The following is a 71,730-nucleotide window of genomic DNA, read 5'->3' on the forward strand; positions in this document are numbered from 1 at the left end:
AAGGGTGAATATCCTGCGGTGTCATGTCTGGACGAGTTACACGCGAATGTCACGTAGGCCAGCATGGCGACACAGTCGCGGTGATCATTGGAGACGTACATCGACATCATCTCGATGAGTGTTCGGTTGAGACGTTCCGTGAGGCTGTTCGTTTGTGGGTGGTAGGCGGTGGACAGCTTATGCTCTATGGCACAAGAGCGGAGGAGGTCGTCAACAACTCGAGACAAGAACGAGCGGCCGCGGTCGGTAAGTAACTGTCGAGGTGCACCGTGGTGCAGGATGACGTCATGGAGGAGAAAATCTGCGACGTCAATTGCGCAACTAGTCGGCAACGCCTTGGCTATCACGTAGCGTGTCGCGTAATCGATAGCGACGGCGATTCACTTATTCCCTCTAGTGGTCGTCGGAAAAGTGCCAAGCAGGTCAAGGCCTACGCGATAGAAAGGTTCAGAGGGAACTTCAATTGGAGGGAGTCGTCCGACAGGTGGCAGGGGAGGTTTTTTTCCGGCGCTGACACATTTCGCAAGTTGCGACATAACAACGCACAGAGCGGTAGAGTCCCGGCGAGAAGAACCGGCGTCGTACGCGGTCGTATGTGCGCAAATCTCCAAGGTGCCCCGCCGTTGGTGCATCGTGAAGTTGTTCGAGAACGACGGATCGTAGATGACGAGGAAGGACAAGGAGAAACTCAGGGCCCTCAGAGTTGATATTGCGGCGTAGAGGATGCCGTCGTGCAGCACGAGCATGCGCCACGGGCCGTCGGTGCTGCCAGATTGACTGCGGCGATGATGGCCTGCAAGGACTCGTCGCGATGTTGTTCAGCGCCCATGTCGCACATGTCAGTGAAAGCCAACACGCAGGTCTCCGGATCATGTGCAACAGGATCAGGAGAATCCACGGGATGACGAGAGAGGCAGTTGGCGTTCTTGTGCAGACGTCCAGACTTGTAGATGACAATAAAAGAAAATTCCTGGAGCCGCAAAGCCCAGCGACAAAGCCATCCTGTCGGGTCCCGGAGGGAAGGCAGCCAGCAGAGGGCATGGTGGTCTGTAATGGCCGAAAACGTGCGGCCGTACAAATATGGCCGGAACTTGGCGACAGCCCACACTAGAGCCAAGCACTCACGCTCGGTGATGGAGTAATTCCTCTCAGAAGGTGACAGCAGGCGGCTGCCGTAAGCTATCACGCACTCGGTACCATTCTACTGCTGGGCGAGAATAGCACCGATGACGTGGCCGCTGGCGTCAGTGTGGACTTCCGTCGGTGCAGATGGATCAAAGTGGGCAACTATGGGAGGGGTGATCAGAAAGCCGATGAGAGCGGCAAACGCGTGAGCCTGCTCCGGGCCCCATGAGAAAGGCGTGTTCTTCTTTAGAAGATCTGTCAAAGGGCGAGCAACGTCGGCGAAGTTCTTGACGAAACGTCGAAAGTAGGAACACAGGCCGACGAAGAAGCGCACGTCAGAAGCAGAACGAGGCACAGGGAAACTGCGAACGGCGCGAACTTTATCCGGATCTGGTTGCACACCGGTTGCGTTAACGAGATGTCCCAACACGGTAATCTGACGACGCCCGAATTGACATTTCATTGAATTCAGCTGAAGGCCGGCTTTTCGGAAGACCGCAAGAATTGCAGCGAGTCGCGTAAGGTGGCTGCTGAACGTGGGAGAAAAAACAATAACGTCGTCAAGATAACAAAGACAGGTGGCCCATTTGTAGCCTCGCAGAAGAGAGTCCATTATTCGTTCAAATGTCGCAGGAGCATTGCATAGGCCAAAGGGCATTACTTTGAACTGATATAAACCAACAGGTGTTATGAAGGCAGTCTTCTCGCGGTCCATTTCGTCAACAGAAATCTGCCGGTAGCCGGATCGAAGATCAATGGACGAGAAGTATGTAGCTCCGTGCAAGCAGTCCAAGGCGTCATCGATGCGTTGTAATGGGTAGACGGCCTTTCGCGTGATCTTGTTTAAATGGCGATAGTCGACGGAAAAACGCCAGGTATCATCCTTTTTCTTCACAAGGACGATTGGCGAAGCGCAAGGAATGGCTGATGGTTCGATGACCCCTTGCGGAGCATTTTGTCCACTTATGATTGGATTACTCTACGTTCAGCACGTGATACACCATAGGGACTCCGACGAATAGGATTCATGTCTCCAGTGTTTATACGGTAGCGAACAACAGATGTTTGGCCGATAGGGCGGTCGCCGAAATCAAAGATGTCACTGCACGATTCGAGCAGGAGACGGAGGTCCTTGGCCTGAGCAGAGGAGAGGTCAGGTGCAATCATTTTGGCCAAGTCATCCATGAAAGAACCAGAGCTGTGAGCTGCAATTGGTGCTAATAATACACTCTCGGCATCCATTCTCTCAATGTCAAATTCGGACGTACTAGAAACGCTGGCCAAGAACACACCGGCCGGAAGCACTTGAGGGCACAGGCTGAAGTTCAGAAGTGGGAGAACGACGTCATTATTCGTAAACGGGATCAGCGTATGCGGAACAGCAACGTTTCGGTTTAAAAGCACGTCGACGATGGGGCGAAGCACATATTCACCGTCAGGATCCTGTGGCTGTGCGGTCAAAGCGACGTAAGTGACTGCCTCGGGTGACAGACGCAAATCTTGAAGCGAGCACAGGCGCGGTGCTTGGAGCATCGGCGAGTTGAGGCAGTTCCAACTAAAGGACGCCGGTTGCGCAGTCGATGAGAGCATAATGGTTGGATAAAAAGTCCAACCCAAGGATAACGTCGTGCGGGCAGTTGTCGATCACAGCTAAGAGAACAGAAGTAGGGTGGCCGGCTGTACTTAAAACGCACACTACACATTCCGAGAACAACCAGCACGCCACCATCGGCCACACGAAGCACTTGTGCAGCTGCTGGGGTGAGGACCTTCTTTAAACGTCTACGTAGTCTAGCACTCATCACAGATATGTGGGTTCCAGTGTCGACGAGTGCTTGGACAGGTACGCCGTCTACTTTGACGTCAATTATACTTCTTTTTGCGGGCACAGACAGAGCATTTGCTGTAGTAGTTGTCAATGCAGCACCACCTCGGAGGGCTGTATTTCTTAGTTTTCCGAAAGAACGCGGTCGAAAGCCACAAGGGACGAAAGGCGACGTGGCTGCGGCGGACGGGAAGATGGGCGACGTGTTTGTGGTGAACGAGACTGGTTTCCGCGAGGCGATGGTGAGTGACTCTACCACGTGTTCCTGGCAGAGTTGTCGCCACTGTTAGACTCGGTGGAGGGCGAAACACGGCGGAAATTTCCATCAAAACGGTTCAGGTTGGTCAGCGTGCGAGGTGTTGAGGGCCACGAGTTGCGACTGTATCGGGTGACATTACCAATACGGCGACAGGTGAAACATATCGGTTGGTCATCCGCAGTTCTCCACTCAGTCGGGTTGCAATAGCGCGGAGAGAAGCGTCGTGGTGGATCAAACAGAGTAGAAGGGCGTTCGTTGGCTCTGGTGTTGGCGACAGCACAGGCAGAATGTAACCCAATGATTTCAAGTTCCTGGCAAACGATGGCTTGAACGAGGGGAACTGAAAGAGGAGTAGCGTCAGGGCGACGCGAACAGAAAGCTGCGGGCGCCATCGCTTCCAGTTCACGTCGAACGATTCCCACCACGTCGTCTGATGGCGACGCATGCTGCTGTGTGGGCTGATCTTCACACGTTGACGTTGCTGCAGTATTGGGGAGTCTGGCGAATGGTTGCAGGACGCGGCGGCTTTTGGCCTGCTCGAATTGTCAGCACTCATTGATGATAGCATCAACTGAAGAACAGCCTTTGCACATGAGCAAATTAAAGGAGTCGTCAGCGATTCCCTTCAGCACGTGCCCGACCTTCTCAGCTTCAGTCATGTCGTGGTCGGCTTTACGACAAAGCGCCAGCACGTCCTGGACATGCGAAACTTAGGACTCTGTGGGGGATTGGGCACGGGAGGCGAGTTCCTGCTTTGCGGCAATTTTACGGCCGGCTGGTTGGCCAAACAACTTTTTTAGCTTCTCTTTGCATTGGTGCCAGCTGGTCAGCTCCTCTTCGTGGTTTTCGTACCACACCTTTGCCGTGCCTCTTAGGTACAACAACACGGTAGCTAGCATAAGCGTAGGGTCCCATCTGTTGACTCCACTCACGCGTTCGTACATGGCCAGCCACTCGTCAACGTCGGCGCCATCGGTCCCACAGAAAGTTCCGGGATCCTCGGCTTGTACAACCACAACCGATAGGGACGACGACGTAGCTGGCGACGCTGACGTTGACGTTGGAGGCGGCAACGACGTTGATCCCGTGTGCTCACCGTCAGTCATGGTGGGGACGGTGATGTGACGTTGTAATGTAGTGGTTCTTTCGTTTAATGGCTTCAGACGGTTCTCTGAGGCGGAGCCTCCCAGAACCCAATTGAGGACAATGCCGTTTGCTGGAAAACGCACACAAACATTTATTAAAACTGAAACGAAAAGTAACCCATAAAACAAACACACAAAAGACTATCACGACACGAAATGCACTTATGGCTAGGATGACATTAATAACAGTCAAGTCCGGGCATGCCGGGGGTGTGAGTGTGCACTATAGTCTCCACGCGGCGAAACGGAGATGAGACGACGAGAAAAGCGGTGTTGTTCTCACCAAAGGTCGCTGTGTTGGACCGGCTACCAGAGCGTGGCAAGTCTAGCTTGGAGGGAGAAGACAGGCGGATCGGCAGCACGGGCAGACGGCGGCGGCGTTCTGGCCGGGCTCAGAGCTGGTCGTGGAACTCAGGCCCGTAGTCCGACAGCTCATGTTCTGCCCACGGGTGCAGACGCTCGCCGGCCTCGGGCAGCTGCTCCCGAACGGATGGAATGGCGACGCCCAGGAATGGGTTGGCAGGAGGCCCCGGGCGGGTGAAGTCCTGGTGGCTCGGGTCCGGAACCCGACGGCTGTCTTCAACCCCCGATCCGGTGGCCGACCTTCTCCTGGTGCCGCTTCTGGAACTTCTCCTCCTTCTGCCAGCGCGGCTCGCTTTTCTGCCGCTCTGGCCGATTCGTCGTTTCTCATTGGCTGCTCGAGGCTCCGTGTTCGTTTGTGACTGGATTGGCTTTTTCTTTTGATTTCTTTTCTTGTGCCGCGTGTCCACATGCACTTCGACGTTGCCGTCTTTCATCAGCATGGAATTCACCTCGGCGCGCGCACTACATGCCGTCTGCTTCTTGTCGTCTCCAACCACACCACTGCGTCGCGTACCACACATATCACAGCCTCCTACCACCGCACCGTGTCGCGCACTACACATCACAGACGTCCACTGCGGAGCTCCGTTTCCAGCCTTAGTACTCCGCACCTCTCACCAATATGTTACGGAGATGTTGGGAGTATACATTGGGTGTATTTACAATATATACACAAGTCGGGTTAGTGTGGTCAACATCGCTGACCAGCAATAACACGCAGCAGCCAGTGTCTCTCAATCTTCTTCTTCTTTTCTTTCCTCCTAGCCTTCCGTAACAATATTATTATTATTGACTATATTTAGCCTCTTCGGCAGGTTCGTCAAATGCCAAGGACACAGGCATCTTGTTTTCGCCCGGCGCGATGGCCAAGCACTGCATTTGCTGCGCCAAGCCCGCCCTATCATCATAGACTAGCGTATGAGCGACAGCGCTCATAGCCGCGGCACATTGATGGATCCTCTGAGATCTCTCCCCCTTCTGCTCTAGGCAGCTCATACGTACATATCCGACCCCGCGTTGGTTATGTGAGCATACTTTTTATTGCGATAGCAATTATATGGACACTCAAAGGCGGATTTCTGCCGTCGGCGTCGTCGTCACCGTCGCTGTCAGGTTCCGTATGATGTCAACGGCGATGAAATTGTCCCCATGCTCCGGACGCTGTATGTGCGAGTGAAAGGGCGCGAGGTACGCGCGCTTTCACGGGGAGCGAACGCACGTCGGAGAGCAAAGGCGCGTCCTGCGATGTGATGATAAGATATGATGATGATAAGTGGTTCTTGAGGGAAAGGGAAAGGTTGGCGCTATCTTCTGCAGCCCTTGAGGGAGCACGGCTCAGCGCCAATGCGCTGTGCACCCTGAAGGGCTGCAAAATTAAGCGTCTCTTTCCCCCCTTTCCATATATAGAGAGCAAACGCGACATTTCCGTCGCGCGAGAGGTGTTGGGGGGGGGGGGCGGGAGGGAGGAAGGGGAGGCGACGTTTAGCTGCGGCACCAAATGCGTATTTATGTAAAAACGCCGCGCACGTTCGGTGCGAACGCGGGCAAAACGCCGATGGCGTCAACAACAGTTTATACAGCTGATAAAACTACTATCCTTACTCCGTGTAGCTCTGTACTAATTTGGAATCACAATTGATGCTTCGCCTTTCGGGTGAAACTGCGACAATTTTTTTATGAGCCACACATAATTTCTTTCTTACCTTCCTTCTTTCTTCCTTCCTCTCTTTCTTTCTCTCCTTCTTTGTTTCTTTCCTTCCTTCCTTCTTTCTTTCCTTCTCTCTCTGTTTCTTTCTTTCTGGTCGCTGGCTGATACCCGCATATCCAACGCGAGTATGCGTCACACGGGATTTTATTATCATTAATCGTGACGTAACTGACAAGCATGTGATGTTATTGATGTGTGATGACCCATCAGTCATGTTAGTCATACAGTCGTACCCTTCCTTGCCAATTTTGGTATATACGAAGTGAAGGAGACGCCACACAATAAGACGCCATAAAATTGTCGCCTACTTCCGGTGTACGGGGACGCGATCTCCTGGAACCTAGCCCTTAGCAGCGTCGCTGTAAAAATGTGTTCCTATATCAGATGAATACCGTACTGAAGGTCATGACCATCGTCGTCATCATCATCATCAGACAGTTTTAGCAAAGCGTTGCTTACGCTCCGCTCCGCTAACGTTTCACGCACACCGCTGGCTGCGTGAACTGCGTTGATTTGGCTTGTTTGACAAGCGCGTCTGCCAGAGACGCCGGCCACGTGCGCTCAGCGCGACTGTAAAACGGCAAAGCAACCAGTAGACGCACCCAAACGCTCCGCTCAAATGGCTTCGTAGCGGACCGTGGGCCGCGTTCTTCGTTCCACTGCCGATATGAGCGTTGTGCGCACGCGCATTAGCGTTCCCGCTAGCGTTCCGCTGAGCGGCTCTGCGCGAATCATTCGGACGCGATGGTCTGAGCGGAGCGGACCGTGAACGCTCTGCTAAAACTGTCTATCATCATCACACTTTGATTTCCACTGTAGGACGAAGGCCTCTCCCAGCAATCCCAATTCGCCGATTCTTCCGCAGACCCACGCTAGGATGTGCCTGCACTTGCCACCACGCTGTCTAAATTTGCTAACTAGTTGTCGTCGACTGTACTGATCTTTACATGGCAATTTATTGTTCTGCTGGCTTTCTTCTCTTTCCATTCCGAAACATACCCAACTTGGTTCTTGCACAAAAATATATTTCAACAAAAATAGTCACCAATAAACAGGGTCCCCTAACGCAAAGGATAGCAACTCTCAGAAGTAGCGTCTTCACCAGTTCACATACCGGGGGCTCAAACGGTGTTAGGGGTTGCATCGGGAACGCTGTTTACCGAGTATAGCTTAAGCTCATCCAGCAGTGCATGTGTCGTCTCTTTCTTTGCCCCTCTGTTCACGTTTTCTTTTCGCGCTGCTGGTAACTTTCCAACCACCAATTGTGCAAGCTTACGTCGGAGCTGTTCTTCGCGTTCTCCATCTACCTTCCTCAGCTGTGAAAGAACCCACCACCACGTCCGCTGTCCAAGACACCGACGGCAAACGCGGAGAAAGAGCCAAAGAAGCTCGGTCCACATGATACACCTAAAGCTCTGTAATAAATTTTTCAGGAATGCCTCACCCACGCTTTTGGTTACCCTGCCTGAAAGATCGGCCCGCGTTTCCGCCCACGTTAAATCGTTAGCGAGGGTACCCATCGAACATTGGTGCCAGTATATGTTCACGAAGTTGCAGCGTTTGATTACAAAGTCTTTGGGATCAGCCCAATTTCGATTACACCGTCTGCGGGATCCACCTATAGTGTTTGCTGGGACACATGAAGACACCACAAGTTCCAAGGCGGTGGCTGAATAATGCTTCGTTATAGAACATTCGTGAGCACACATGCTGCCCACATGTATCAGAACCGGCACAACAAGTGACCACCTTTGATTACAAACTCTTAGGGAAGAGCCCAGTTCACTCGGCGAACAACCACGCAATGAAACACCAGACCCAGGGGAGGTAGACAAAAAAACGCGCTTTGCTTTCAAAGACAGCCTATTTCCCAAACTTGCATCACAACACTTATGATGTCCGAGGATTTAAATGTCTAGAACAGCACAAGTGTCGTAGTCTGTGTAGTACAGCCTTCGTTCTCTTGGTGTGGGATCTGAAATAGTGTTAGGAACTCTATATCATAAACGAGGAAAATGCATGATCACAGTCTGGCACGACTATTTATTTTTTGTGTCAACGTCACCATATCGTAGATGTTTTAGCAACATATACAATATCATATAAGTTATGTCTACTGTGTAAGACTTGTCATCGATAATCTTTATCGTATTTTATCTCCACTACAAGACAACGAACGACCATTCACTCCGATCTCCGGTTACCCCGAGCTTATGTTACGAGGCTCCATCTAATACCTGCAACATTGCTCTCAATTCTATGCTGCGGCCTTCCTGTGCCTTAAGATCAGACCTGTAATTTTACGTACTACTGAGCGTGTCGTCGGCGCTCTCAGCGTCTTCTCAAGCTTATTTTTTAATATCCTCCGCGTTTCCGTCCATAGGATGACATACCGCAGTGACTGTATGCTTTTTTTTCAGTTATATAGTTATGCCGGCGGTCACAATTTGGGTATGCCTGCTGCATGCGTTCCAACCCATTTTTTCGTATGTAAATTTGCTTTACATGATGCAGCTGCTTAGTAATTATTTGGCCTATACAACAGTATTCTCGCCCAGCTTCTGAATCCGGAATACAATCATTAACTCTGCGGTTCCTGCAAAGCTTTTGATCATCACTTCATTATTGGGTATTATCTATCAAATCTGTTTTCAGATTTTGTCGGTTAAAATTTTAATTATTCAGCTTTAGATCGTCTATATATACACCATGACCATACAGGGCAACGACATCTCCAAGCTGGGGGTTGCAGAAATGTGTGCGCTGACAACTCAACTTATAATTCTGCCGAACCTAAGGTATAACTATTCGGACAGCGACAAGCCCATACGTAAACCATTTAAAATAGGCAGATCAAAATATTGCAGAGAAGGCATTGCGCGACGTACAACTATTCGCATAGATGGCTTCTTTTTGCCCGAAACAATTTAAAACTAAGTAATGGCGTATCCTCCAACGAACGAGTAGCACAGAAACAACTGCAGCATACCTCGTGTCTGGCTACCACCATTTGGGAACTTGGTAATCTGCCGTATTTCTATTCTTTCAGTTCTAAACACCGTAGACTCATTTATTACGTGACGTATAAGAGTGTCTCTAGCCTGTGCCATCATTACAACGAACATTTCCATTGGCTCCCCTGGCTATTGAAATAGCACATTGATTGTTTTGCATCATATAGTCCTCAGGACCTAAATAAAGTTATCTGTCTGTCTGTCTGTCTGTCTGTCTGTCTGTCTGTCTGTCTGTCTGTCTGTCTGTCTGTCTGTCTGTCTGTCTGTCTGTCTGTCTGTCTGTCTGTCTGTCTGTCTGTCTGTCTGTCTGTCTGTCTGTCTGTCTGTCTGTCTGTCTGTCTGTCTGTCTGTTGTCTGTCTGTCTGTCTGTCTGTCTGTCTGTCTGTCTGTCTGTCTGTCTGTCTGTCTGTCTGTCTGTCTGTCTGTCTGTCTGTCTGTCTGTCTGTCTGTCTGTCTGTCTGTCTGTCTGTCTGTCTGTCTGTCTGTCTGTCTGTCGTCTGTCTGTCTGTCTGTCTGTCTGTCTGTCTGTCTGTCTGTTCTGTCTGGCTTCTGTCTGTCTGTCTGTTCGTCTGTCTGTCTGTTGTCTGTCGTCTGTCGTCGTCTGTATGATCTGTCTTCTGTCTGTCGTCTGTCTGCTTCTGTCGTTCTGTCTGTCTGTCTGTCTGTAGTCTGTCTGTCGTCTGTCTGTCTGTCTTTGTCTGTCTAGTCTGTCTGTCTGTCTGTCTCGTCTGTCTGTCTGTCTGGTCTGTCTGTCTGTCTGTGCTGTCTGTCTGTCTGTCTGTCTGTCTGTCTGTCTGTCTGTCTGACTGTCGTCTGTCTGTCCTGTCTGTCTGTCTGTCTGTCTGTCTGTCTGTCTGTCTGTCTGTCTGTCTGTCTGTCTGTCTGTCTGTCTGTCTGGCAGGCAGGCAGGCAGGCAGGTAGGCAGCGGACCCTTCGTACTACCGCTTCTCGTTTATGGCGCCTAGCACCTATGCTTGATCAACCCGCCCAGGCAAAACAGCCCGCGCGCAGCATCGCCCCCAATGAGGGACTATTAAAGCAAGATTTGGCACTCAACTGGTTACCCACTTTTCCCCTCTCGCCATTCCGACTAGAACAGTCAACGAATCAACTGTTAAGGCACAGCAGAATACCGATGCAACGCATATGCTTGATCATCCTGTTGGTTGCTAGCGCGGGCGAGGAGCAATGAGACCGTGAGCGATGAGTTCCAAACAAAGACTGAACTTTTTATTGCGATAGCAATTATATGGACACTCAAAAGCAGATTTCTGCCGTCGCCGTGAGGTTCCGTATGACGTAAATGGAGATGAAATCGTCGCCGCGCGCCGAACGCTGTATGTGCGAGTGAAAGGGCGCGAGGGGCGCGCGCTTTCACGGGGAGTGAACGCACGGCGGAGAACAAACGCGCGTTCTGCGCCGTGCTCGCTTAAGGGCTGCAGAAGTAGGCGTCTCTTTCCTCCTTTACAATCACCATATATGTAGAGCAAACGCGCCTTCTTCCGACACGCGAGAGGCCGTGGGGGAGGGGGGGAGTCCGGGGAGGCAAGGGAGGCGACGTTTAGCTGCGGCACCAAGTGCCTATTTATATCAGAGGCTCCGGCAACAGTCACTACGCCGCACGCATTTTGAGCGAACGCGGGCAAAACGCCGACGGCGTCGACAACAGTTCTGCGTGTTGCCGGTGCTGCTGCATGTCCAAGTTTATACAGCTGATAAAACTAATATCATTACTCCGTATAGCTCTCTACAAATTTGCTATCGCAATTGATGCTTCGCCTTTCAGGTGAAACTGCGACAACTTATTTATTCTCTCACGAGACACAGGGAGGCGCGTGCACCAACAGACTTGCCTTTCAGGTGCTTAACGTGGTGTTCAAGAGTGGCGCTATAAACTAGCCATTTAGACGCGGTCCATTTATAGCGGCGCGCGGATGGCGTTCACTACATCACTCCCTCCCCAGTGGGCTGCCGAACATTACAGGTCCAGTACAACGGGAGCATTGGTTGGAGTACAACTACGTGTGCGCTGCACTGTTGTTCGGGAGGAAGTCGCAGTTGGTGCTTTCGTTGCTCTAACAAGAGTCGCGACAGCCGCGGGACCTTCAGAGTTCTCCATGTGAGCCGGTTTCACGCGGTCAGTAGAGTCTACTTCACGTCGACCGCGAATGTCCACCGTAAATTGCTTGTTTGTACGATGGAGGACTTTGAAAGGGCCGTCATACGGTGGTTGAAGAGGTCGCTGTACTGCGTCATGCCGCACAAACACATGGGAGCAGGACCACAACTCTGAGTGCATGTGGACGGGACGCGGTGCTGGCTGACGCGGTGGTGTGGCGCGAAGCTTGCCCGTGATGTCGCGCAGCCGGCTCGCGTAGTCGCCAGTGCCTGCAGGGCTTTCATCTCCACAGCGTGTAAAAAATTCGCCAGGCAATCGCAGTGTTGTTCCATGCACCAGCTTGGTGGCGCTGCAGCCAATGTCGGCTTTCAGCGTTGTGCGGATGCCAAGAAAGACGAGTGGTAGTGCTTCGGCCCCACTGTGGCCTTCCGTCGCCGTGAGAGCCACTTTAACCTAGCGGTGGAACCACTCCACCATACCGTTGCTTTGAGGATGGTAGGCAGTTCTGATGCGAGAGGTGCCTATCAGCCGTGTTATGCTGGCAAAAAGAGCCGACTCGAACTGCCTGCCGCGATCAGTCGTAACTGTGGACGGCGCGCCGAAGTGAGCCCCCCAGTAGTACAGAAAAGCATGGGCGATTGTGCCAGCGGTGATGTCTGCGATAGGCACAGCTTCAACCCAGCGTGTATATCTGTCCATGCAAGTAAGTAAATACGACTGATCATTACAAAGTGGTAGCGGTCCGACAATGTCCAAGTGCACGTGCTCAAATCGTGCGTCTGGCGCTGGGAACCTCGCCAATGGCGTCACGGTGTGGCGCTGGACTTTGGAGCGCTGGCAGGCGATGCACTCTCGCGTCCACTGACAGACGTCTCGATTTATACATGGCCAGACGTACCTTGCCCGTCACTAGATTTTGCGTCGCACGAACTCCCGGATGTGCCAGCTTGTGCAGCGACTGAAGACGGTACGACTAAGGCCAGAAGGAACGAAATAATGATGGTTGTCCGTTGATACGTCGCAGCACACTCGGTCTTTTGAGCCGGACACAGATAGCCATTGCAACTTCAGCGCGGTTACTGTTTTCAGCAACTGACCGAGTTCTTGATCTGCTTGATGAGCTGCCAACAGCTGCGTCAAATCAGTTACCTCGGAAAGGCTAAGGGCGTTGAGAGGACTTCGTGACAGAGCGTCTGCGACCACATTATTTACGCCTGCTCACATGCCGGATGTCTTTAGTGAACTCGGATATTTAAGACATCTGACGTAGCTCGCGGGCTGTGTGCGTTCCTCTGTCCGATGTCGGGAGACTCAGGGCGTACGTCAGAGGTTTGTGGTCTCTAAGCACAAAGAAATCCACGCCTTCCAGGTAGTGACAAAAAAGTCGGATGGCGGCATAGATAGCAAGCAGCTCTCGGCCGAAAGTGCTGTGGCGCTCTTCTGAAGCGGTCAGCTTTCTCGAGAAGAAAGATGTCGGGCGCCAGATTCCGTTGCTCAGCTGCTCTAATACTGCGCCGATGGTTGTGTGAGGCATCGACCATTATGCACTGCGGTATGCCTGGTTGCGGATACACGAGCAAAGCAGCGTTTGCCAAAACGTCCTTGACTCGATGAAAAGCGTTGCATGCTTCGTCTGTCCAAGTGAGGTTCCCCGCTGTGCTCTCCGCAGTGGTTACTAGTCTGTGTACATGGTGCAAGATAGCCGCGCACTGAGGTACAAAACGGCGATAGAAGTTCACCAGTCCAAGGAACTCGCGGAGCTGCCGCTTGTTAGGTTTTGGGAATTCTCGCACAGTTTTTACCTTATCCGGGTAGTGGCGAATTCCGGCACTCGATATGGTATGGGCCAGGAAGGTCAGCTCGGGCACACCAAGCTGGCATTTTGCTGCATTGACGATGACGCCATGTGCAGAGGGACGTCGAAAAACGGTTCGCAGATGTTCCTCGGTTCGGATGGAGTGGCGCTAGCGATAAGCAGATCGTCTAGGTAAACGTGGCAAAAATCTAGGACCGCGTAAGACACCGTCCATGAACCGCTGAAATGTCTGTCCAGAGTTGCGAAGTTCGAATGGCATTCGAAGAAATTCAAATAGGTCGAAAGGTGTTGCTATCGCGGTCTTCGGGACGTCCTCTGGTGCCACTGGTATCTGATGGTATGCCTTCACGAGGTTCACCTTGGGAAATATTATCGCACCGTGCAAGTTCGTTGTATTATCATGAATGTGTGGCACAGGGTACAGTTACCCTGGTACAGTTGCTCGATTGAGTGTCCTGGTCTGGTACAGTTGCTCGACTGAGTGCCCGGTAATCGGCACATGGTCGCCAGTCATCTGATGCCGGTTTTGGTACCATATGAAGCGGAGACGCCCAAGGGCTTGACAAGGGCCGAATGATACCAAGCTCGAAAATATGATCGAACGTTTGGCGTGCCAAACGGCGCTTCTCAGGGGACATGCGACGTGGTCTGGCATGGACGGGAGTAGCAGTCGTAGTTATATGATGGAGCACGTCATGCTGAGCCGCAGTGTCCGCCTTTGCTTGGCGCATAAGTTCGGGAAACTCATTCAGTATTGCCACAAAGCGGGATGTCGCGGCTGGTCCGACCAAGGTAGGGCTTAACGGAGGGTGTCTTGAGGGCTTGCCTTGCACTGTTGCTTGCGACACAGGATCATATAGGCGTCGGTTGCGCACGTCTACCAAAAGACCAAAGTGACGGAGGAAATCGGCGCCGATGATTGCAAATAACACATCAGCAAGTATAAAAATCCAACGAAATGTTCTTTTTATGTCTAGGTTGAGAGACAGCGACGAATGTCCGTAAGTAGCGATCGTTGTGTTGTTGACTGCTTGTAATGGAGATAAGCTCGCGCGCTTACGGTCAGCTGGAGAGGCAGGGATAACGCTTGCCTCTGTGCTTGTGTCCACGAGGAAACAGACACCACCGCTGCGTTCGGTTATGAAGAACACTGAGGGGTGACTTTCGTCGATATTGCAGCATTGGTTGCCCTCAATGCTGGCCTCTGGCGTTTCCCGGATAGTCACAGGGCGCAACACATTTGCGCGCAGCATCGGTATGTTTCCTGCGGTACGAGCACCGCGGAGTCGCGGTCGTTGTGGCTGTCGACTGCGCTGCTCCAAAGGGCGCGAGGTGCGTGCCTGCAAAGCTTCCACTGTTTCGGTGAGGCGCGCGATCTCTTCGCGAAGCTCGAGGAATTCATTGGGAGAGGGAGCAGAAGCACTCTCCACTTGCACGTTAGCGACGGAGGTGGAGGGGTTTGCCACTGATATGATGGTGTCAGCGATGGCGGCCATCTTGCCGAGAACCTTTTCAGCCACCGTAGCAAGCGCCTCGCGCACGTTGCAGGGGTGACACTGAAGAAATATCTCGCGCAGCAGCGTGCTGTCGAGACCTGTAACGACATGTGGCGCAGTAGTTGAGATGGCGGGAGGTCGCCAACGTCCGTGTCATTCAGGAGCAGGAGAATGGTGTGAGGCGTCGAATGAGTGCCTCCTTCAAAGTTTGGTAGGTGTTTTCCGCAGGTGGGGCGAGAAGCAAATCGCGGACCTCGCTGGCTGTCGCTGGCGGCAAGCTACTCACGATGTGATGGGAGCGCGTGAGGTCGGCTGTGATGCACCGGGCGGCGAATTGTGCCTCGACTTGAATGAACCAGAGCCCGGGGTCGGCGGGCCAAAAGGGGGGCAACTTCAATTCGACTGCGGACACGGTAGGCGCGTCGACGTCGCTGTGCGTGCTCATGTTGGGTCACCACTGTTGGCTGCTAGCGCGGGCGAAGAGCTATGAGACCGTGAGCGATGAGTTCCAAACAAAGACTGAACTTTTTTATTCTCTCACGAGACACGGGGAGGCGCGTGCGCTAACAGACTTGCCTTTCACATGCTTAACGTGGTGTTTAAGAGTGGCGCTATAAACTAGCCACTTAAACGCGAGCCATTCATAGCGGCGCGCGGATGGCGTTCACTACAATGCCTTCACTATTGCCGAGATGCGGTACGCACTCATGAAAGTGTATTGCAGAAGTGCACCTGGACCTGACGGTTTGACATATACGACACTCCGCAATCTTCCAGATGAAGGAATGTCAGACCTCCTCGACCTTATTAATGAAGTATGGGAAAGCGAAATTGTACCAGAAGGGTATAAGGATTCCCTGGTGACTCCATATCCCCAAACCAGACAAGCCAGCTATGATAGCAATGAAACTTCGCTCTATTTCCTTAACATCACATTTGGGCTAAGTCATGGAAAAAATGGTGGCTTAAAGACTTTACCGGTTCCTCGAAGTTGAACAAAAGCACAATCACACACGAACAGGACACCGTGCTTGCTGGTCGGCGCAGGACAGTTTCCTTAAGATACACGACGATCTAACCTCTGAGCGCTTGCAAGGCCCTCGAATACTAGCCGTCGTTGATATACATAACACATTTGACAACGTAGGAGTAGATGCTACGTTGCAAGAAATGCACGCAGTAGGACTAGGAGGTCGCATAGCGATATATATCACGTTAATATTGACAAACCTACCTCTTCGATTCAAAATAGGAGACCGATTCTCGCCGCTTCATTACATCACACATGGCCTTCCGCAAGGCTCAGTGTTGTCCCCTGTTCTCTTTAACATGGCCATGCACCGTCTCCCGTATCATCTTGCAAAAGATAGACAGATTCCAACACTCAATATACGCAGACGACGTCACAGTATGGACCACGGGATGGTCACTTGGTGAGCAGCAAGATGCCATACAGTGTCATCTTTCAGCACTCAGACTCTCTCCTTCCCCGTCAAGATCACAGTAAATTGCGCTTGGTCCAAAGAAGATGAGCGAGGAAGCAGCAGCCTTAATGAATATGCCGGAAATACAAGGAAGCCCGATCAAAAAGTACAGGACTTCAGAATTCTTGGACTCACTAACCACACGGCATGGTTTCAACAGACACTAAGCCGCTGCCAAGCAACACAAGGGCTCCACCGAAGACTCACCAGTCGTAACCGGAGCCTCAGAGAAGACACTCTCCTTATAATTACGAAAAATTTCATCACATCGATAATTCTGTACGGCTTCCCTTACACAAGAACCACGGTAACGATGCGTCGTTGCCTCGAAGGAGTTCATCGTCAAAGTGTAAATATAGCGTATGGTTTGCCGAATCATACTCCAACCCATGTGCTTTACTCAGAGGCACAACTTAACATGCTTCGAACACTACGGGAGTACGCAGGACGTGCTCAGGTGTTGAGGCTAGCTGCTACGTCCTCAGGATGAAAATAATCCCCCAGGTCGGTCAGAAGCCACAAGCTACTCTTCTCGCGACACCTTCGGCATCGTGGCTGCCCGTGACGTTGGCCATTGTTCACCCTCTTCCAACCAACGTGGGAGGAAATGAACAAAGACGGAGGCGTTACCATCGCCGCAGACCCATCCTTAACGATAATACAGCTCAATGCATTTACACGGATGCTGGTCTTCCACAGAATTACGCCAGTATTGCCTGGACGAACAGCGACGGCAGCAACACAGCAACAACTATATACTCATAGCACACGATTAAGTACGACCGATGCAGAACTACAAGCTATTCTAGAGGTTGCTCAAGCAGCCAGAAATGGCCGCCTCGAGCATCGCCGCCCTCTACACATATACACGGATTCGCAAGATGCCGTACGCGAACTACGCAAGATTGACGCACGCTCGCTTGCAACCACCATCCACGAAGAAGCAACACTTCTGCGGCACAAGGGAACTGATCTGCGCATTCATTGGGCATGGAGTCACAAGGGCGCAGGAGGGAACGAGCGAGTGGACGCGCTCGCGTGGGGAGCAAAATTACCCACTCCCCATTCTCTTTGCCCTGCTTCCGTTGCAGCCCAATCGGCAGAAGATGTAAACGCTGTCGATGCTCACTTGCAGCTCAGACAGCTTAGAAAGCTTGCACTACAAGCGCTTCTGTCCGAATGCCATGACCCCCTCCCTCCTGGACTTCCACGCCGGGAACGCGTGGCACTCCGCCGTCTACGCACCGGCACGGCAGTCACGCCTGCGTTCAAATCCCAATACATTGACAAGTCGCGTGACCCCACCTGTGAAACTTGTACCACAGGTGTGCCAGCCACCGCACACCACTTGCTATGGACATGTCCTGGCCTATCCTCACTGCGAAGAATCTGCCTTGCTGGGCTACAGAGCTCAGTCGTCGCACTAGACGACTGGATCCTTCCAAGAGGCACCCCTTAACAGCTTCCTCATATACCTTATAAGGAGCGAAACAATTAACCTTATCTAGGCACCTCACCGGAAAAACCACTGGGCTTGCCTTTTAATTCATGTACTTACTTAATGTAATAAACGTCTCTCTGTCTCATACCTTTATCGACAATGGATCATAATTCGTGTCTGAAGGGGATAATAAGTGCCCTTATTTTGAATAAACCGTTGATGGAAGGGTGGTGTAAATCTAAAGAATAACAAACGCGGGCAGATCCCACACCCTGTGGGAATCGATGTAACGCGAAGCAGTGTGCGGGGAGCCTACCAAGTTAACGAAACGACCATGAGAGCACCAATATTTAGGCGGCTGTTTCATGACCTACATGACACGCATGTCATAACATTCATGTCATGAGTCCTGAGGAGTCCCTTTAGTTAGGCCTAAGAGACCTTAAGGTGAAAGCCTTAGTTATGCTCATGACTATGACTTCAACCATCAATCTTTAGCCTTTTCCTTCACTTAGTGCCACATCTGAACCCAGTACATAGGTTTTTGGGTGTTAATCTTCTTTCGCTGAGTCACTCATTTTAGCTAAGTCATGGTCATGACTATGGCTTCTACCATCATCATTTAGTGTTTCCCTCACTTAGTCCCCAAGTGAGAATCCATTTCCGTGGTTTTAGAGCGTTAATCAATTTTTGCTGAGTCATTGTCATTTTTTCTGAGTCATGCTCATGACTATGGCTTCTACCACCATCCTTTAGTGTTTCCTTCACTCAGTACACACGTCAGAACTATTTCAGTGGTGCTTGAGCGTTAATCTTTTTTTTGTTGAGTCATTGTCACTTTTTTCTGAGTCATGCTCATGATTATGACTTTATCCTTTTGCTTCACTTCGTACCACATCCGAACCCATTACATTGGTTTTTGAGTGTTAATGTTCTTTCGCTGTTTCAGTCATTTTTGCTGAGTCATGGTGATGACTATGGCTTCTACCACCATCCTTTAGTGTTTTCTATACTTAGTAAGCACGTCAGAACGCATCTCGGTGGTTTTTAAGCATTCATTTTTTCGCTGAGTCATTGTCATTTTTGTCGAGTCATGATCATGAATATGGCTTCTACCTTCATCCTTTAGTATTTCCTTCACTTACTACCCACGTCACAACCCATTGCGGTGGTTTTGGAGTGTGAATCTTTTTTTTGCTGATTCATTCTCATTTTTTCAGAGTCAAGTTCATGAGTATGACTTCTACGATCCTCATTTAGTGTTTCCTTCCCTTAGTATTCAAGTCTGAACACATTTCAGAGGTTTTTGAATGCTAATATCTTTTTCGATGGGCCATTGTCATTTTAGGCGGCTGCTTCATGACCTACATCACACTCAAATCCTGATATTCATGTCATGACCTATCATTTCTCTTCGTGATACACTCTTCTCATACAATGCCAATTTGGTAAATACCAAGTTAATGGTACGACCATGAGAGCACCAAGACGTAGGCAGCTAGATAGATAGATAGGCAGACACTGTCAAAGTGGCAAATCTTCGCCAAGAAATGCTTCGCATTTAAAAAAACGAATGAACGGGGTTTTAATCTTCGCGATGAGATTCGCATCTGTATTTCATCGTAATTCATATAAAGACGGATCAAATGAAAACGTAACGCACGGAGTTGTAGGCATCAAATAGTAAAATATCTTGTATCAAGTTGAGCATGAAGGGGTGCTGATAGCGTCCATTCTTTGTGCGTCCGCAGTGTCCATGGGAATTATGTTGAAATAAAATTGAATTATACCATTTTCAGAGCACTGTTCCGTTTTCATTTGATCCACCCTTGTAAGCAGACGTTATATTGTACACAGTAGCATTTAATTGAAGGCTTCAATATTGAAGTCTACTTGAGAGTTCAATCATTAAGGCATGAAATCCTGATGCAGTGTATGATGCAACAATTTAAGCCGAATTAGCAAAAAAAAGTCTATCTAACGTAAGGCCCTGTCTTATAGAAATACCTATACACCGGCAGTGAATGAATATGGAAGGCCTCTTTACAAATGGAGCTGTTTTCTGTAATGAGTCTGCATTACTGTGCTTCAAACAGTGAGTTCTAAGCACAAGCGCGAAATTTCCTATGGCATAGGCTTGAGAGAAACTTATATTGAAAACCTTTACCATTCCTCTACATTATATCCTTTATCTATCTATGACCACCACTAAAAGCACATTTCGCGCCGCTTCGCTGGGAACTTGTGCTTCAGCGTTTTTCACTCGCGTGTCTAAGCATCTGCACAACCTACCTCAGCTACCTTTTGCCCGTTGTCGAGAAATAATCGAAAGTACTTGCCATAACTTCTCCGATATAAGCGTCGACTGACACTACATGCAAGAAAGAAAACTGAAAATTTGGCGTAATAAATTATCATCAATAATTCCAAGCAAAACTTTATTTGGTAAAGAACTTGGCCGCGTCCATTGTGCAACCGTGACCATCGTGTGGATATCAGCAGCGGTTTTCCAAGTGTGTTTTCGGTGGCTATTCGTCATCGTCCTCCCCGTCAAACTGGTCATCCTCGCATAGATCGCTGTCGTGAAGGGGCACCATGACACCACATGCGTCGTGGAACTGCTCCAGACAGTACTCAGGTACAAGGTCCTCCACTTCTTTCGACACCCACAAGGTGCACTCTGCAGAGCATGAGAAAAAATGTTCTGAAAGCTTCGACATCCTTGAAAAACTAGGAAAATACGCTGCTAATACTTTGAATAGAAAAGTTGACCAGAATTTCATGCGCAGCTGTTGTCAGTAATACAAACGATGCCGACTATACACCTCACCCACTCGTCATCGCGACCAGGTATAAAGTTGATTGACAGGCACAATAACGGGTGTCAGCACGGAGAGTGACAAATACAGGCGCAGTAGACTTGTACGATGGTTCTCACATGAGCTTTCATACTCATTGTCATGCCTTTCAAGGAGTTCAGTCTTCCTGGCAAGAGGGAAGACGCATTCAACTTTTGCCTTCCTTCCGTCATCTCAAAAAATAATTCGCAACAAATTTATCGGAAAGGGCCGGTAGAATTGTTATGCCAAGATTTCGTGCTGCCATGGTTTCAGCTTGTGTATTTAGCATCCTCCGTAGAATGGTCCACCGGCTTTAGTACACCGTGCGTAAGAACACCTTAGCCGAGGCCCAGTAATTGTAACATAAAAATGAATCATTGGGGGCTACTTATTATCTTATATTGTCAATGAGACGGCCATCATGAAGTTATGTCTTTAGCTGTTCATTAAGGAAGCGTAGCACTTGGAAAAATGCCGTTTTTACCTTATCACCTCACCTCTTCCTTAGGTTATATGCAGGGGCGTAAAGACACTCATGTGTGGAAGAGTCTTAACACCGGATCTATGGATCACTGCCTAAGCGGTACTCCCTCGCTGTGGTTTGTTAGTAGCACTCGACATGCGTGGCTTGTGGGTCGTCATTCTTGCAAACGCCCATTCTAAGCTAAATTACAGAAAGTAATCCGGCTTCGGTATTCCAATCCAAGTGTCCATGCTACACGCTCTATGTATGTCGCCGTCTACACTAAGAAAACTGTGCACAGAAGCAGGCAGCCTTCGGGATATCTTCTTCAATTATACTTTAAACGTCGTTTTTTTACCATGAGATATTGATAGCAGCTAATGCTTTGGCGAAGTGCGCTTTGCAGCAGCAAGTTTGATGCTATATTCATAACCGAAAATACTGCGCATTTTCAAAGAAATTAAGGCACTGGGGTTCTACTTGCTTGAACTGCTATCTGATTATCAGGCATGCGGCCGTGAGGGACCCCGAATAAATTTTAACCATCTGGGGTTCCTTAACATGCGCCGAAATCTAACCACACAACCGTTTCGTATTTCGTCCTCATTGAAATGGGGCTGCCACGACCAAAGCCGCAATTTAGAGCTCAGCCGCGCAACACGATGGCCAGAAAATCACCCCGGGATATAAGCAAAAATAGACAAGCTGAGACCTCTAAAAGCTTCCCGCCATTCGAGTTTTTGGAACAGCGGTTGTTAGTATCTGTAAATGACTGAGACTCGATACATTATCGTCATCATCAGCAGCCTATATTTATGTCCACTGCAGGACGAAGGCCTCTCCCTGTGATCTCCAATTACCCCTGTCTTGCGCTAGCTGATTCCAGCTTGCGCCTGCAAATTTCTTAATTCATCACCCCACCTAGTTTTGTGCCGTCCTCGACTGCGCTTCCCTTCTCTTGGTACCCATTCTGTAGCTCTAATGGTTCACCGGTCATCCATCCTATGCATTAGATGGCCTGCCCAGCTCCATTTTTTCCTCTTAATGTCAACTAGAATATCGTCTATCCCCGTTTCCTCTCTGATCCACACCGCTCTCTTCCTGTCTCTTAGTGTTAGGCCTAACATTTTTCGTTCCATCGCTCTTTGTGTGACCCTTAACTTGTTCTCGAGCTTCTTTGTTAACCTCCAAGTTTCTGCCCCATATGTTAGTACCGGTAGTATGCAATGACTGTACACTTTTCTTTTCAACGACAGTGGTAAGCTCACAGTCAGGATTTGGCAATGCCTGCCGTATGCACTCCAACCTAATTTGATACTTCTGTAAATTTATTTCTATGATCAGGGTCCCCTGTGAGTAATTCACCTAGATAAACGTACTCCTTTACAGACTCTAGAGGCTGACTGGCAATCCTGAATTCTTCTGCTCTTACCAGGCTATTTACCATTATCTTTGTCTTCTGCATGTTAATCTTCAACCACACTTTTAAACTTTTTCGGTTAAGGCACTCAATCATTAGCTGCAATTCGTCCCCATTGTTGCTGAATAGGACAATGTCAGCTGAAAACCGAAGGTTGTTGAGATATTCGCCATTAATCCTCACTCCTAAGCCTTCCCAGTCTAAGGGCTTGAATACTTCTAAGCATGCAGTGAATACTGAAGACTCGATACAGCCGACACCAAATCTGATAACCTACAGCTCATGTTTTCAAGAGCTTCAAATGAAAAAAAGCAACCATTTATATGGTCAATTTATGTTCTTACCTATGTATCAGTCTCGTGCTTTGTTGCCAATATCTGAGTCATTTCTGTAGAGCAGCCTACGTGCCCTATCAGGACAGCGTTCCAGATGAATTGCGCACTAATGTTTCCTTCCCTGTCTAAGCGTGAACAAGTTTAGCCGGTCGTTGCAAGGGCAGAGGCCAGGTCTCGCTTGCCACCAAAAGAACAAGCAGAGCTCTCAATAAATTGTGAAAAGTAAAGCGTCCTCTTTCACGCTACCGCCGATGTCCACGCACATCATCAATGGTATATAAATCGTTGCAAACGAAAGCACATTCTGTCCCTCTGTGTTTCCTCTCTGTCTATGATTACTACCTTATGATCATACCGGGATGTGCCACGCCATAATGAAGGATATCGAAGCATTTCTTATGGGGTGCTGAGCGCCCTTGCGTCCGAGCTTATGTGTTCTTTTTTGTTTGTATTGCTTGTTAAATCTTCGCTTTTCTTTATGCTACAATGTTTCATGGCATGGGACTAAATAACAGCGAATCGTTCATTTAGGAATAGGGCTGCACTAACCGAGGGTTATGATATATGGATACAGTATCTTCCTTTTATTTCCAGCGCATCCCGACTATTTGGCTTAGTAGATTAAGTAACAGTGTCAGAACTCAGGATTTCCGGCCTGTTATTTTGGAATGTACAATTTTTGTTAAATTGCCTACACCCTACGTCCGCGAGGCCAACACATGCGGCCACCTTCAGATAAGAAATATTTCTTGAAATGCTTAATCCCGATGAAAATACGAAAGCCAGTCCTTACGAAATCCCCGATGGTGACAATTTCATAAAGAAATATGGCGTTGTTTTCAAGTTTGTTCTTTCAATATATTGTAGAAAACGTCCACATGCAGAGATTACGTGCTCATTTCGCATTATTTTTTCTCTTTAAAAGGTAAATTGATTCGTTTTATTTTTGTTATCCCGCAACAACCCCGGATTTACTGATAAATTTACAATTTCTTTTCTCTTGAATATACAAAGATGGCCGCTTTGTCAAGTCCAAAACGTACCTGCTTCGCCCAATATTTATGGTTTGGTGTAGTGGAGTAGAGTTCATTGCTTGCTTTACCGGAAAGCAGTAACATTCGGCACTCAACTTTCGCGGCGTGAACGCCATTTGAGGAACTGTTGCGGATCTTTTTTTTAATGTTTTGCTCAATCTTAATGGTGATTCTGTCACAAAAGCCTAGCGTAACCCACAAAAAATAATTTGAGCGATGGATTAAGTGTCCTTTGACTGAATTCTTACGGTCTGCGAAGTGCGGAACTTCCGTGATGGCGCAGTCTTTGTAGTCACTCCAAATTACATACGCCACTTCCACTTCATTGGAATCTGCAAAAAAAAGGTAGCAGTTCGAAGTAAGTCAATGGGAAAATCGAAACACAAAGAAACTTCTAAACGCTAAAACGTTTAGAGCGAACGTATTATTACAGAACTACCAAGTGATCAGCAGTGATCGAAAATGGGAATGTCCTAGACTTGCTTTCGCATGAGCAACAACTGATATAATTGGCAGTGTTTATATAATTATCACTATCCTACTTCTCATGGGTAGGAGAAAAAACTTGTGCTTTGAGTAGAGTCAGATAAGTGGAAATATTAAAATAGGGTATGTGGATTTGTAACAGCGAAATAATTATCGGAGAGACATGGGGAGGAAAGTGTTGCCAGTTTCTACAAGAAGTAGGTATAAGATGAGCGGAAAAGAACCTTCTCGTGTAGGCAGGCGTGGCCCTTGCAGATTCGTTAAGTTTGCGCCGAAATTTTCGAATAAGGAAAGTAGAGGCTTTGGACAACTGGGGCAATAAATAACATAAACACATACCATGCTCGTTAAAGGCGTAGCTGCGTTTGCAATGTAGTGGTAGATATTTTAATGAAGCGGAAGAACATGAATTATAGATTGGCAGAATAGTACACTGCAATAGCTTCAGCTGTCCCGCATTACCTCAAGTAGGCTACGTGTTCTCTCCCCATTTTAAAGACACAGCAATTAGATGTATTGTCACCAAACTTTAGCACACTGTAGTTGCTGTGGATACGTTTCATGGTGCAAACGCCATAAACAGATACAATTATGTTCAGCTGAAGTAGAACAACCACGAGGGTCTAGCTACACTTCAAAAGACTCATACCATAAGACTTTAGACATTTACCCTTTTACCGTCTAGAGCGTATTGACAGCGTTGCACATATACATTGGCGGACACAGCAGGTACGGGAGCTATCAAGTAGAAGGAAACGTTCAATAGAACGTGCCGTCTGGGGATGTTCAGCTGTGTTCAAGCGTTTGATGCTTATACTTGCATCTTTACATTTTACTGTGAAATACGGATATTTTTTTTTGGGGGGGGGGGGCGATATCAATTAACGCCATTACCTAATGTAACGAGAGGACTCATATCCAGAAGTGTTTATTGAATACGTCCACGGCGTTGTTTCTTTGAGCTTTTGATGACAAACGCTAGCACTCTGGCCTCATTACAACACAGTCGAGTAAAAGTTGAGTTCGACAAGTGCGATCATGAAGTGAGAATCTTAATCTACCTTTGCCAACTGTGAAGTTTGTGGCGTCCGGAGTTGCACCAGCAGTGTGATGAAGACTAACATGCTTCCTGGAAGGCAATATTCGGTAATGAGCACCCATCTTGAGCAACGTTCAATGCAGTGATCTTTTGTATAAAGTTCATACGCATGAGCATCACCATGAACTCCACATGTCATCGCTTCAAATACTGAAAACTAACACTCAATTGTGCCAAGCGCGCTATGAGAAACCATGCTTTGCCTTCTGCTTGTGCCTAGATTCATCTTTTGAACAATGCCACACAAGACAAGGGATCTAAAGATGAGGCAAGCGTGGGCACTACAGCCCCATCTTTGTCACATTTCCTTTCAGTGCGCTTCGGCTGAAGGTAAGAAAACTACTACAAGGAGGATGGTCTCGAAGATAGCCGTCACGATTTTACAGAGCAACATTATTTTTACGGCTTCCTTCCTGAGCATTGACGTTGCTAATACTGCTTCAGGGTCGGTCACTCCCTCGATGTACCTCATGACGTGAAGTATGCACCTATATTGTGAACTCATCTGTATCTTAAAGCACACAGACCTCTTAACGATATTTAATTGATCTTTGGTTTTCTTAGTTATATTTGGGATGCCAAGGCCTTGGACCGCTTTTCTTCGGACCGCTATTCTTCGGCTTGGACTATTCTTCAGCCACCGTTATCTGTCGTTGCCGCATACCCATTCAGCAGTATGGGTATGCACCGCTCTTACTCCAGATGCACTAATTTTGTTTAGATCTGCTGTCTTCGTTTTTTGAGCATCACCATCATTCGCCATCATTCATCACCATCATTCACCATCATTATTCTCTCGACAATTATTATAGACCACCTTCGTCCTCGTGAGATCGCTGTGCTGGCGTCTCACAGTGCCTGTCGACCTGATTTGGTGTTTGCATTCGAGCAAAGCTTGTCAACCTCTAGTGCACAAATTAAAGCGGTGCATAAAGTGAGAGTTGTTACTTGTCTGGTAAGAAAAAAAAATCTAACATCACGTAAGACTGCATTTGCATAGGATGAAAATAAAAGAATTACACACTTCGCAATCAGTTGCTTACTGCTTACTTACTGACTGAACTAAGCCGTCCGTTCACATGTGTTCTAAAATGTGCATTAGTTCTCCAATATTGTTTTCATCTTCTAGCGTAAATTGCTGTTCTAAAACAGCATTTCTGTCAATGCTTTTTATCTGCCAGGCAGCGCCCTATAATCGCACTCTGCCTGGAGCCTGCGTTTCTACTTGATCTTCCCCCTGACATCAACTGATCAGTATTTACATATTTCTTATTATTTGAAAATTACCCTAAGCTTCACCTCCGGGTCAATTCTACTTTGCCCAATAAAATGCACAAGAAACTGTCTCATTGGGCAACTACTGATTTGATTTTATTAAGGTTTTTTTCTAATGCACAGCTCTAGACAAACTTTTGGGATGGTAGACTTTATAATCGGCCACAAGATTTTCTACAGGAATTGGCTGAATATATTTAGATTAAAATTTTAAGCACAAACTACAAATCATGAACTCAGTGCCAAGAACAGATATAAAAATAATAGAAGGCCTGTAATTGTGACATCATATGGAATGTTGTGTTGTTACCCGTCGGGGTGGCTCAGTCAGCTAAGGCGTTGCGCTGCTGAGCACGAGATCGCAGGATCGATTCCCGGCCGCGGCGGCCGCATTTCGATGGAGGCGAAATGCAAAAACGCCCGTGTGCTTGCGTTGTAGTGCACGTTAAAGAACCCCAGGTGGTCAAAATTAATCCGGAGCCCTCCACTACGGCGTGCCTCGTAATCAGAACTGGTTTTGACACGTAAAACCCCAGAAAGAAGAAAAAGAAGGAATGTTGTGTTGCAGTGTTGTAAATATTACGCTAGAAATTTCGTTCGCAATATTGAAGAATTCTTGTGAAATATTGATTGCTTTAATCTCAAATGTGCTCCTTTTCACGGGTGTATTTGATAATTTTCTTGAACATTCAGCAAATTTCATAAAAAGCTGGTCATTGATGGCTAAGGAAACGATTTCTAGACTCCATGAGTTTAGACGGAAATTTCTCTGGGAATGTTTTCTGATAACATCGCGTTTTCAAGCAACCTCATGCGAATTTTAGGCGTTCTTTCCTCATTTATACTTTTTTTACTTGATTTAGTTAGGATTTAAAAATGAATGTGCAAGGAGGCCGCTCAATTTCGTGCGCGATTTAATTTAACTGCGCAGCACACCACTTCATTTCTCTCTATGAGCGTAAAATTCTTGCTTGATTTAATCTCATGCCGGAATGAAATGCTAAGAAAAAGAAATAAACAAGAAGATTTGTTTGGCCCAATAACTTAAAATCACAATTTTCTCATCATGGTGTTAGAGGGCCCTAAGTGTGCTCTGTCGCTGAAAATAGGCGTGTGCGAAATAACAGTTTGCACACATAGAAAACGTGGCGGAATATTTTCGCTTTCTAGAAAGTTTTCCCGCGTTTGTGTTTCATTCCAGCGTGACTGTATTGTGTAAGGCAAACAGTATTGTTTGCCTTATACATGCGTGGGTGTGAGAAAATAACTAGTGCTGCTAGAGACGATGCAGGTAAATGATACATATACATTTATAACTTACGATAGATGAGACGTAAAGTATTGAGAAGCGAATGTTTATTTTAATCCCACTTATATTACCGTGAGCCATTCCTTAATTCGATATTTCGTGCTAGTAATGCTTCTATCCTGCGTCATAAGCTAGAATCTTTTCAATGAAAATAAAACGTGGCAGATGTTGGGATTTTAACAGGAGCCGCCATCGGCCATGGCCAGATGCTCCACCCATATAGCGACAGACGCACGCATAGAAAAGCGTGAGTGAACCCTGCGACACTCGATACTTGATCCAGTTAGCGCCTGGAAAATATTGGTGCGCGCGCCTCGTCCGAAGGCGTAGGTCGTCGTCGCCCCCTTCCGCCAGCTGGCTCCGTTGCCGCTCATCATTCCAGTTTAGAATTTCACTTATCTTCTGTCGTCGTAGTGGGGGAGGCCGCGTTTGCGGAGGTAAGTGCCATTCATTGTATTACGTGACGGACAGATTGAATAACATGGGTGATACGCGAATGTGTTTGCGTACCTATCGTCACGATGGCCACCCATCTGGACAATAAATATGTTCGTACCTTCGTTCAAAATTCTGTGTCACCTCTTTGTCGTGTGCAAAACAGCTTCACTGGTCAGCCACCTCCACAGAGTGGAAGGGCTCATACATTTTTTTCTTTTTTTTTACTTGATAGCTACTACTGATGGAGAATATATAGAAGCAGAGAATTTTGTCGGGACACTGTGCAACCCTAAAATGATCAGGGCATTTTAATTAAGCTAGAATATTGTTGAAATGTAACATGGAATCTTAAGCATCTCTATAGCAGGGGGGATTCTTAAGAATATTTCAGAGGCATTATTGTGCTAGCTATATTGCCTTTGTGGAGTTGAAGAGTTCAAGCGCACTTTTACTTTATTTTTTTGAAGCCGAGTGTTGCGAAAGACTTACCTCTTGCCAGGGCCATCGCTTATTGACCACACGTAGGTCACTGTCTTCGACTCGGGGTCAAAGTCCTTGCGCATCGTCGTCAGGCATTCAAAGATGGTATCATTGTCAGCGTCGGAAATGGCAACAGCGTAAGGGAACGCTGCGAAAACCTAGGTGGCAACAAAAGAGAGTTAACTTATCGTGCCTGTAGACAAATGTTGGTGATAGGCTGTGTGTTTACAACGGACGCGTTCTTCGGAATATCTAAGGATGTGACGGAGTAGGCTCTACGTTCACGTTTGGCAATTCAGAATCAATATATTGAGTTTTGAGGTTTTACGCGCTAAAACCATGATTTGAATTCGAGGCACGCCGTAGTGGGGGACTCCGGATTCACTCTGACACCAGGGGATCTTTACCATGCCCCCAATACACAGGACCCAGGCGTTTCTTGCATTTCGCCCCTTCGAAATACGGACGCCGCGGCTGGTTTCTAGCGAAGTACCTGGTCGAATTTAGATAAGAAAAGCAACAATCAAATTTATTCAGGTTGTCGCGAGAATACTTATCTGGGGATCAGCATGCAAGCGCATGGCATTGAGTGAGGCTGCGTCTGACTGGCTCACATGTTATAACAATTTAAAACATTCCTCTGCATTCGAAGAGAATTTAAAACATAATCCGCATCTGAACACCCGTTTTCCTACTTCTCCATTCACAGGATGTGCACGAATGTACTTTTTTGCGAGATATAAAGCAACTCAACTCAGTTAAACAACAGCGTTAATAATGTTTTAGCGCAATAGCGTTTATAGGCCCCGTGTCGCAGAAAATCCGGCGCCGGCAACCGGCGTGTGATGCGGGTGGCGGAGAAAATCATCCAACCACATCGACCGCGCAGGCCTTCCACGTGGTGCAAAGTTTTGGCGAACAAAAATTTAATTTCTCACAGTGAAATCTGTCAAAAAATTGGTAAAGTACGACTTTACCACTCGGCGTCGGATTGTAATTTGAATGTACGAGAAAACTTAATTCTGCTACGAGGAAACTCAAACACAAATCCCTTTTCCAGCATTTCCACCAGAACTGCGCGCGTCGCGGGCATTGAAAACAATTACTAATATAAAAAAAGGTGCTAGGGCCTTCACATTTTAATACAAGACCGCTTATATTGCCCCTGGAACAACGTCTTTGCAGCAATACATTTAAGTTTAATAGTGAAGCCGAGTTTAAGGGAATCGGTGTAAGCTTGGTCTTTGTAAGCTGGCTTTCCCACGTTCAGTGTTGCAGTGAAAGAAGCCTACTTGCCGTATGGGAACGATGCGTTGCGAACGGGTCCAGATAACGCTATGGCGTTCTACTCGTAAAGGCGAAGCTTAAGCGTCCTCCAATTTTTTGCATAACTCTCACATATAAGCAACTCCAGCAGCAAACTGTGATAACAAAATTTTCGGTTAGCTTATAGTGCGCCAGTGCTGTCAAAAAAACTTGGAGAGCGCTTAAGCGTCGTGTTTAATATAGTGGAACGCGGCAGCATTCAAGGATCCCTGACTTCTTCTCACGCTTCCCGGCAAATGCAGCTTTTGTAACCGTAATTTTTACCAAGAGACGGTTGTGGCAAACGCTATTCGCGAAGGCGAGCTTTCTGGTAGAAACGCGGCCTCGTCCGTGGGCTGGTCCCGCAGGTAGTGCACAGCCGCGACAAAAATTACATCATTTTCGGGTTTCTTTTATTGTTTCGCACTTTTAAGAGAAGATTTCCCATAAAAGGCATGCGCTGTCGGTGTATTGTTTCATGACATTTGATTGCGGGCTGTCATTCTCAAAACATTGTCAAGAATGTAAGACAAGTATGAGCAACTTTAGTGATAGAATGGTGTGCCAATATAAACCGCATATAACACATGTCAGATAGCAAGGCGCGGCATATACATATTACTAACTATATACGGAAATGTTCTCTCACGGACAAGATGCCAACGCCGACACCGGAGTTTCTGCGACACGGGGTCCTTAACGCTATCGTGTAAAAAGGAAAGCATCCCTATAAATTCATTCAGAAGTGCAAATTGTACTTTTTGTGAACCATTTCTCCTTACCTTGAAAGCGTCCGGTACGTCGCGCTGCAAGACATTTGGTCCTTTGCCAGCGTCGGATCTGGAAAGCAGCAGGATGGCCACAGCAGCCAGAAACACAATCAGAGAATTCTTCATTCTGTTAGATGGTTATGCCCACAGCGCTTTGCTGCGAGTCATTTATACACTTTCCGGTTAATTTGATGCTCGCTAATAACTTACTTGTGGTTCTGCACGAGAATTGGTGAGCGGTTACATTTCTCATTGATGAAACAAACATTTGAAATTAATTCGCCTGTCACTCTCACTTCACGTTGAATGCGCCATTTTTTTCTTGATTTTGCTAACCTGTCGTTCTTGTGCACGCTGCGAATGCTTGGCTCGTCTGCGTCCTGAAGTGACGCAGCTTGTCATTTATTTGGCAGCCTTGGAGCAAACAAATTGTATGAGATGAAATTGGATTTCCGGCAACTGGTGCCTCGTTTGCGAAAGCACTCTTTTCTAGGTGTTGTTGCCATGCATGTCAAATCACCTCGACATTTCTGTAAAAAGAGCAGCATCACTACTATCTCAGGTCAGGCTTCTCTTTGATACTTTATTGTCTACGCTTGGGCTTCCCTCAAGCTCTTCATATTAATAATACCGTCAGGTTGCTGATAAAAAAAAGCCTGACGCCTTCACAAACCCACGCTGGGAATTGGGGAAACGCAACCGAAGATGGCCAGTGGGGGCCGAATTAAAATTTCAGTCACAGGCCCTTGCGACTACCAACACGCAAGATTCCTGGAATGAATTTATTTCACCCTAACAGTGGTTTGTGTAATGAAAAGAACTGATGGATCGCCTTCAGCCAGAAAGTGGCACGACGTTCGCATATTCAGTTTGAAAACCCGTGGCTGAAGTGTTTGTGAAATGTTTTGACGGGAACTGCAAGTCATGAACTCAGGATGACCACACGTGTTCAGGGAAGCTGCTCGCTAATTATCGATGGTGACCCTCAGGGATCATATATGATGTTAGTTCCTTCAACCGCTATTTCAGTACAATAACATCTGGGGATGGCATATAAAATGTCACTGTTGAATGTTTCAATCGTCATATCAATGATGGATACCAGTATTTGCGTGATAACTTGTCTATTTATTTAGCTATACTTTTCTAAATAGGTTGGCTTCATAGCTTTAGGGGGCATGCTGCAATTCTAGATTTGAGGTCAGCCGATGCTGAAAGTATAAACTATTTTTTAGAAACTATGAACCCTACATAATTGCTACAATAACTAGCCAACATTTTCAGCGAAATGCATTGCTGTTGCAGTTAATATAATTACACACTTTAATATAGCAATACAGGGAACGCTTAACCTGCACAGCCATGCGTTCTTCTGCAAACATTCGCTCCGTCATCCTCAACACTGGTGCTGGGTACGAAGTTTTTAGCTAGATATATTGTTTAAAAAATTGACTGACTACACTTCAGAAAAGACGATACGCCTTCTAAAACATCAATCAAATGGTAAACAGTCAAATTTTCATAATGTGTACTCTCTTGTCAATCGGCGCGCAAATTCTTATGTGGGCCATTGCAATGTGGCTTTGTGGCGGAAAGATGCCACACATCTTTCCGTTGAGTGCTGAGTTCAGTACAGTGCGAGGCACTCTATTGAAACTATCTGAAATCTTTAGGCATGCGCACTCAAACAAGCAGGAATTTCTCATTACTTTTCATTAAGTGCCAAATTTGCATGAAATTCTGCTCATTAGATTTTTATTGATGGCGATAAATTTATCACTCTCTTTGCGATCGGGGCACGTGTGCAATCCCTTTCAGTATTGCAGGCGACAACTTCCATGTATCTCGAACCTTGTGGGCATGACAAAGGCTTCTTCAACGAATGACAGAAGTTGAGATATCTGCTCTATTGCCCAAGGATTCATGGCAGAGTGTGCGTTGCTCTCTACGTGGTAGGGTCAGTGCAAATAGAACAGATTAAGTCATGACTAACTATGATTCAGCTTGTCGTTGTCGAGTCACGCACCTTCTCGGCCCTGACGTCGTTCTGCGTGCTCGTTATTTTCAAGAGCCTCGAACAAAGTATTCTGTGATTTGTGAACTTCGAGAGCACATCGACCGGGCATGAGGATAATAATGCGTAGTTTTATTTGCCCACCCCTTGTTGTTTGGCATGGCTGCTGCTGCTGGGCCGTTCGGTACTTTAACTGATGTGATTATACAGGGTGTTTTTTATGCGAAGGCTTTCAAAACATTTTAAAGGTTCCTGTTTGCAAATAGCACAATTCTAGGTCATTCTAGTTCCACATTCTAGTTCCAGACTCCGGTGAAGTACCAACTAAATGGAAAACAGCCAAACTCCTGCCTTTGTAAAAATCAGGTGATAAACAACTTCTAACTACAGGCCGATTTCTCTCAGCCCCGTCTTGCAAGGTGTTAGAGCATATTATTTACAAACACATAATCGAATTCCTTGACTGTAATGACGTTCTAACATCTGCTCAGCATGGTTTCCGTCGTGGCTATAGCACTGTAACGCAATTAGTCGATTTTGTTCACGACGTCGCTTCTAACCTAGACGTAGGTAAACAAGTGGATGCCATCTTTATTGACTTTTCTAAAGCTTTTGACACTGTGATTCATTCTAAACTACTGGTAAAACTAAACGCCATATTAAACAATCCCCATCTTGTTTCTTGGATAGCCAGTTTTCTTCATTGTCGCTCTCAATTTTTTTCTTTTAATTCAGTGGAATCAACTCCTGTTGACGTAACATCAGGCGTTCCTCAGGGATCCGTATTAGGCCCTTTATTATTTCTCATATATAATAATGATTTGCCTTGTAACACCTCAACTAAAATCAGACTTTATGCAGATGACTGTGTTTTATACGAATCTATTAACTCCATTGATGACCATCACCGTCTTGCACAATTCCTTATGTCTTTCTGCACTTGGTGCAAAACGTGGCAAATGAACAGCAACTGTAATAAAACAGTCGTGATGTCATTTGCCAATAGACAGAGCTCCCTCTCATTCGATTATTCTTTGGATGGCATCCCGCTTAAAAGAGTTTCTCAACATAAATACTTAGGAGCCATTCTTACAGAGCATCTTTCATGGTCTAAACACATCGAATATATAAACGGGAAAGCCCTTAAAAAATTAGGTTATTTGCGCCGCACTTTATCTAAGACCCCTCGCGATACTAAACTGTTATTATATAAAACGTTAATTCGCCCTGTCCTAAAATATGCATCTGTTGTCTGGTTTCCCTACAAACACTGTGAAATAATTTCGCTCAATAATGTTCAACGTAAATCTATCCGTTTCATTTGCCAAAATTACAGCCGCAATTTCTCGCCAACACAGGCTCAACAATCTTTGAACATCGAGCCATTACTTTCACGGTATCTCATCGAAGCCTTAAAACTTTTATATGCAATTATTAACTCCACTTGTGGTCTTTCTGATTGTAACTACATCACATTTACAAACGCTAGTTGTACCCGTAGCTCCCACGCCTTGAACATATCACCTATCTTTGCCCGTAGTAACACATTCAGATACAGTTTTTTTCCCACGTACAATTGAGCTATGGAATTCTCTCCCCGGCGACATTCGTTCACTATCACTAAAGAATTTTATACCTGCCACCACTAAGCACCTCGCTAACATGTAAAGCGCTTTCTTTGTTCATTTTTTTGTGTATGTGTATGTTCGTTATTGTGTAGCAATGTATAATGTTCCCACTCCTGCTATAGCCCTATATAGGGCTGCAGTATATGTAAATAAATAAATAAATAAATAAATAAATAAATAAATAAATAAATAAATAAATAAATAAATAAATAAATAAATGAGCTGGTCTACTTGAAGAGGCGGACATTATTACTTTAAAAATTGAAATGCATAATCGACTAATTAAAGATGCACTAGTTAAGTTTTTATTAATTACCGCATGGCCCATATTCCAATTTACAAATTCTAGCCGTAGAGATCGCAAGGCGGATCCACTTGGAGCGAATTGTCAGGATGACACCAGTTTGGAGATATTAATTCCCGAACTTTGCGGAGAAAGGCATTTTGTAGATGAATGCATGCAAGCTTGAGCGTGTGCTTTTTGACATGCATGGTTTGACATGCCAGTGGGCACGCGCTGTCCTAGACACACGTCAGGCCTTTAATTAGTAGATGGTCTCACGGACTTTGAGGATATCGCAGGGTGCTTTCTGCATGAACAGCGACGTGGCACGACCGCGATTTCTTTCGTCCGTGTGGGAATTCCTCTTAACGTTCCCAGTAATGAGCTAGCGTATACAGTGTTTATGGGCCACGAAAAACGAAAGCTCGACGTAAACTGCGCTTTTCGAACAGGTTCTATGCGCTCAGGCTCCGATTGCACTATGCAAGCTTTATGGTTGTGTCGGTGACGTGGCCTCTGAGTCTGCGATATTTCGGAGGCCACGCTAATTAATTCGCTGTTTAAGAGGCCATCTTCGAGTAGCTAGGAGCAGACAACGGCAGCCAGGAGAGTGACTTCCGGTCACGGTGCTTTCGAACAAAACCTCGGACTCTTATGCTCGGACAGTCCCCGAAAGCTGTATCACGTGAATGTGACGCGCTCTTTTGTCAGAGCTAGTCAGACAGGAAGCCGCAGATGGTTTGCGGACAGCCCGGGACTGCATAATCGAAGAGGCCCAGTGCCAAGAGTGCTGTAGGCCGTATACTTCCGGGAGGTTCAGTGCCGAAACGAGCGAAGTCTCGCGAAAGCGAAACTATTTCCGAAAGTGATCGCCCGAGAATCAAGTCATCCGTGCCGTCAAGCTCGTTTGAGATTTGTTACTTCCTAAAAGGCCGCACAACCATTCCAAATTCGAGCACAGGACCAGGTCCTTACGAGGCTCTTCCGACCGGCCCCTTATTTACAAAAGGCCTCCTCCCATTGGTGTCACCATCTGAGAATCGTCAACTCATTGCTGTTGACCCGCCGATCAGCGGCGGAGTTTCCCAGCTCCTCGTCCATCAAAATTACCTGTCTCTCGAAGCGGCCATCATACCGAATGCTATGCGTCGCCATAACTTTTCTTATGAACGTAGTCGAAGCGCGAAAGAACACAGGGTAATGGAGCACCGTGACCGTAACACCACTCGAAAATGGCGTCGGTTGCACCAAAAAAAAAAAAGCATTGAGCGCGGTCGCCTTTTTTATGGATTGAATCAAGACGTAAAGGTATAGGTTGCCAACGTAACGTTATAAACCGTGGTATTAAGATATGTGTTTTAAGATCGCTAATTTTATTCGAATGTAACGCGAGGGTCAAGTTCAAGCAAAGAAAATCATGAAATAATATCACGTTACAATTCAGCAAATACGGTAACCAAACTAATTAACTACCAAAGCCAACCAACTGATTACCTAAGTTAGCATATTGAAATAAAATGATTCACTAATAACATACTTAACTATAATAACTAAGCAAATATCTTAAACTTATTAACTAATCAACTAATAACTGGCACACTGAACTAGCTAACCATATGTAACTGACTTATCCAACTAACTAACTAGACAAAGTGCAAATAGAGAAAGCTGAACGAAACAGTTTCTGCAAGGAAGGCGACTATAGAGGAGGGAGGCGATGTCAGTCATAGAACCGTGCCGTGTATAATTTAAACAGAAACGGATCGCACAATAAATTAGTTTGCCAAAAGTTCCCGTTGCATGTACACTCTACACTTATGATGAAATAAATGTGGGAGCGGCGCCTTTCCTCGTGAAAAAATTTGCATGATCGCGCAGCCCGGCCATCTGGCGCGGCAGATTGTTCGCCTTCAACTTACGCCAGTGCCTCTGGTGCCATCTTCTGTCCCTACATGAAACTTTTCGAACAAGTTTGATGGCCAGGCGAAAAGTATTGCAGAACTCTGGTAATATTTTCTGGAAGCCACAGGCGCACCAGCGATCACGCTGGAATTTCCACGAGTCTTGTATAAAGCCGACACTCTCGATTCGCGGATCAGATTTTGACGATCGTGGACTGTGTACGCCGCTGCGTTGTACATTCAAAGTCAGCTGCTTTTAAGAGCACATGTTCCCCTAATAAAGAGTTACTTTCGACATTCATAGTTTGCTACTTTGTTCTGGACCGTCGCTACAACGTGACAGTATGACGCTTGTTTACGTTTGGCAGGGAAGAGTTGCGTCCCTTAAGTAGCATACGGTTATCGTATACAAAGGACACAAGTTTGGCAAATTATAAAATTTTACACAATGCGTAAGCACCTGATATTTCTGTGTCGATGAAGATTTGCCATTTTATGAAAATTCTTCACATTACTATTTTTTGTACTACTCAACCTAACCTAGCCTCGCACGAGCTTAGTCTTCGAAGAACTAGGTGTCTAAACAGAGTAAAAAATCTGAAGAATCTTGCTTCCCACTAATTCTGAACAAATAAAATTATGCGGATCCCACGCACTGTAATAACGGACGTAAGCAAAGTTTTCTGTCCAGTTTGCGTTCATTGACAATAATTGGACGTGATGTTTACGGCGGCTGTTCCCCAGCCTTATGTGCAGCACTACACTGCTGGGTTGATGCTAAACTTATTTTGCGTGCACCACCTGTCTCTAACCCTGAACACAGAGAGTCGTGTTTCCTTGAGGCGTTATTGCAAGTTATATGTACGCATGGTAGCGAAGGTGCACTAGAAGCCCACCAGTCGTGCAATGGCTGCTGGTGCATGCATGGCAGTGCAATCTAGATTTCGCGGGGTCAACTTCTCGGCTGGAAAGCAATCAACCTTTGCCGTTCGGGGCACGTTGCGCGAAGCTACTGTGGCAGCTCACATCACACCTTTATGACATCGCATATACAGCGCACACATCAAATGAAGCATAAGTGAGAATATTCGCCACAACATCACGTCACAATCCAACCTCGAAACACCCACCTGTATTTATCGGTCACATTCTATGACGGCTAGCATTACACTGGTGGGCGTTTAGGGTTCTGGATGAATTCAGAGCCATGCGTTCACCCAGATTTTGAATGAAGTAGCACATCCATGTGTCCTCAGTACCAGCACACATCTGTTATTTCGGTGTCAAGATAAAATCAAGATTACATTGAAATGATTCACAAAACTACACTTTAATCTTCACTAACACAGCATGAGTGCCACTGTAGCGCTTCTCTGATACTGATGACAGAGATAAAACATAATATTTAGTGAAATATATGTTCAAAAATAAAGTTGATGATAAAATCTTGTACGGTCTATACTATATATATAACCATTATTTTTATGGCTACGCATAAGAGAGTTTTGACATTACAGTGTTAACTACGGTAATGCAATCTCGGCATTATCTCAGCCCGCCTCACCACCAGCAAACTTTAAAAAGCTTGCACAGTTTCGTACTCATAATTATTCGTAGATGGAAGCAAACAGCCTGTGACTTGACATTTTTCTATTCAGATGGAATTGTCTGTACTTGTAACAGCGTGCAGAACGCGTGCATGCGCACGAATCTCCTCGTCTCCAGCTCCCTGCCTTCCCGACCCCTGCCACTCTTCGCTAAGCGGCACGCTGAGCCAGGAGAAAAAAAAATGGCGGAAGCTTGCACTAGGCCGCGCAAAGCTCAAGACACAGCGAAGATGGCCGATTGATATTGACACGTATACATGTTTATCTTTCACCGGTGGCCGCTTTTCACCGGCTAACAAATGTTAAACGTTATCGCTCGGCGCAGGACGCGCCTGTATCGGAAGTTTCTAGAACGTTATCGATGCTTCTTTTCGTTGCCTGTTTTCACCGACGCTTATGTTATCTGATTGTGTGACCGACGCGAATTGTCTAGAACTTTCTGGAAGACACGCGGGCATCAGGGATTAATCTGGAACCTTCGATGACTCAGGTATGAAAGCCAATGCGTCTCGCCGCTGATCAGTTTTTCGACGACCGCCGACTGTGTTCGCCGCTTTCGTTGTGCTTCGAGTGTAGCTTGCTTTTGTGGGCACAGGTTCGCCCAATAAACAACCAGTTTCGTCATACACAGTTTTACTACTGTTTACTTCAGCGTCGCTACTACGTGACATCTGGTGGAGGTGCTAGTGCGTTCATGCAGCGAACGCCCCCGCAAAGCCGTGATCCAAGCCCGAAACCGGAGGACAGTGCCAACGTCGCCAAGGACCAGCGAGCAAGCCGTAGGCAGCAAGGACTTCTGCCGGAGTACGGACTTCTTCCCGAGAAGACCACAGCGACCAAGAGGACAAAAGTCACGACCTCGGCAGCAGCTACCATGACAGCCCCTGCGCCAACATCTGCAATCGTGATGCAACGACCCAGGGAGCTGCGCCCCCTCCGCGCTGGAGGGGGCGCGGAGGGGGGCCCCGTAATGCCGCAGTTAGGTAACGGACCAGGGCCCCGTAACGCCGCAGTTCCGCCGCCGCCGCCGCCAGCACGCCCGCCCGTCGCCCAGCGCAGTTACCAAAGGAAGACGGACATTTGGCGCGCCCCCGACCACCGCCCGCTCTGCTATCACTGCGGGGAAGCCGGACATGTCTACCGCCGATGCCCATACCGCGAGATGGGCCTACGAGGCTTCGCCGTCAACGCGCCGCGTCCAGTGCGGGGTGAACGACCGCGCGACATTGCCGATTACCTCGCCGAAGCCCAGTGGCAACCCCGACGACCCTCACGCTCGCCGTCACCAGGCCGCTACATCTCGCCGCATCGCCGTCAGTGCACCGGTCCCACCCGGGGCCGATCTTCCAGCCCTTACCCGGGAAACTAAAGGCAGCAACCGATGGAGGTGCGGTTGCTGTACGACGCAATGCCGAAGATCCTCCGCCACCGCCGACGACGATTCGCGAATCATCACGACGAGATATCAGCACGCCGCCTAGCAACAGCCTTGACAGCACTTCGCCACCGCAAGAAGACCGGCCGACGCGACGTAGCAGCAGCGGAGCAAGCCGACGCAGCCGTGATCCGACGCCACGACTTAACCGTAATGCTAGACGACGGTCTACCGACTTAGGGCTCTGTTATACTCCGACGTAACGTCGACGCGCGCGCACGCTGGGCGCAGCGACGCTACGCTAGCAAAACGCGAGCACTCTATACTCTGACGCGCGGCGTGACCGACGCGGCCAGCGTCCGTCGGCGCGGCCCGGCGGCAGCCGGCGCGAAATGCAGCATGCTGCATTTCGCGCCGACGACGTTACCCAGACTGCACCGCGTCCGTGTTTCTTTCCGCGCGGCGCCAGACTGCACCGCGTCAGCGTTTCTTTTTTTGTGACGATGGCGGCGTGCAGTGAGGATGGAATCAGCGTGCCAGACCTCGTCGAGCGCTTTCTGGAGGCCGTCCGAAAGTTCCCGTGCATCTATGACACCAGGAAACTGGAGTATCGGGACGTGTTGAGAAAAGAAAATGCTTGGGAGGCGATTAGAGCTGAGTGTGGTCTTCCCACAGGTAAGCAAAGTTGTGTAGCGCAGAGAGCACGGTGGCAGAGAGCATGTCTTCCTTGCACGGAATTTGTTGTGAACGCAATGTTGGTTTACCTCGGCGTTTCAGCTGCTGACTGCCAAAAACTGTGGAAGCGGCTGCGCGACCGTTACACCAGAGAACAAAAAGCAATAGAGCTGACACAGAGGAGCGGCAGTGGCTTCGTTGCGCGAAAAACGTGGGAGTTCGCGCAGGCGATGGAGTTCTACAAGCAGTGCGGCCGTCCAAGGAAGTGAGTTTACTAAGTGTTTTTTTTTTTTTTTTTTTTTTTTTTTTTTGTAGAGGAAAGGTTGGTGCTATCTTCTGCAGGCCCTTGAGGAAGTGAGTTTATTTGGGACTCGTGTCTTTTATTTGCACTTGCTGTCTTTATCGGCTGAGATTTTGCTCTTTGTCGGCTGTGCTTTTTTTTCTATTCTTCGCGCACTTATGAACCAGATCAAGATTGTTTCGTGATGAGTTTGCGAACTGAAATCTTTAATTTTTGGAATTTATATCCTAGCGAGACCTAGCGTTTAATGTATTGCACACTAGTGCCGACCGAAACCGACCGAGCGACGATCCTGCCGGGCACGTTCGAAGAGGGCGCTCATTCCTTCGAGCTCGTTTTACTCGACGCGGCCAATTAAGTTGCCCCTATTTATTTACCGCCTTGCTAAATGTTCTTGGTTTTTGTAATAGAATGAGTCAGAACTGTGCACGGCTCATTTTGAGCGCAGCTGCTCTTGAGGCAAGCGCGTAACTTGTCTATGACTTCGGTGAATTGTTTTTGTGTACACTGTATTGGACACCGCTGCCTACATCCACTGCTTACATCCAGGCTCTCTGTTCACGTCGTTACAAAGCGAGTCAGCAGCGTTTCTAATTTTCTTTTTATCAATGCCTTCCCGATAAGTTTAAAGGATGAGGATCTAAGGTAGATATTAAGTAAGTCCTCATATCAGGTGAATGGAAAGCTAGCCTCAGGGGCGTTATTTCAGTGTATAGCTGTTGTGTTTGGCGATTGCTGAAAGTGAGTCATTTCTCCTCGCGTTGTGTTCGCGTTCTGTTCTTCTCTTTTGTATTTGTTCACGTGATGCTACGACATTGTTTTTTACTGTGTTGCGCGTGATGTTCTCTCGCAGTTTTTTTTTTTTCTTTTATGACAGTGAGTGAGTCGGTAATGATTTATTTTGGCGCAAATCATTTCGTGCAGCCAAAGATTTCCCGTTTACGTAAGCACATTCGCGTGGCCTACCGTGAAATTTCTTACGCTACAGTGTCAGCGCCAAAGTGCGGAGTCCAGGGATGCATCAAGCAGTAACTAGACGACTTTAGCTAGGGGCAGTGTTTTGTGAAGCATGATGATTGAAGTGTAGATGCCATTTAATGTTAATTTTTTATATGGAGTGCACAGCTTTTCTTACGCTCACTAATTTTTCGTTCATTTAGAACTACGTGCAACTTGGAGCTACAACCATCAGGAGGAAATTGGTCTGACAGCAGCGAATCCGGACAAAGTAATGTTGAAGACATTGTGAACGCAATGACCGGGAAAATCTCACCGCCATCAGAGTTTTCGACCTATCCTGCTGCAGCATCTCCTAATGATCAAGTTTCCACGCAAGACACAACACGTGACAGTCAACAATTGCAAACAACGTACAACACACAACAAAATAGTCAAGGACGCACACAGAGCACACGGAAACGCAAAGGGGACGCCTTAGATGAACAAATCGTTTCGCTGCTTGACAAAAAAATGACCGAAAATGAAGCTTTTGGCTTGTCAGTTGGGATGACCCTTGACAGGTGGCCTAAGCAAAAAGCGGCGACCTGCAAGGCTAAAATAATGCAGGTCATTGCTGAACTTGATGATTAAGCTCACAAACATCACTTCTTCATCGTGTCTCATTAATTTATTTTTATTTTCAATGTGTTCACCGTGTTGAAATAAAACACCAAAGCGCCTTCCCACTGGCTTCTTTTATTTTTGTTCTTCAGAGCTAAAGCTAAAACAACACAACAATGCATTAACTGTGCAGCTTGCTTTCTGTTATGCAAAAACTAAGTGAAAAGGAACACCTCAGAAGCTCAAGCCAAATCGTAGTGTATGCAAGATGCGTGGTAGCAAGGAAGGCACGCCATCGTGAGCCCAAAATGCCACAGGCGTTTTCTTCACAGCGTCGTGCCCTTGAAAGCCGATAATTGAACACTTTCTTTTCGTCGTTCAGCAATGGTATGTGACAACTGCGAAAGATTGAACTGCAGTTCATATTAAATGCAGAGAAAGAAGTTGAATAAAGAAAACAGTGTTAGAAGTAAACATTATTCAAGATAACAATTGTCAAAGTAATTCTTATAAAGCTGAAGAGGTACAAGTTATGCAATACGTCTGAAAAAAGCAACAGCAAAACAAAAATACATATACATTTTTATACATATACACATACAAAAAGTGAAATATGAAATCAATTAATTCAGTCAAAAAAGTCATTAGCAGCGCCTGACAACCTTCAGCTGCCACGGCAATGAACCTTCTGCAGACATAAAATAGTCTGCTATTTCATCTCTCATTGCCATGGCACCTGAAGTTGGGCGGGTGGTGGATGATTGTGTCTGAGTACCAATTTGGGTTACACTATGGCGCCACTGTCCATCACGCACTGTGTCCCCACATTGCCTATCGCCATAATCATCAGGACAATACGCAGTGTCTCTCATCAAAAAATTGTGGAGGCACACTGCAGCCTTGATCATGTCGGTGGCTAGGTCTTCCTCACTTTCCACTGTGCCAAGGAAAACCCGCCATCGTGAAACTAAAATCCCAAAGGCATTTTCTACGCATCGGCGTGCCCTGGAGAGACGGTAGTTAAATACCTTTTTTTTTTCGTCTAGTCCCCTCCCCGGATAGGGCCGCAGCAGGTAGGTGCGCAGCGGGAATGCTGCGTCGCCAATCAAGCAAAGTGGCCACTTCGTTGGAGATGTAGAAGGCAGCCCCAACTCTTTCTTCTCAAGCCTTTCCTCAAGATTACTGCCTTGAAAAACTGCACCATCAGAAAATCGCCCTTGAGCTCCAATGTCCACTGTGATAAACCTGTAGCTGGCATCTGCTACAGCGAGCATAAGGAGTGAGTAAAATCCCTTATAGTTAAAGTTGTCAGATTCACTGAAGGCGGGGCACTTGATGGCGAAGTGCTTCCCATCAATACTACCGACAGTATTAGGAAAGTTCCACTTCTCCTTGTATTCTGCTGCTATTTTCAGCCACTTCTGCTCACTGGGTTGTGCCATCACACGTGGTGCCAAGGATTCCCAAATCGCCGGCAGTGTTTCTTTCAATATGTTAGACACTGTTGAACCGTGCATTCGGTAGCTGATTGCAATATCTTGCACCGAGCCTCCTGTAGCCAGGAATCTGGAAATATTAATAAAAGAGTGTCCTAAAATAATGATAAAATATTTTCATATCTCTGTTTGCACGGAATACAACTGGTACCAACAACGTAAGTTTCGAAGTGTGTGCCACGAGGAAGAGGCGCCATACAAACGCACATTTTAACAAGCCATCTCTTAGAAGTGCGCAAGGTTTGCAGGCAGGAAGCGAGTCGAACCGGAGGCCCTATTAATTGATACGCCCCCCCCCCCCCCCCTTCCGGCTGCATTTCCTTTTTGAATGGCCACCACGCTATTCCACTATACCGCATCAAGAATGTTAAATGGTCAGCTCCACCTCATAGCTTACAATTCGTGTGGCTCAACTTCTTGCAGGTGTGCTAAAGAACAGCTAAATAAATGAAAATCACCTAGTACATTTTAAATTATACAACCTACGGTTAGAGAACGATGTGCGAAAAAATCCAGAACAGCAGTATACATTCACATCGTCTCGTCGCAGCATTTAATATCTAGGAAAATATGAATAGCATATAATTTACCTCAATGTCACCGCAAGCCTTTCTGCTGGCGAGATAGGCCTCCTGTGTGTTGGAGCATGGATGAGCTTTTCATACACAAGGCTCAACAGCTGATCAAACGATGCCTTTGTCATCCTGCGTTCAATAAGTGCATGAAAGTTTGGTATAACATATTTCAACGTGGTCTGACAACGCAATCCCGAAAGGGAAACCTGTGTTATCGAATTAGCATTCATTTACCTGAAGTACTTGAAGTGGTATTCAGGATCGCTTTGCCGTAGTTCCTGCACGAGGTGGTGGTACTCCCCGTACTCCGGGCGTCGGTCGAATATCTCTCTAATATAGAGGGACCTCTTCCTCTTGCGCCGCAGGCGATGAATCAACAAAGCGAGCAATATGTTCCTTCGCGCGGGGTACGTCCACGCCATCGCAGAAAAAGATTGCGATCAAACGAGAAAGAACCCACAAAAAGACAACACGCGAGATTGGCGCGACCCTGCAACTCGGAATCGTTTCGAAAGTAGGCGGCGCGGCGCTCTACTCATTACTGAGCATGCGCTGTTCTGGCTGCGGCCGCTACGTCGGGCCGCGTCGCGTTGGACTATAGGGCAGGCGGATTTGCGCCTGGCGTGGCCTCGCCGACGTGACGCGACGAAACGAACCCCGGCGCGCGCGCGCGTTGTGAACGTCGGAGTATAACAGAGCCCTTAGACGTGCTCATCGATGGTCATAACGTCACCGCTCTCGTCGACACTGGCGCCGACTATTCCGTCTTCAGTGGCGCGTTCGCCGCCAAGTTAAAGAAGGTGAAGACGGCCTGGCAAGGACCCGATATCCGGACAGCGGGAGGCCACCTAATAACGCCAGCTGGAATCTGCACAGCGCGAGTCACGGAAACAACCGCACTTACCCGGCGAGCTTCGTAATCCTGCAGCACTGCTCCAGGGATGTCATCCTAGGCATGGACTTTCTAAACCAACACGGTGCAGTCATCGACTTAAGGTCCAAGTCGATAACGCTTTCAACGTACAACGCGATGCCACTGGATACAAGCATAAGTTACCATGCCTTGAATGTGCTTGAAGAACAAGTCACCGTTAATGAACAAGTCACCAGCGTAATGATTTCCGTCGGTACCGAAGTGCCTGCAGACATGGAGGGCATCATCGAGGGCGATCATCACTTACTGCTCGACCGTGAAATTTGCGTCACTAGAGACATAGCTGAGCTGCGTGCAGGGAAAGCAAGGGTGATGCTCACGAACTTCAGCCCCGAATACAAGCACATTAACAAAGGCACCACGGTCGCCTACATCGACGAAATAGTACAAGCCAGCAGTGCTTTCGCCTTCACGGATTCCAGTGAACCTGCAACGACGACTATAATAACTGAACCAACTTTCGACGTCAATTAGAACCTTCCCAGGCATAAGAAAGAACAACTAAAAGCTCTGCTCCTGCAATACAACGACTGCTTCTCGTCGTCGTCAAAAGTTCGACAAACCCCTGTCGCCAAGCACCGCATCACAACCGACGAAAATGTCCGCCCACTCCGTCAGAGCCCGTACTGAGTTTCGGCGCGCGAACGCGAAGCCATAAGGCAACAAGTCGACGAAATGCTACGCGACGCCATCATCCAGCCGTCCAAGAGTCCGTGGGCGTCCCCCGTGGTGTTAGTGAAGACGAAGGATGGAACCCTACGTTTCTGCGTCGATTATCGTCGCCTCAACAAGATCACGAAGAAGGACGTATACCCGCTCCCACGGATTGACGACGCCTTGGATCAACTCTACAACGCAAAGTATTTTTCGTCGATGGACCTCAAAACCGGCTACTGGCAAATCGAAGTCGACGATAGGGACCGGGAGAAGACTGCCTTTATAACACCAGACGGACTGTTCGGGTTCAAGGTCATGCCGTTTGGTCTTTGCTCGGCACCTGCGACTTTCCAACGCGTCATGGATACAGTGCTGGCAGGCTTGAAGTGGCAGACTTGTCTCGGTCTATTTGGACGACGTCGTTGTGTTTGCCTCAAGCTTCGAAGAACACCTGCGGCGCCTTGAAACAGTTCTTCAAGCAATAAAAACTTCCGGACTCACGTTAAAGCCAGAAAAGTGCCGCTTCGCATATGAGGAGCTCTTGTTCTTGGGCCACGTCATCAACAAGTCTGGAGCGCGCCCCGACTCTCAGAAAACTGCAGCCATCTCCAACTTTCCTCCGCCGGCCGACTAGAAAGCAGTGCGTAAATTTCTTGGACTGTGCGCCTATTACAGGCGCTTCGTCAAGGACTTTTCACGGATCGCCGAGCCACTGACGTACCTAACGAAGGCCGACGTCGAGTTCAAGTGGGAGACGCCGCAAGTCGAAGCATTTGAAGAATTGAAGCGACGCCTGCAATCGCCGCCAATACTTGCGCATTTCGACGAAAACGCCGATACAGAAGTCCACACCGACGCAAGCAGCGTAGGACTCGGCGCCGTTCTTGTGCAGAGGACTGACGGACTAGAAAGGGTTGTAAGTTACGCTAGCCGGTCGCTATCGAAGGCGGAAGCAAATTATTCCACAACAGAAAAGGAGTGCATCGCCATCATCAAGGCTACATCAAAGTTTTGTCCCTACCTCTATGGCAGGCCCTTTAAAGTTGTGAGCGACCACCACGCCTTGTGTTGGCTAGCTAACTTGAAGGATCCTTCAGGTCGCCTCGCATGATGTAGTCTTAGGCTTCAAGCATTCGAAATCACCGTCGTTTACAAGTCCAGGCGAAAGCACTCTGACGCCGACTGCTTGTCTCGCGCCCCCGTAGAACCGCCGCCACAAGACGACCAGGATGACGACACTTTCTTGGGACCCATCAGTGCTGACGAATTCGCCGAACAGCGAGCCGACCCCGAACTAAGGAGCCTTGTAGACTACCTGGAAGGCAAGACCGTCATTGTGCCGAAGGTGTTCAGGCGAGGATTGGCGTCGTTTTTCTTGCAAAACGAAATTCTCCTAAAGAAGAACTTCTCGCCCCTCCGAGCCAACTACCTCCTCGTGGTACCCTCAGCATTGCGTCCAGAGGTTCTGCAAGCTCTCCATGACGACCCAACGGCTGGACACCTCGGTTTTTCCCGCACGCTCGCGAGGATACAAGAAAAATACTACTGGCCTCGCCTCTCTGCCGACGTCGCCCATTATGTAAGGACATGCCGAGACTGTCAGCGACGCAAAACACCGCCGACAAGGCCAGCCGGACTTCTACAGCCGATCGAGCCACCTCGCCGACCGTTCCAGCAGATCGGGATGGACTTACTGGGGCCTTTTCCGACGTCGACGTCTGGGAATAAATGGATCGTCGTAGCTACGGACTACCTCACCCGCTACGCCGAAACAAAAGCCTTGCCCAAAGGCAGTGCCGCCGAGGTAGCCCGATTCTTCGTTGAGAACATCCTCCTGCGCCACGGTGCCCCAGAAGTCCTCATCACCGACAGAGGTACGGCCTTCACGGCTGAACTAACTCAAGCCATCCTGCGCTACAGCCAGACAAGCCATCGCCGGACCACCGCCTACCATCCGCAGACGAATGGCCTCACCGAGCGCCTAAATAAGACCATCGCCGACATGCTGGCAATGTACGTCGAAGTCGAACACAGGACGTGGGATGCCATCCTACCGTACGTGACCTTCGCATACAACACGGCCATGCAAGAAACGACGCATATGGCGCCGTTCAACCTGGTCTACGGAAGGAAACCGGCAACGACGCTTGACGCCATGCTACCGGTTGTCTCCGACGAAGAAAATCTCGACGTTGCCACCTATTTGCAGCGTGCTGAAGAAGGTCGACAGTTCGCCCGCCTGCGCATCAAGAACCAGCAGAGAACCGACAGCCGACACTACAATCTTCGACGACGCTACGTCGAGTACCAGCCCGGAGACCATGTTTGGGTCTGGACTCCAATACGCCGACGAGGACTTAGCGAGAAACTCTTACGTCGCTATTTCGGACCATATAAGATCATCCGACGTATTGGCGAACTGGACTATGAGGTCGTGCCAGACGGCATTTCGCAATCACAGCGGCGCCGCGCACGACCTGCAGTCATCCACGTGGTGCGTCTTAAGCATTTCTACGCCCGCTGACGAACTTAGGTCCTTTGTTGCTTTGTTATTTTTGTCCTTTTCTGTACGCGTGGTTTTTGTTTTCGCTTTCGTGTTTGTAGCATCGGGACGATGCTTTTTAAGGGGAGGGTATTGACACGTATACATGTTTATCTTTCACCGGTGGCCGCTTTCCACCGGCTAACAAATGTTAAACGTTATCGCTCGGCGCAGGACGCGCCTGTATCGGAAGTTTCTAGAACGTTATCGATGCTTCTTTTCGTTGCCTGTTTTCACCGACGCTTATGTTATCTGATTGTGTGACCGACGCGAATTGTCCAGAACTTTCTGGAAGACACGCGGGCATCAGGGATTAATCTGGAACCTTCGATGACTCAGGTATAAAAGCCGACGCGTCTCGCCGCTGATCACATTTTCGACGACCGCCGACTGTGTTCGCCGCTTTCGTTGTGCTTCGAGTGTAGCTTGCTTTTGTGGGCACAGGTTCGCCCAATAAACAACCAGTTTCGTCATACACAGTTTTACTACTGTTTACTTCAGCGTCACTACTACGTGACGGCTACAAGCGGCTAGCCTCCAACGCGTTCGGCGTCGGCAAGCAGCAGCGTTCTTGGCACTGTGCCAACCTTGGTTAGCCTGCCTGCGTTTGTGAAATGCCAGGAACGCTGTCGCTCGTAGGCGCCCACGCGTCCAGCGTTTGTCAAGCGAAATCTCGCGAAAGGCAAGGTACCTCCGAAAATGATCGCTCGAGAATACCTTCCTACATGCGTAGTTAAATTAAGCCAAGTTAATACCTAGCAGCAACCAAGTTCAGACCTAGCAGCAGCAGCTGGTAAGCATCGCTGTGCCTAAGCTGTGCGCGACCGAGTGCAAACTTGCCTGATTTTTTTCAAATGTTGCCATTGTAGACGTATTGGATGCATAATTTACATCAACTAGCGTTTTGCCATGCGAGATGCAGTCGCGATTCAATCGCATGACCAGCGTTACTAGACTAAAGGCCCATTCACACTTGCGACTAGGCGAGGTCGCGCAACCAAGTTGGTCGCAAAGCGACCAGTCGCAAGTAGTCGCAAATGGTCGCTTTTCTCGAAATGCGACCATTTCGGGCCAGTCGCTCACTGCTCGATTTTTCAGTCGCGCGACCGCAGTCGCAGAACAGCTGAACCAATCAGATGCGAAGGAACAGGACGTCCGTATACGCTGACGCTTATTTTACGCGGCGATGACATTTCAAGTAGACGTGAACGGCATATCGTGATACATTTCGGCTTAGCGACTCGTCGGTCGCATTTGTAAGTGTGAACATCGTTCGTCTTGAGTAGTTTTCTGGTCGCCAGTCGCAATTGGTCGCGCGACCTCGCCTAGTCACAAGTGTGAATGGGCCCTAAGTCAACTTGTTCAACTCTCCGTAGGCGCCGTATAACTAGGGCTCCCCCCTGCCTTATTTTGCCGCCAGAGTGCAGGAGCGCCGCAGGTAGCCCTATGCGGCTGCACCTCTCCGCTGGCGAAGGCGCTCGGGTCCTCCGACTTAGCAACTTACGAACGCCGCAAGTGTTTTCACCGATACCTTCTTTAATTATTGTATACCCTCGGGCTTTGCAAATTGATTGAAAAACCTTACTAATCTGTGAAAATGCTGCTATGCTCCCCCGGAGTGCGCTGTTACAGTCCTCTGTCCAGGGACCCAGCAGCCCTGGCCGTCCGCTGCGCTCTCATCATCATCAGCCTATATTTATGTCCACTGCAAGATGAAGGCCTCTCCCTGCGATCTCCAACTACCCCTGTCTTGGGCTGGCTGATTCCATCTTGCGCCTGCAAAATTCCTAACTTCATCACCGCACCCAACTTTCTGCCGTCCTCGACTGCGCTTCTCTTCTCTTGGTATCCATTCTGTAACTATAATGGTCCACCGGTTATCCTTCCTACGCATTAAGTCGCTTGCGTAGGACGGATAACCAACTAGATGTCAACTAGAATGTCGGCTATCCCCGTTTGGTCTCTGATCCACACCGCTATCTTCCTTCCTGTCTCTTAAGGTTAGGTCTAACATTTTTCGTTCCATCGCTCATTGTGCGGTCCTTAACTTGTTCTCGAGCTTTTTTGTTAACCTCCAAGTTTCTGGCCCATACGTTAGCACCGGTAGAATGCAATTATTGTACACTTCTCTTTTCAACGACAGTTGTAAGCTCCGAGTTTCGTAATGCCTGCCGTATGCACTCCAACCTAATTTTATTCTTCTGTAAATTTCTTTCTAATGATCAGGGTTCCCTGTGGGTAACTAACCTAGATAAATGTACTCCTCTACAGACTCTAGAGGCTGACTGACGATCCTGAATTCTTGAGTTCAGGAATCCGGAATTCTGCGCTCATACAGAATCCTGAATTAGCTACTTACAGCTACTAATCAGGAATAGCTGCTTAGTAGCTGTAAGTAGCTAATTAGTGGTTGTTACTAGCTGTTGCTTATTAGCACTAATTAATTTTCAATGCGAACGCGTTATATGGATATGAGGCAAAAAATCCAGTACAGGCGGCGTTGACGCGATCACACGAAGGTCTAAAAAGTCAGGGGAGTCCAAGTGAGCCAATTGAGACAATTCGTGACGCGAAAAAGCGCAAGGTTAAATAAAGAAATGTAATTAAGGGAGAGTGGATTAAGGCGGAGTGAATTAAGACGAAGTTAATTAAGGCATAGTTAATTAGGATACAGTTATTAAAGCACTCCTACCCTCTACCTTTGGTTTAAATCGAACTAACGACCTTTGGTGTTAATTAAGCGAATTAATCAAAGTACAGTGAATAACGCGCAGGTTTAATTACGATAGAGTTGATTACGGCATTGGAACCCACGGCCATTCGTGGGAATTGAACCCGCTGCATTTGCTGATCATTAAGGCGAAGTTAACTAAGGCCCAATTAGTATTTAAGGCACTCGAACTCACGACCATCGGTGGTAGTCGAATCCACGACCATTGGTGTTAACGCGAAGTTAACTAAGTCCTAGATATTCGAGATGGAGTTAATTAAGGGACTGGAATCCACGACCTTTCGCAGGAATCGAACCCTCGACCTTGGGTGTTAGTTATGTCGAAGCTAATTAGGGCACAGTTAATTACGGTAGAGTGAAATAACCCACAGGTTTAATTACGACAGACCTCATTATGGTATTCGAACCCACGACCATTGGTGGGAGTCGAACCAACTACCTTTAGGGTTAATACGAAGTAAACTAACACAGAGTTAATTACGACACTCGAACCGACAACTATTTGTGGATGTTAAACCCACTAATTTTAGGGTTAATTAGGGCGAAGTTAATTAAGACAGAGTTAAGGCACCCAAGCCCACGACCTTTGGTGAGAGTCAATCCCTCGAACTGCGGTGGTGGCAATGCTTTCGCATTCATCCAAGGAGGGATAAGTGCCCCTTGATATTTTTAATTGAATACTGCCATACATAATTAGTTAGGTAATTAGTACTAATAGGTGTTACTAATTAGCAGTTGTACGTGTCAGCAGAACAATCGGTCAATTAGTTAATTCAATAATTCAATTACCAGGCGCTCCTAAACAGCAGTTGCAGCGGTCAGCAGGCCGATCAGTGCACTTCTTTTAAAATGATAGGAATAAATGCAAGGCACGTTCTCTCGATATGTACGCACTATCAGCGCTTCAGTTGGGGATGAAAAAACATAGATGCTAGCACTATTTTCTTTCATAACAGTGCCACATTCGCAAGTGTAAAGTTCAAAACTGCATGAGCTTTCCTCGCTTGCGAGCAGACTTCACTTGCACATTCAAGGCACATTCTAGCTGCTCGAACAGCACATAACAGTGCGTTCTCATCACCCAATAAATTTTGTTGTTACGGGCCGTAAACTCCTCAACATTAGCACGGCGTCAAACACGCAGAAGGGCCGAAACTGCAGCAACACACGCATGTGTATACGCCGCCCAACCACGTGAACAGCCGCGGACAGTGCTTCGCCGCCCAGTCCGCACTGTGCTGACGAGAACCGTACCGTACCGTACCGTACCGTACCTTCAATTTTAATTTATCCAGTTTGTTCGCAACTGCTGCCGTGGCCAGCAGTATTTCCTCGCCTTCCCACGTTGCCTTCTTCTCTCCCCCCCCCCCTCATGAAGACGAACTGAGAGCGAAGGTTAGCAAGGCCGGCACTCGTTTCGTAACTTGGTAGGTTCTACCCATGCTCGTCCTCCTCTCTATACCTCCTTTTTACCATTCTATCTAGCTCCCCTCAGAACTTTTGCACGTAAATAGAAAGTTAAACTCTGCAGTTTCTGCTGTGCTTTTACAGGTGTCACGAATAGTTACAGGTGTCACGAGGGTATTCTGGCGACGTCCAGGGAGCTCTAGAAGGCATTCTTCCTATGCCACCCGATGGAAAGGTGAAAACGCGTTTCTCGCGTCGTCATTCCTCTCTGCCACGCTCCTGTCGTGTATATGCACGCTCGGAACTCCCTCCCGACGCGAAGTGCAGCAGCAGCAGCAGCAGCAACGCCAGCAGCAGGAGCAGCAGCAGCAGGAGCAGCGGCAGGATCAGCGGCAGCAGCGCAGCAGCAGCGGTGGCGGCGGTGGCAGCAGCGGCGTAAAAGTTGAAGGAAAATGCAGGCAGCACCGCTATAAAACTGCGCTATTCAAAGCTCGGACAAGTCTGATTGCTCTTGATAATTTAGTTAATTGATGTCGCAGAACATTTCATCCCTACCTCAACATCTACGTTACGGCATCTTTAAGACCTTCTTGGACAAGTTAGTTTTACTAATAAATCATGAGCCTATGTCATGGGAACTATATAGGAATATGAATGTGTTCTCATGCTTCAGAGTATGGCAACGAGTGCCAAAGGTCCTTTAGAAACACCTTCATAAGGACCTTTGCGTTTGTTGCCGTACTGTGAATGCACATCATTCGCTCTGGGGAGTTAAGACTGCGTTTTCGAGGCAAGCAACTTCTATCAGCCGACGATGCAGCTGACTTATGTGTGGCCAACGATGGCAAACCGACTTTCTTCAAGCCAACAGATGCATGGAGTGCCATAGACCTTGTATTAAATTTTACAGACAGTTTGGTATCATCGACAACGTCCCCGGACAGGAAGGACAATGACCATTTCCCGATCTTTTCGAACATCACCGAATTTCAGACTGCTGGTCCATAATTCTGTACTTTGACACGCTGGGACACATACAGAGAAGCGTTGGACGAATCCCATGGTGAGCTGTTCGCAGATATGTTGCGGAGCAAGTGAGTGGCTTCATCATGGTTGAAACTGCCAGATGATATTCCTTCTCCTGAGTTGAAAGTAAAGAACCTCTGCGCAGAGGGTAGGAAAGTGGGGCGGAAACTAATGAGAAAGAAGGGAAATCCCTCTCCGAAAACTGAATATAACAGGATACGCGCTGTCATTCGTCGCCACACAAAAATATTAAGAATGGTTCAAGGGGCTACTTACCGTGAGGGCTTAACGGCGTTTACTCCCATGACAAGAATATGGGGAGTAATCAATAACCTTGCTGTGAAGAGTCGCCTGCCCAGGCCATTCGAAGCACTTGATATTATGACAGGAAAAGATTTACAAATCATTGCAGAAGATTTTGCAGACGTACACACATCTGGAACATCAGCAGAAGTGGCGCACGCACTTAGCAAATTGAGAAAACTCTGTGGCGTAGGCTCCGATTTGATCAGCAATCAGATGCTGCAAACCCCCCATACGAGCGAAGATGCGCTCTTCTGAAAATATTTAATCACATTCATCTAGAGCACAGGAGAGATCCCAGGAGCGCGGAAGACACCATGGATGGTAGCAGTACTCAAGTCTGAGCAGGATCCTGCGGATCTTGTGTTATATCGGCCAATGTCGCTAACTTCATGTGCATCTAAGTTGACGGAAACACTCATTTCTACAAAAGTAACTTGGTGTCCTGGGCCAGGAAGTAAACTGCCATCGTGTATGACCGGATTTCGTCCAAGGCTGAGTGCCCAGGACAATGTCTTGGATTTACTAAGCCACATCGAGCACCATCACGTCGACGGCCTTTCGACACTCGCCATCTTTATGGACGTTGCCAATGCTTGCGACTGTGTGCTTCATACCGGAATCATCTGCAACGGCCAGCCAAGATAGCAACACTGTGCGAACAAAGAGAGCAACGCTGCGCGCAAGCGCCGCTATATATGCGTTCCCGTGGGATCAATAAACGGTTCTTCTTGTGGTCACCACCGTGTGTATTACGCGCGATACATGGTGTCAGAAGTGTAGCTCGCTCACGGGACCATGACCGCCCTACGCCCGCCTGAGCCACTGCAAGTGTACGACAACGCAGCAGCGTCCTGGCAGATATTCAAGCAACGCATCGGGCTGTACCTTATAGCAACGGAGCCCAGGAAGCCACGCAATAAAGAGCAGAAAGCTGCAATTTTTTGCATGTTGGCGGATCAAGAAGCAATTACCGTGTTTAATACCCTGAACGAATCACCAGAGGAAGCTAATGACTACGACGCGTTGGTTAAAGCGTTTGAAAACTACTGCTTGCCTAAGTGTAATGAGACTTACGAACGCTATGTGTTCCGTTCGCGGCTCTTCAGGAACACGGAGAGCCATTTGAACAGTTCTTTCGGGATCTGCAACTAAAAGCAAGAACGTGCGGGGATTTGCGAAATTCCATGCTGCGGGACCAAATCGTCTATAGCTTTTTCAGCACTTCCCTGCGAGAAAAACTTCTTCGAAAGGAATACCTGACTCTGGTCACAGCAGTGGAATGCTGCAAAGCTGAGGAACTTGCCGAATCGCAAAATAGGGCGTGGATGGAGGAAAACAAGATTAAACCTGTTTCACGAATGCAAGATAAACGCGGACGCCAAAAATGACGGTACTGCAACTTCTCGCACGCGTCAAGGAAGTGTCCGGCGTTCGGCAAAACATGCAATAAGTGCACCAAGCGTAATCACTTCGCCGCCTGCTGTACAAGCAAGCAAGCAGCCGTTGATGACGCGGTCGAAGGAGCGGAGAGTGACAGTGACTTCAACGTTTTGGAGATCAGGACGACGGAAAGTAAGCGTGGCCCCGTAAGTCGCGACTGGATTGTAACAACGAACATTCAGGGAACTGATTTGTAGCTGAAGGTCGAAACGGTTGCGCAGGCTAACTTGGTGCTGCGTTCGCTGTTCAAAAGGCTCGGAACTAGGCAGCAGCCGTATTGTAATGAAGAAGCAAGCCATCCTGGGCCTCGGGGCAAGTGAGCAACTTGGTCTGGTCAATAGAGTGAACGCGGTGGGCAGCAGCGAGGCATACGGAAGCCTAAAGCAGGCAGTCCCAAGGTTATTCACCGGCATTGGCAGGACGCGGCGCAAGTACAAAATGGTGCTTCGAGAGGACGTTGTCCCTGTGGTACAGCCAACCCGGCGTGTAACTTAAGCCCTCAAGAAGCCGCTTAAGAAAGAACTCGACCGAATGAATGCTGCGAACATCATCGAAAAGGTGGAAGAACAGTCAGACTTTGTAAGTCCCCTGGTTGTCTTGAGGAAGAAAAATGGAGACTTAAGAGTATACATGGACCCGCGGGCAATTAATAGGGCGGTGAAGAGAGAGCACTTTCAGTTGCCATGCCGGGACGAAATCGTAGGTGATCTAGCGCATGCAAAGTATTTCAGCAGACTCGATACCAACCAGCGGTTCTCATCAAATTTTTTTCGACAAAAAGACATCAGAAATCTGCCCATTCAGTTCGCCGTTTGGCCGCTATTGGTATCTCAGACTGCCGTTAGTTATTGCATCTGCATCCGAAGTTATCCAGCGTACAATGAGCCAGATATTTGACGACCTCCCGGGAACACGTGTGTAAATTGACGATGTGCTAGTGTGGGGTTCTACGCAAAATGAACATGATGAACGCCTGTACAAAGCGCTGGAAAGGGCACAGGCAGAGGGCCTAACTTTGAATGCAAAAAAGCGCATTTTCGGACGCACTGAAATCAGCTTCTTGGGTGATAAGATTAGTTCCAAAGGTATTGAGCCCAATCCCGACCTAATAATGTGCGTTTTAAACCACCCTCCGCCAACGACCAAGAAAGACGTTCAATGCTTGCTTGGCACCATGAACTATTTCAGGAAGTACTTGCCACTGTTTTCAGCCCATACTGTGGCCTTGCGCAGCCTGATTAGAAACGACACAGTTTCCGAATGGACGCATGTTCACGAGCGTGAGTGGGCGCAGCTCAAAATGATGCTGACGGAAGCACCCGTCCGGGCTATCTTTAATCCCGAGCCTCCCACAAAACTGTCGACGGATGCGTCAGCATTTGCACTTGGAGCAGTGCTTTTCCAACAACATGGAGGAGTCTGCCGCCCGGTAGGCTACGCGTCACGGGCACTCACAGAAACCGAGCGAAGGTACGCCCAAATAGAAAAAGAGGCCCTGGCCCTGGAACTGTGAAAAGTTCAATGATTATGTCATTGGAAGACATATCGTTATCGAAACCGACCACAATCCATTATTGGAAATTCCAAGGAAGAAAATAGGCGAGATGCCACCGCGTCTCCAACGACTATTTCTTCGACTGCTGAAGTACGAGTTTGAGTTGCAGTATGTTCCAGGCAGCAAATTGGTTGTTGCTGACACCTTGTCACGAATGCCTTCACGCGAACAACCAGAAAAAGGCACAACGGACGTTGAAGTTCATGCCGTGGGCGCCCTGACTGCCGTTGTCGGACCAGCCACCCTATCCCGTCTGCAGGCAGCAACTACCAGCGATGCAAAGGCGCAAGACGTCATCTCCAGGATGCAGTCGTCAGTGCCTATGGTGAGCTAAAGTCCTTCACACAAGAACTTTCTGTAGTCAACCAAAGTAGTCGTGCCTGCTAGCATGCGAACAGAGATGCTGCGACGAGTGAACCAAGGTCATCTCGGTTTAGGAAAGTGCAAATCGAGGGCTCGCAAGTTGATGTATTGGCCAGGAATGTCAACAGATATTGCCCATTTATCGACAGGTGTAACGTTTGCAAGAAGTTTGCTTGTCGCCAGCCTGACGAGCCCCTGTGCCAGTGCACCGTTCCAGACAAGCCATGGGCCAGAGTTGGTACAGATCTTTTTCAACAGGCCGGAAAGCATTTTTTGGTTGTCTATGACGCCTACTCTAATTTTCCAGAAGTCGAGCACCTGATGGGGACCTCTGCAACAACTGTCATTCATAAACTACGTAAGATCTTTGCAAGGCATGGAATAAAACTAGAAGTTTTCAGTGATGGCGGCCCGCAGTTTGCGTCAAAAAGTTTAAAGATTCAGCAGCTCGTTATGACTTTGTACATACGGTTTCAAGTCCACTTTTTCCCAAGTCCAATGGACTCGCCGAGAAGGGCGTACAAGTGATCAAGCGGCTTCTGGGCAAGACTGAGACCAAAAAAGAGGACTTCTATTGGGCCTTCTCAACTATAGGGTGTGTCCTCTGGAAGATGGTCGTTCACTATCGGAACTGCTAATGGCACAAAGTCTAAGAATGCTACTTCCAGATTTTTCAGCGTCATCCTCAAGTCCCGTTCAAAAACATGTTCAAGCAAGGACCACAGGAAGACCACTAGCTCCACTACAGAAGGGAGACGTCATCCGAATCCTCCGAAATGGTAGATGGGAAATCAAGGCGCAAGTCCAAGATCTCGTGGTCCCGAGGTCATACACCATTATGACTGAGGATGGCTGGATTTTCCGGTGAAATAGACAGCACCTTCGCAAAACACCAGAAGCCTTTTATCCAACCATCGATTACCAGGTGGACGACTGCGACGACGCACCCGATTCATCTCCGAGAGCAGTCACACATCTGCGGCCAGAACCTCCGCAGGCCACACAAGACCGTCCACCAGCAGGCACACGAGGCGTGTTCAACATTCCAGATTTACTGCGACGATCTACCAGACCGCGAAGGCCCCCAGATCGCCTGGCCTACACGCACGGCTTCCAGCAGACTGAAACAGCCTAGGAGTGGCGACTGCTACGCATTGATGTTTAGTGCTTTCCGTGCTTTCAGTGCTATCTGTATTTTCAGTGTGTTCAGTGTTTTCATTCTTCAAAGAAAGGAGGATGCAACGGCCAGCCAAGACAGCAACACTGTGCGAACAAAGAGAGCAACGCTGTGCGCAAGCGCGGCTATATATGCGTTCCTGTGTGATCAATAAACGCTTCTTCTTGTGGTCACCACTGTGTGTATTACGCGCGATATATATATACATCATCAACAGACTCCAAGCCATAGGCGTTTCGGGAAGTACTCTTCGATTCGTACGTGCATTTCTCAGACGTCTATGTATCCGGGTTGGGGAATGGAAATATAACGAGCGAAAATCGACGCGTTACCGTTCGGCGTACCACAAGGAAGTGTCCTATTTCCCTTGTTTTTTAACTTGCTTTTTAACGTTGCGGTGGCCGGCCTTCTAGACGCACTGAAAGTAGGTCGGGTGGCAGTAAATATGTCCGTCTGAGCAGATGACATTTGCAATTTGGATCTCAGGGTACCAACACAAACGTTTAGCCCAGATAGCGCCGGGCGCAATATCCATCGTCGAAAGCCACTTATCGACGGTTTGCCTATCTTTGTCCGCGGAACAGTCTGCATGCATGCTTTTCCGTGGAGTGAGGCAGACGTCCACACGTCTGACTCTGAATATCAGAGTCCATCCAATTCAGCGTGCAACTAGTGTTCGTTTCCTAGGCCTCATCATCGAGAGCAAGCTACTGTGGCGACGCGCGGTTGAAAGTGTTGTGGCTGCATCAGTACAAAGAGTTCGCGCACTTCCTCGCATGGCAGGTGTACGTTGGGAAACAATCCCAAGTTCGTGCATAAACTGAACGCTGCACTGATAACAAGCCCCATTCTCTATCAGCTGCCGCTGATATGAACACCGAGTGAATTCAAGGTTCTGGAAGCAGTCTATAGAAAGGGACGTCGCTTGGCCAGGAGAATTTCTCGGCGGCTTCAAACAACAAAGTAAGTGATGAAGCAGAGTCCCTTCCGCTTCGCCTTTTGGCATCTCAGGCCTTGTTGACGCAGCTCTTAAGGCTGGGCGAGTCTTTGCAGGCACGGCGCTTGTCCGGCGGCTAAGAGCAAGAACACACTCCCATTTTCAAGCGGCGCTGAACACCTTCCAATTTTTAGGATTGAAACGACTTAAGCGGAGTCGTCTCGACCCGCCATGGTCTTTTTCGGACGTTACGTGCAGCCTCAGTGTACCCCAGCTACCGGTGAAAGGCCCCATTCCAACTGCGGAAGCGAAGTTTATTGTCCTGTACCACATGAGCACATGCGTATCAAAGCCACATACAAGTGTACACCGAAGGGTCGGTGAGTTCACAAACAGATAACTGCGAAGCGGCATTCTGCATACCCTCCGTTGATGTGTCATGGTCTGGCCGCCTGGATCGTGTAGTTTCGTCTACAACAGCAAAAAGCGCCGCCATTACCGCGGCGTTGCGAAAACTACGGCCGTATTCTGCACGAGATTTCGTGGTGCTGACGGACTCAAAGTCAGCGTTACAACGAATACATCGTGGCCTACTCCGAAATAAGTCGCAATGCAATCTAGGGTACTAATTAAAGATTTAATGAGCAAGGAATTTAAAGTAAATTTTCAACGCATCCCATCCCACACAGGAATAGAAGGAAACGAAACAGCTCCCCCTCTTACGCCCTTAGCGCTCACATGAGTCTCAAAAGTGAGAACGCCTAACATTTTTCAGAATCTAGGGATACAATTCGCAATCCCTTTAGGGCGATCCACAAGAAAGCATAACCAAACCTTTCTTATCATAGAATTACTCGCGAGGAAGCGATGCTGTTGTACCGCATCAGAACCAACTCCGCGTACACCTCGGCTTGGTAGTTCAAGAGTGGACGTTGCGCTTACCCGCTCTGTGCCTTCAGTGGGGACATCGGCGGCATTGACAATTTCATTTCGCTATGCCAGCAATGCGACAAAGAAAGAAAATCGATGGTCGGCAGCCTGCAAAAGAGTGGTCTTACGCAAAAGGACCTTTGAAGACGTCGTTTTCCCCGGTGGGCTCGCGGTAATCAGGAAGAGAGTGCAACGACTGTTGATTCCTTTCCTAGCGAGACACAGGGCTCATCGACACCCGGTGACACACCACTTATCTCCACTCATAGGAGGCTCAGGCGGAACATTTGCGGGCACTGTATGCCAGGTTACCCTCGCCTGCTCCATCACCACCACCACCACAGTACGGCAATCAGTACCCTCCTTCCTCAAATGTGTAGCGCGTGGCGCACTGCTGTTTTTGTTAGTATGAATACATTGTCTCGTTCCTCTAAGGCATTGGTCCGGTAATGCAGCTATAATTACGCTAACTGTGAAAGGGAACGATGGGAGTGTCATCCAGTGAAAACTTAATAATGACTATGCTTTGTAACGGATGCCCCGTACTGAAAGTACTTGCTGGCGCTTTTTCATAATGCAGATTTTTCAAAAACACAGGTCGCAACAACATCCATCATCACTCTTAAGATAGATGACTTGAAAATCAAAGACGTTGCTTGCATGAGATATCAGTTAGCATAACGACTTGGAAAATGTACACTGCTTGTCATAATAAATATATTCCTAGTTCATAACACGTGATCGTATTACCGAAATTTAAGCGGGGCAGCTATATGGTATGATAAAACTTTATTACGGTCCCTCGGAACGCGCGTCAGACATAGCGGGCCGCTCCCACGTCGGTACAGAAAGGCCGAGCCTCGCTGCTTAATATTGCTTAATATAATACTTAATATTGTCCCAGAGTTGATAAGCAAACTTTTTGATGTAATAATAAATAGAACACAAATCGGCCTCTCAAGAAATATTTAGCATAGGTATCTCAATGCTGACATAGTATAGAGATATAAGCCAAAATGTCCTGTATGCTGTCGCTTCTATAAATTGCGCAATTGCAACGTGTGCTAAGGGCCAATAATAAAAAGGATAATTTAGAATATATTGTGTATTCCGTAGTTGAAATTTGTGATTCTCCGTGCATGCAATTGCCGCCTTTTCCAGCACTCACGTTCAGGAGGCGGAATTACGCTATGTGCAAAGAAATAGGTCTGAAAAATCAGCCCAGTATATGCAGAACAGCAGCCGGTAAAAACGTAAAAGCATCCTCGAAATACATCTTGTCAATTGCGTCAGTTCTTTTGAGGTGCTTGCTGTTCAAGGCAAAATTGCCGTGAAAAAAATTAATCAGACGTTCAGTTACAAGCATGTTAATTATGATGGTCATGCTACTCTGAATGGTGACGTAATCATTCAGCGGAAACCCGCTAGATGGAGAGGAGTATTTAAATGGAAAATGAGACATCCACTGAATTGAAGCAATTGCTACAAAGGAAACCCGTACGGGTTCCTCGAAGAAAAGCCTCGCTGTTGAAAAAAATTGTCCCGGTGCGGGACTCGAACCCAGGACCACTGCCTTTCCGGGGCAGCCGCTTTATCATCTGAGCTAACTATAGGCGGCTAGCCGATGGCAGAGAGAAGTCGAATTTATCAACAACTCGAAACACAGGCAAGAGTTTGATGTATAGTTCGGCGGAAACCCGCTAGGTGGAGAGAAGTATTTAAATCGAAAATGAGACATCCACCCAATCGTAGCAATTGCTACAAAGAAAATCCGTACGGGTTCCTCGTAAGAAAAACCTCGCAGGTGAGAAAAATACGCCGTGGTCCGGGACTCAAACTGGGGACCACCGCAATTCCGGGCCAGCCGCTCTACCATCTGAGCTAACCAGCTGGCCTGGAGATGGCAGGGCGAAGTCGGATTTATCAAAACCTCGAAGCAAAGGTAAGAGTGTGACTCAGTTCTGTGGAAACCAGCTAGTTGAGAAGTATTTAAATGGAAAATGAGATATCCATCCAATCGCAGCAATTGCTACAAATTGCTACAATTGCTAGCGGGTTCCCAGACAAGGACTCTTGTCTGGGAACGCCGTTGAAAAGCGTGAGAAACGCGCTAGGAACGCTGTCGCCCGTAGACGGCGGGCCAGTTCTTTAAGAGCCTGGCATTGTATAGCCATCGTCTAAGTGCTAAAAAATACCCCATTGTGCTACTCGGAGCCGGCGCAGAAGCCTCTTTCCCGAGTACGTAGCGAAGGGGCCGGTTTACCATTTTGTAGCCAAATTCAACATAGCAAATCCCCAGTATAGCTAAACCCCAACATAGCAAATCGCACCAGAGCGCCAGCCTCGCTGGACTTCCCTCTTCACAGGGTGAAAGGGCTCGGACTTTCTTCAGGTAAGGGACGGATTATGAAGTCAACAACAACCTCTGCCTATCGAACATGCCGACACATAAAAAGTAAGAAGTATTGATCGTTTCTTTGACAAGGCCGAAGGTTACGTTATGAGAACTACACTGTAGTGTGACAGCCTCACGGCGAACTAGGCTTGGACCTCATCGGCACATGCTTCAACGAATAAATAAATGTTCGCGCGCACATTGCCGGCTACAACGACAATGGCACGTTCCATAGAATAGTCCGACAGCGTCACGAACTGGCATATTTAACTTAGAGGCGCAGAATAGAATTTGTCCCGTTTCGTAAAAGTACACCAGACGAATTCTTCTTCAAGAGGGGAACGTGTAGCCCGCTAGACTGTAGCCTACCAAAGTCGATCACAATCTACTGACAGACCCTACACGTATACTAGTATTCTCCTATTATTTACCTTGAGTAATCAGAGGGGCAACAATTATACATGCTGTTTATTCCGAAGGTTTAGTTTTTTTATCAATGAACTATGAAGCTATAAAGAATAACAAACAAATTAACAAGAATTCCTGATGGGCTGAAGCTCCAACCAGCTTCAATATGTTTGAATACACGAGGCGTAAGTGTAAATGTGGTTCCACGGCATAAATGCCGTGCTTTGCGTAAGCACGCCGTGCTGTGAAGTGGACACAAATGTAACATCACAATTGAAGTTGTTTTGTGAATTGTCCTGCAATTTTTGTTAGCAAGTGTGGCGAGCAAAAATGTAGCCAGCCATAGTGTCAAGCTCTTGATGCAATTACTGTAATAGCATGCACTAAAGAATGAAAAAAATAAGGTGCCAGGTAAAGGATTACACACTCGAGGACGGCGGTGATTCCGGCGATCTGATAAAATAGACTCGCAACAAAAATAAATTAGCAGGCCCAGAATGGAGTCAACGACCCAAGCTAGATTAGAGATTGGTGAAAGACTTGCAATGGAGAAAACTTAGGCTGCTGTTGCTGATGTTATGAGCACTTGTCACTCGTCTCTGTTCTTCTTTTTCTAGGTAGGCGGATATTGCTAGAAAACAACGTTTAATAATTTGTCACAGTGCCGGTGTTCATGTTTTTGCAGCGTGACAAAGCCACGTCCCGCATTGTCCAGATTGAATTGAAGATTATCTCTTATTGCAACTTTCGCAGAGATCAGTGTTCTGTTTATTTGGCATACATTTCGAATCAGTTCACCGGCAGAAATTAAGCACAAAACAGTCCACCGTTGGGGGGTCATTATAACCTCGGTGCCACACGTGCGTGGACATTCCCGGCTGGCTTGTCAGCCTTAGCTCACATGGAATGTTCTAGTCCGGTCAATAACATTTCCGATGACTCTCAGCTGATTCCATTCTTGTTTTCCTTGCATAAAGAACGGGAACATAGGATGGTGTTCGCGCTAATTATTTTACTCAGGAAAACACTTTAAGGCATGCCGGTGAAGATATTTTCTTTTCTTTGATGTAGCATACATTATACGCTTACGAATTCAATCGCACATACCTTCCAATTCATTTCCGCCCTTTTTCCGTGTACTTTTACTGCGGCAGCAGTCAAGCGAAGCGGCAGCAGTTAAGTGTCAGTTCAGCGTCCGTCCGTCCATTCGGTTATGTTGACGACGACCTCGTCGTTATCGGCTTTATTTGATCGTCTTTAGGCAGCTTCGTCGTTCCCAGCTTCACCAAAACTATTGGACGGAAAAAAAAGCAGTTGCAATCATAAGGCGATGATGAGCAGCAAACATGGCAAATACTCCCAACGAAGGATGAGGCAGCTTGTGGAAAACAACATTGAAATTATCGACGCAGTTACTGCCAACAACAATGCCGTTACTACAACGACAAATGTTTCATTTACGTAGTACAACACGTGGTCCACAACCACCAAGTCTTTGATAAATCATCACTGCAAATGAACAAGTAATAAACTCGCGGCATATTGATTCACTGAAACTGCGCAATTTCGCTCTTGGCATCCGTTGTAAAGGTTTTCACCTGATACTTCAGTTATCCTTTGCTCGGACATTTAACACGGCTCATCTAGCCGGGGAACGCTGTAAAGCTTATCGCTAATGGTTAGCTCAACTGCCACACTGCCGACACATCGTGCAGGCATGTATGTGGATGTTGGCCTACTGAATCATCAAAACAGTAGCCATTGTTGGTTTAGACAACTTATGTAAACTTTTATCCCAGTGACCACAAGATACCCTTCCTGTGATGGCACACAAAAGAAACCATAATAGAGAAGATGCATCGATCAGGAATTTCCTAATCTAATATTTTTGAACAAAAAAATTTGGAGCGCGTAGCGAAGCGAGGGAGTGCGGTAAATTAAATTAGGATAAGCCTTTAGCCAAAGACCCGAGAACATACCCGAGAACATTTGCTTTCCATAAATATAAGCTGCTTGGACATAGGGAGCCTCACATGGCTGAAGTGGGTCCATGTATTTCCAATTTCACAACACACATTACTATGCTATACAGAAAGGTAGTTGAACACAGCTAAAAAAGAGGTAAAATCGCAACTTCATTTTCCAAACAATCTAAATGATATTTCAAATATGTCTTGAAAAATTCCTGCTTCAAATTATTCAGATTACTCATCACCGCTCACAGCAACCAGCAACTGCAATCCACAACTTATTCAGCCTTCTCCAGTACCGTGTGGTTGCATCATGATGAGAAAAAAGCGAGCAACAAAAACAAATACTGGTATTGGCTGTTGGAGAATGTTGCTTTTGCAGTACATGACTTCGCAGCCGAATGAATCGCTACAGTATGCAGTCTTCGTCTCCATGGAGCACCATTTTTGTCGCTGATGTTAAACAGCATTTATCAATATTAGAAATTGCTCGGAAGAGCCAGCTGTTGAGCGCCCCGATAACGGTGTCAGACAAGCGAACCCGTAGCAACTACGAATCCGGTATCTCATACCATGATTTTATAGTACTAATAATGGAAGGTATGTAATACCTTTCGCTGTAATATTGAATCTTTAATACGACATGCGGGGTAACATCATTCTAAGGAACGAAGAAGACGGTGGAACTCATTAGGGAAAACCCGAAAAAGGAGTATTTCAAGTGTAATAACTTGTTCAAGGTTGTTATGTAGAAAAACACTGCCTGTACTAGGTCGACCTCTATTACCCGCTGACGGAGCAAAAAGAAGGATCCCTCCAACAGTCTAGATAGCATAAGCGGCGGAAGATCATTGCACGAACAAATGCTCCCAGAAACGCTTGCGCCAAAGGCGCAAGCGCTACGTCGGCGCAGGCGTCCCTGACAACAATCTATGTCGGCATTTCGAAGGCCACCTAGTAATTCTATACAGCCTTTAGAAAAAGGCTAGTGGCTATCGGTGCAGAAAAAAGTAAACGTTATCAGAAAGGCCTTCAAACGATGAGAACGCCTTTGTCTCTATAAGAGGGCCAGCGGACCAGGGAAGGTATCGTACCAATCGTGTACCTCATCGCTGTTTTTCTATTTTGTGACATCGTAGTTTTTATTTCCAAGTACGCCTTGTCCAAGCAAATAATTAGTACCACTCCTAAGTTTCAGCACGGTGTCACCCTATGTTTTGCTGGGTCCGTACGTAGACGAAGAACAAAGTATTACAGTCGAATGCAGAAGACTACACTGGTAGACAACTACTAAATGTAGCTTTTTGCTACACGAGTCCCCTATCCATAAGCGGACACGGGAATCTTTTATGTTAGTGAGAGAACAGAGGCAGAGGCACATTGTTTTTTCCCGTGTGCTTTTCTGCTCACATAAAGCAAACTCTTTTAGGTGTAGTTGTCAAGAGAAAGTAAATTGTACAGGCCTTGGTGCCCAGCATTTCTACATTATGTCGCAAAGAAACGTATGGAGCCGAGTTGCACTTCAGGCGCAGCGTGAGCAATGCGGCAGGACCGCTCGACAAATATGCCAATCATGGCATGCCTCAACGTGCCATAATAACATGTATGACCGTGGACTCCCACATGCATAGCATTTTGAGGTTATTATTGCTCGAAAAGTATTAACAAGTGCTAGTAACACCTAAGGCCACATCTCTATTAAGAGAACTAACCCCGTAATTGCGCTGTCACTTATTAAGCTATCCCCAATGTAACAACCATTACGGAGTATTTTCGTACAGACCACGCAGTTTGCGTGGCTTTAGCCTTATTTTGTACGAAAAATGCTATTATTCTTCGGGCTATGGCAACGAAAATTGTTATGAAAGAGCGAGAAAAAAATGTTTTTGCACTCGGCAAGAAGAAGGAAGCCCAGCGAAATTCCTGAACATAAGGCAAAATTCATTCCAGTCTTCCGTGTCACCACCTGAAGGGGGCGGACTTCCATTCTGCGCTGACACCGTATTACAAACCTGACATTATGATCCCCATTATCATTCTCTATTGCTATACATCTCATAAAGAGGGCTACAAAGTTGCATGTCATTTATGTCACTGAACAATATATTGAACTAGAAAGATGTCTCCGTTTCTTTAAAGTTATTAGAAACCGTCACACACGGCCCCTCCATGAACAGAAGGTTGTCGTTGATAGCGTAAAATTAGATTTGTAGGTGTAGTGCAGACGTGCAGCTGTGAAACGGTGATGATATTCCCTGTGCCGTTACGTGCCGTATCATTTGGCGCACTGCGGCTGGCTCGCCACTTTAGCCTGGGTAAGAAGTCAGATCGCGCCAATTCCATTAACTGCATGGTGCATTCGGGCTCGGAAGAGCAGGCGTGACTGGCACATACTGCTGCAGGATGGCGCTGTGCCCCGCGATTCCACTTAACGCTGTGAAAGTAGGGTGTTATGACCTTCAAGCAGAAGCGCTTGCAGAACAAACTACCGTGATGTCGGAGCTAGAGGCCTACTCACGAATCGCTAGAATTCAAAGTGACACACCTACCTACTAGGGATCGAATATTGTAAGCAGCGCAACTGCTGACACCACAAAAACTTCTCCGCATTAAGGAACTATACTATATATCGGTAGCATCTGATTTTTGATCGGATGCTACCTCTGACACTCTGCTTCATTAGGGTCACAATATTGTAATAGAGTACACGGCAGACCGCTTACTTTCTCGTGCTAGGTAGTATAAAATACGCCTTATTATTTCCTTTATTATTCGTAGAGCACGTGCTGTGGCGAAGTTGGATGAGAAATTAGTTTTCATAGTGAACGGGCCGGGAACTGCAAAAACAGCTGAAATGATTTTTCTTTCCCTATCTCGGTAGCTCCTAACGATTCACGCGGTGACTATAGCCTCGAGTAATGTTACAAAAATACAGAAACAGCGCGACACAGGACGAGTGAAGAGTACATGAAAGAGCGCTCTGTCCTGTGTCGCCCTGTTTCTGTATTTTTCTAGAGATAAACGAAGCAGCCCCTTTGAACACGCTGTTATCCAGTAACGTTTCAGCACTTTGATTGCGAATGTCCTCGTTATGCTGTCACACGTGTTTGATTTAGGCAAAAATTGCTATAGAGATGGTAGATCTGAAAATCAGTTTTTGTACTAGTTCGGATCTGCCATGTGGTATGACAAGAAAAACACAGAGTGAAATATATCACCAGTGCAGGTCAAGATGAATGGAAGAGTTTTACCCATTTAGGCCATAGGCTGCAAGCTGAAGCTTGACATAGTGCCATCAGAAATACGAACACTAATTGTACTCACTCTGCGAGCACTGTCTAAGAAGTGTATGCGGTGCTAGCGAGAATCGGAACTCAAGTTCACTGATACTGTCTCTCCTCCCGACAATGGCATGAGGCCTTTGATGAGGTTATCGCATCTTGCTTTTCTTCTCACGATTTTGCCATACCTTCTTTCTCCGGTTTCTTCCTCGCGCTCTCTTCGCTATCGCCGTCTTTTACTCCCCGCTTCGCTCCGCATTCACTTTTCATCCTTCGCTGTGCTCGTTCGTTCGGTTAAACCAAGGGAGGCCGACGCTCAACGCAGAAACCGGCGCCTAAGAGCTGCGCACTAAAATACTTCGCATTGCAGAGCCAGTCCAACGCTGCCATCGGCGTCACCGTCGTCGTTGCCGTGAGATTCCGTATAAAGTCCAAGGGCGATAAAATCGTCGCCGCGCGCCGCATGCTGAATGTCCGAGTGAAAGCGCGTGAGGGACGCGCGCTTTCACGCAGAGCGAACGCACGGCGGAGAGCAAACGCAACGTCTTCCGTCGTGGGAAAGGCCGTGGGGGGATCAGAGTGAGGGAGGAGAGGCGACATTTAGCTGCGGCACCAAATGCGTATCAAATGCGTATACCGAAATGCGTATTGAGTCGCCAGGGGAACTGGCAACTTTCTCCCATGCGAAAGGAGCAAAACGGGAAGGCAGCGTCGGAGGGAGGGGGTGCGGCTTCTACTTTGCCAGCAATGCGTACTTGTACTTTGCGCGGCTACGGGCTGTCGCGCGCACCGTAGCTTGAAAGCGATCTCCAAAAGGCTCTTACCTTTGTATGCGCTGAGATTTCGTCGCTCAGTTTCCGTTAAAGCGATAGACCGCGCGAACTTTCACTCGCCGCTGTAAGCGCGCTTGCTCACGCCAGCGTTTTGACAGTGGTTGTCTGTGGTCATCGAGTGTGATTTATTCATGTTTGCTTGTGATTTAAGCCCGCGACAAATCTCTGGGGAGATATTTTGTATAATATTTCTGCCATAACTCTGAAATTGTACATGAAAAGAACGAGCTTCGTACCTATCTGGAAAGCATCTCGAAATTCTTCACCAGATGCGATCACCTCCTCGAAGGCCCAATGCCGTGGTCGTGAGGAGAGACAGTATCAGTGAACCTGAGTTACGATTCTCGCTTGAATTGCATAAACTTCTTAGACAGCACTTCTATATTAAGTATAACTAGTTAGTGTTTGTGTTTCTGATGGTACTATATCAACTTGCAGCTACGGCACGATTGGGTAAAACCCTGCCAGTTCTCTTTGAACTGCGTAATAAATATGCAATACTGGGCCTCAGTTTTCTGGATCACATATTTTTCTCTGGACAGCCTGTATCGACAATGACTGCCGTGGAACATTACAATGTTCTGACATTGCAAGTTCTAAGTTTGCAGAACGCTACGCCATAGACTACCGGACAATCCTCGGGGTATGCAAAATAACAGCTTACAAACGGTAAAGTGCTGGCGTGTGTAACTGGTGACATGACTTATAGGGAGGATCGTTTAATCACGGGCGCAAAGCATTAGGGCGCCCTTTGCCACAAGAAAACTATAAAATGGTATAAATTATAAGAAGGGAACTGCAGAGTTCCTTTAATGTTCATAAAATTTTCGCCAGGGTGTCCCCTATAAACATGAATACGTAACTGTACCACCGATTTTCACTGTTGTTGTTTTTCTATCGGTATTTTTCTTGTGATATCACATGGCTGACCCGAACTCGCACAAAAATTGAATTACAGGGCTGCAGTCTCTATAGCCATTTTATTGCTTAATCAAAGGCTTGTGACAGCATCACGAGGATAGTCGCAAACAACGTGCTCAAACGTTTACTACAGGCCACACTCATCGCGTGAATCGTTATCAGCCAGCGAGATAGGGAAAGCAAAAATAATTTCCACTGTTTTGGAAGCTGCGGCCTTTCGCTTTGAAAACTAATTTCTCATCCAGCTTCGCCACAGCACGTGCTCTACGAATAATAAAGGAAATATATAGGCGTGTTTTATACTACCTAGCAGGCGTAAGTAAGCACTCAACTGTATACTCTATTATAATATTGTGACCGTAATGAAGCAGAGTGTCAGAGCTAGCATTCGATCAAAGGGCAGTGTTTTTGAATCGGGATAATCTTTTGTGGTGGCAGCAGTTGCGCTGCTTACAACATTCGATCACTATTATGTAGTTGTGTGACTTTAAGTTATATCGATTCGTGAGTACACCTGTAGCTCCGACATCACGGTAGTTTGTTCAGCGTGTGCTTCTGTTTGAAGGTCATGACATCCTACTTTCACGGCGTAAAGTGACAACGCAGGGCACACCGCCATCCTGCAGCAGTATATGTGCCAGTCACGCCTGCTCTACCGAGCCCGCCTGGACCATGGACTTAATGAAACAGAATACGCTCGATTCGACTTTTACCCACACTAAAGCTATGAGCAATCCGCAGTGCGCCAAATGATATGGCGCGCAACAGCACAGGCAATATCGTCACCGTTTCACAGCTGCACGTCTGCACTACACCTACAAATCTAATTTTGCGCTAACAATGATAACCTTCTATTCACCGAGCGGCCGTGCATGACGACTTCGAATAACTTTAAAGAAACCGACACATCTTTCTAGTTGAATATATTGTCCAGTAACATAAATGGCATGCATCTCTGTAGGCTTCTTTATAAGATGTAAAGCAATAGAGAATGATAATGGGGATCATAATGCCAAGTTTGTAATACGGTGTCTGCGCAGTATGGAGGTCCGCACCCTTCAGGTGGTGACACGGAAGACTAGAATAAATTGTGCAAAACAGTCAGAATTTTGCTGGGCTTCCTTCTTCTTGTAGTGTGTAAAAACTTTTTTTCTCGCTCTTCCATAACAATTCAGTCGCCATGGCCCAAAGGATAACAGCATTTTCCATACAGCAGAAGGCTAAAGCCACGCTAGCTGCGCGGTGTGTACGAAAATACAAGAGAATGGTAGTTACAATGGCAATAGCTTAATAAGAGACAGCGCAATTATGCGGGTAATTCGCTTCGTTGATTGAAAAGTGGCCTTAGGTGCGCCACCACGTGTTCCTATTTATGGAATACTAGCAGCCTCAAAATTTGGGGCATGTGGGCGTTCACGGGCTTACATGTTATTATGGCGCGTCGAGACATGCC

General features: G+C 47.4%; 3 protein-coding genes across 3 annotated transcripts; 1 reads left to right on the forward strand and 2 right to left on the reverse strand.

Moving 5' to 3' along the window:
* Positions 1 to 20,212: 20,212 nt before the first annotated feature.
* Positions 20,213 to 31,252, reverse strand: LOC119461701 (uncharacterized). The gene is made up of 5 exons (XM_037723067.2): positions 31,062 to 31,252; positions 28,984 to 29,132; positions 25,435 to 25,502; positions 24,136 to 24,219; positions 20,213 to 20,475 (listed from the first exon to the last, which is right to left on the reverse strand). Exons 1-5 carry the CDS (start codon positions 31,173 to 31,175, stop codon positions 20,324 to 20,326), a joined length of 567 nt encoding a protein of 188 aa, XP_037578995.1. The 5' UTR covers positions 31,176 to 31,252; the 3' UTR covers positions 20,213 to 20,323.
* Positions 31,253 to 40,128: 8,876 nt separating this feature from the next.
* Positions 40,129 to 42,511, forward strand: LOC119461700 (transcription factor Adf-1-like). The gene is made up of 3 exons (XM_037723065.2): positions 40,129 to 40,532; positions 40,635 to 40,797; positions 41,994 to 42,511. Exons 1-3 carry the CDS (start codon positions 40,250 to 40,252, stop codon positions 42,421 to 42,423), a joined length of 876 nt encoding a protein of 291 aa, XP_037578993.2. The 5' UTR covers positions 40,129 to 40,249; the 3' UTR covers positions 42,424 to 42,511.
* A 798-nt stretch (positions 42,512 to 43,309) lies between these two features.
* On the reverse strand, positions 43,310 to 44,886 carry LOC125947718 (uncharacterized). The gene is made up of 4 exons (XM_049672967.1): positions 44,699 to 44,886; positions 44,480 to 44,593; positions 43,398 to 43,959; positions 43,310 to 43,330 (listed from the first exon to the last, which is right to left on the reverse strand). The coding sequence occupies exons 1-4, from the start codon at positions 44,884 to 44,886 to the stop codon at positions 43,310 to 43,312; spliced, it is 885 nt and encodes a 294-aa protein (XP_049528924.1).
* Positions 44,887 to 71,730: the final 26,844 nt, after the last annotated feature.

This window comes from Dermacentor silvarum, chromosome 8, assembly GCF_013339745.2.
Source record: "Dermacentor silvarum isolate Dsil-2018 chromosome 8, BIME_Dsil_1.4, whole genome shotgun sequence".
Lineage (NCBI taxonomy): Eukaryota > Metazoa > Arthropoda > Arachnida > Ixodida > Ixodidae > Dermacentor > Dermacentor silvarum.

Coding starts and splice junctions, on each gene's coding strand:
- LOC119461701 (XM_037723067.2), bottom strand. CDS start 31,175: ATGAAGAATTCTCTGATTGTGTTTCTGGCTGCTGTGGCCATCCTGCTG. Junction 25,503..28,983: donor AGCGATGGCCCTGGCAAGAG/GTAAGTCTTTCG, acceptor ATTGCCTTCCAG/GAAGCATGTTAGTCTTCATC. Junction 24,220..25,434: donor AAACTTCACAGTTGGCAAAG/GTAGATTAAGAT, acceptor TTTTTTTTGCAG/ATTCCAATGAAGTGGAAGTG.
- LOC119461700 (XM_037723065.2), top strand. CDS start 40,250: ATGCAGCATGCTGCATTTCGCGCCGACGACGTTACCCAGACTGCACCG. Junction 40,533..40,634: donor TGAGTGTGGTCTTCCCACAG/GTAAGCAAAGTT, acceptor TCGGCGTTTCAG/CTGCTGACTGCCAAAAACTG. Junction 40,798..41,993: donor CAGTGCGGCCGTCCAAGGAA/GTGAGTTTACTA, acceptor TCGTTCATTTAG/AACTACGTGCAACTTGGAGC.
- LOC125947718 (XM_049672967.1), bottom strand. CDS start 44,886: ATGGCGTGGACGTACCCCGCGCGAAGGAACATATTGCTCGCTTTGTTG. Junction 44,594..44,698: donor TACCACTTCAAGTACTTCAG/GTAAATGAATGC, acceptor TATTGAACGCAG/GATGACAAAGGCATCGTTTG. Junction 43,331..43,397: donor TTAACTACCGTCTCTCCAGG/GCACGCCGATGC, acceptor TCCTTGGCACAG/TGGAAAGTGAGGAAGACCTA.